Below are 72,089 nucleotides of genomic sequence, written 5' to 3'. Positions count from 1 at the left end.
ACACCCACTCTTCTACTTTTGATGCTGGGGCTGGCATTGCCCTCAATGGTGACTTTACCAAGCTCATTTCCTTGTGCCATAGTGAATTTGGCTACAGCAACATGATATTGGACATTATGGCCCACATGGCCTCCAAAGAGTAAGGACCCCCTGGACCACCAGCCCCACTGACATCATAAGAAAAGGTGATAGACCCTCAGCTGCTGGAAAGACCTTTCCCAAACTCATCCCCCAACACACTGAGAATCTCCTGACCCCTACATGGTTTCTATTGAGACCCCTTGCAGACGGAGTGGGGCTCAGGGAGACTTATCCTGTCTTGTACCATCAATAAAGTATGCTGTACTCTGACAGAAACACATGTGTGCAAGTACAGATACTGCTCTCAAATATTATATAAAGCTTTAATTCAAGTTCTATAATGTTTGGGATTCTATACACACAAACACAAATATGTGTGTGTATGGATTTGTATATGTTATATGCATATTCTTAAATACAAATATGTATCGGGTGCCTGTGTGGCTCAGTTGGTTAAGTGTCTGTCTTTGGTTCAGGTCATAGTCCTGGGGTCCTGGGATCAAGCCCTGCATTGGGCTACTTGGTGAGTGCGGAGTTTGCTTCTCCCTCTAGTTCTGCCCATTGGTCCTTTTTGAAATTTTTCAAAGTAAATTGTTGTTAAACAATTAAAGACTGTAGAATATTAAAGACTCTAGAAGTGGAATGCCAGTGAAACCACAGAAGACATAAATATGGTTGTGGATCTATATCTTCTGGAAAATGGAAACTAACAAGGCACATAGCAGTGAGAATGGCACCTTAGGAATCTGGAGAGAAAGATGGTACTAAAAATGGTTTATTTTTATTATTGCCAGAGCCAACTGCTTATTCATCCATTCAGTCATTTATTTGTTTGCGAAAGCCATAGTCTATTAGATTGTGGACTCTGGTAACATGGTTAATGATACAACCTTTTGCCTCATTCAGGTTGTATATTACTCTCAACTGGGAATACTTGCCCCTCATTAAAAATGCTACAAATCAATAGATCACTCAGCTATGTAATCAGTGGATTACTTAAAATAATATTATTAATGCTTATTTATAATCTGCTTAGTACTTTATTTTTTTTTGCTTAGTACTTTAAAAAAAGGAAATGTATTTTTGAAATATTAGTGTGAGCGTGAAATATGAGCAGAAATACTTTTTCAAAGCCTCTAAAACCATGACCTCCAACATATATCTCATACTTTTCTTACCAAAATTACATTTGCAGTAAAAAATTCTTTATTTCATAACACTGTAAAATAATATTTCAATTTAAGCATTTACTATTTTTTGGAAATATTTATAGGGATTTTCACATCCTACTGACAATGTGAATGTTAGAATCAATTTCCTCAGGGAAGTTTTTGTCAATCAAGAGGATCAACTTTCCTTTACCCTCTTATTTTCCCCTTTCTCTATCCTGTCTTCCTACATTGCAGTCTATCATATATACCACACACATACAGTATATGTTCATTTAGTTAACATTTGCATATTCTTTTCCACATTCCTGATTTTCACTTTTGCTTTTCTGCTTACTTGATACAGCCTTACAAAAACAAACCTTCATTGTTTCATTTCTTTACAAATTACTCCATTGATAAATGTATAATCAAAGAAGATTATTTACCTGTCCCTTCATGGTTTCATTGTATTAAATCTGCTTGAAAAAAGTGTAACATTCCATGAACGCAAAATGATAACAGGTGAGTGCTCATGGAGGAATCTTGTCTATGAGCAACCAGAAGAGTCTGCACTGAGAGACTATGGATGCTACCACAGTAGCATCTAGTTAGACTCCTAACTATTGTCCTAAGACAAAAAATTTGGTTTAGTGATTCATTGCTGCTGAGGGGCTCCCTGACTACAGGAACCAGATGTTACACATTTTTTACATTACCTGCAGGAGTCACTCTCCTGAGTAAGGGTGAGGGAGGCAAGACCTCTGTGAAAGAGTCAATGGAAAGATAAAGACAGTATGGAGATTTGCTGATAAAGGAAAGCTAATAAGTCATGTGTCATCATTTCCAAGATACTCTCTGAAGTCTGCATCTCATAGCATTCTAGATTCTTTGTCATTTTTCTTCATGTCAGTAGAAAAGACCATGTTTAACAATTGAAATTATCTGAGTATAAAAGTGAATTTTCTCAGAGTAGCTTATTTTTCCTTTATAGACCACGGTTTTCCTTTTAAAAACATGATTGGCAAAATAGGAAAATCTACAGCAAAAGATTTTCTTTTCTTGGTGACAGGAGAAATCTTAGAGATATTACTTAAGATACACAGTTTTACTTATAACATATAAAATAAATTTCATATTTGTGGTTTCAGGTAGGCTTCTTATAGTACAGCAATTTGAATTTTTTGTATGAATTTATCAGCTACCTTGCTGTGATATGAGAAACAATAAAGGTTATTGACATCTAAAATTTAGTTACATGGGTGAAGACTGGCCATTTTCTATATAGCTTAAAATAGATAAGACCTGACTTTCAGCTAATAAGAAAAAGAGACATTAATGATATAGAAGAATGTTTAAGCGAAAGAACAAAATGAAGGGTTTCAAGAATTTACGTAGTAAAATCCAAAGATTTCCATTCCGCTTTGTTTTCAGGGTATGTATACATTTTTGCATAATGACATTCATTTATATGAAGAAAAGGCCATTCTGTGGACCATGTTCTTGAAGGCTTGCTTCACCTGCTGGTTTCTTAATGTATATATGAAAGGATTCAAGAGAGGAGTCACTGAGGTAATGATCACAGCTACTCCTTTGTTTAAACTCACCCTTTCCTTTGCAGAAGGCTTAATGTACATGAAGATGCAGCTTCCATAAGAGAGGGAGACTACTATCATGTGGGAGGAACACGTGGAAAAGGCTTTTTTCCTTTGACTCCTGGAAGGAATTCTCAGAATTGTGCGGATGATGTATATGTAGGAGAGCATAACTAGGGTTAAGGTGACCATAAGTGTTACCACCGCTAAAATAAATGCCATGAGTTCTAGAAAGTGAGTGTTTGTGCAAGAAAGCTGTAGAATTGGAGAAGAGTCACAGATAAAATGGTCAATTATATTGGAGGCACAGAAATCCAACTTCAGCGCCAGAATTACTGGTGGAAAGATGATCAGGAATCCTGCAAGCCATGAGCTAAAGACAAGAAGGATGCAGACTCTGCTGCTCATGATGGTCATGTAATGCAGAGGTTTGCAGATGGCAATGTAGCGGTCATAGGACATGGCAGTCAGGAGGTAAAACTCTGTGGCCCCCAATAAGATGAAGAAAAATACCTGAGCCAGACAGTCATTGTAGGAAATGGTTCTGTCTCCCGTCACAACAGTGACAAGGAATCTGGGAATTGCAACAGAGGTGAATGACATTTCTAGGAATGAGAAGTTTCGAAGGAAGAAATACATTGGAGTCTTCAGGTGGGGATCTGTTAGGGTGAGGATGATAATGACCAGGTTCCCAGTCACACTGAACATGTAGGTAACAAGAAGAAATATGAAAAGTACAACCTGCCACTTTGGGTCATCGGTCAACCCGAGAAGAATAAACTCTGTTACCTTTGTGTGATTTCTCATGATTTTCCTCCTTTATGATGGTATTCTCTGTTTTAGCTGAAAATAGATGCAAAAAAAATGAGACGGAAAAGAAACTGGGACACGCACAAGCATGCACACACACTTTTCAAAAATCATTGCTGTCTTTTGCTTTAAGGGAAAAGTAGTTTTGTACTAAAAAGAGACAAAATACTTCTAAATTTATTTATGGTATCATATGTTGGTTCATTGTTTCTGTATTTCTTTAATTGTATTTTCACATATCTCATTATAAATCTATCTTCTGAATATTTCAGGATATTCGTGAAAACACACAAACGGAGATTAAAACCTCTGAGACCCAAACCTCCTTTAGTAAATCCATGAGCTTGCTCCTAGCATCCCATAATACTCTTTGAAGGTACTTTTTGTTGTTGCTTTCCTCTTCAGATATTTACTTTTCTCTTTTGGCCAAATATTTCTTTCTCTTTCCCTATTCAAACTTCTACAATCTACAGGACCGCTACGTAGGCACCCGGTAAAGTGCCCTGATGACAGTATACAGACACAGGTAATCTAATTCCAAGGGCTATGCCCTAAGATGTTCCTGCGTTAATGACTAATCTGTTCTAATAGTCTCTTCTAAGATTGTTAATATGTTTTTCTTATGTATATTTTTACTTATCGCTTTACCTATCATGACACTCTCCTATATAAAGCAGTATTTTTATTTTAAGTCCTAATTTTGTTTTTATAGACTCTTAATGTTCTTCCTTATTTCTCAAATAACTCAGGTACTTCTTTGCACATTACCCTTTCTTTCTTGAGGGATGATAAAAGGGAATAGTTAACATTCAAGCTATGTTTTGGGAGGCCAAAGCTACTATTATTTTTTATTTTCTTTTTGGCTCTAACACAGCCCTGGGTGTTGTTCAGGATTTGTTTGTTTTTCCTGTTTAATGTTATTATTTGCCATAAAAGCTTTAGATGTGCTGTCATCTAAGACCATTTTTAAACATACTTTATCCAGACAGCCTGGCTAAGGCTGAAATGTCTCCGTTGTTTTCTCTGTCCTTCAGCAGTTTCAGAGCTTTCATAAGGAATAATATTTTCTGAGGATTAGCCAAATAATTTAATATGTTACTGAACTTACTAAAATCTTTTACCTGCCTCATTGCCACATGGAATGATTCTTACTTTCCATCATCTTTGTCTACCTCTTTGTGGTCATCAGATATGGGTCTTTTTGGCTTCTGCCTTTATATGATGGAAGCTAACCTTTACTAAGTATAAAGTCACACTGTGTCAAACGAAAGCATAAAGATATCTCTTCAGTGTTAAGATATATCACTTAAATTGTTTGGAATCTTTCACAAAAATAATACAGTTTGTGTCCTGAAATTGATATTTAAACGATTATTAAAAGGTATCTAAGCATATGTCAAAAAGATTGAAGTAGTTTAAATTTTTTCTTCATTTATATATTCCATATAAATTATGTGGTTCAGTTTTATTCATATATAGCATTGTGCATAATTAGGAATATTTATATAAAACATAAACATATAATATATAAGCAAAAATATATTGCTCTAAGAAACTGTTAAGGACATACTTACTTGAGGGTAGATATGCCTGGTTTAGTCAATGCTGTTTCCTTGATTTATTTAAACATAAATGCTTGGCATTTTTCAAAACCCTTTGCAATCTGTTTCTTCTCTGTCATTTTATGTCTCTAACCAAATACCCAAAATATTGATCATCAAAAATAATTCCAAGAGGTCCTCTACTCGTTTATAAAAAGGTTTTTAATCCATTTCTGTCCATCAACCCAAATTTCTCTAAGGATCTGAGGTCTAGCATACCCTAACTATTGTCATTTTAAAAAGTATTTTATTGATATTTAAAATGAAATAAGCTATAGTTGAAACAAAGGCTAACATATTGTCTTTCCAAGCTTAGTAGACAGAATGATGTGATCTTAGTGATGTTATTCAGGCTAGGCCTAATTTTATCTGCTCCATTAACAATGGACTCAAGGGGGTTAGGTGAATGAATAAACAGAAGGTACTTTGGTGACTGGTGTTCTCAGGACACGGACCTTAAACTATAGCCCAAATTAGTACACAATTTAGAATAGAATAATTAGGTGAGAGTGGCCCAAAATTAGAATAGAAAAATATATAGAATCATTTAAACTTTTTCTTCTGGGATTTTACTTATTCATTCATGAGAGACACAGAGAGAGGCAGAGACACAGGCAGAGGGAGAAGCAGGCTCCCTGTGTGGACACGATGTGGGACTCGATCCAGGACCCGGGGTCATGACCTGGGATAAAGGCAGATGCTCAACTACTGGCCACCCAAGTGCTCCTAGAATCATTTACAGTTTTCTAATATTTTGTAAATTCACAAAAAGAAACTTAGTAATGGGGTAATAGAGGTTAGCAATATCTGAAGGGCAACACACCAAGTTGTGATCAGTGCATGTTTCTCCAATCTTAGGGAAAATATTAAGAATTCACCATGATGATTTAGACTAAGGCTGAGGTCTCTATCATTCTACACCATAAGAGATGTGAGGCTTGCGTTTATGGTTTCACATTTTTCTACTGAATGATGATAAAGGAAACTTGATCATGATTAGAATTATTGCTATTTACTCATCAATTAATTACTTCAAAAATCTTTTAATTTTAATTATTTACTTTTCAACAACTACTTTTTTTTAATTTTTAAAAATGATTTTATTTATTTATTCATGAGAGACACATAGAGAAGCAGAGACACATGCAGAAGGAGAAGCGGCCTCCCCAGAGGGAGCCTGATGCAGGATTCAATCCAAGGACCCTACAATTATGACCTGAGCTGAAGGCAAATGCTCAAACACCCAGGTGCCCCACAATAAATATTTTTTAGGTGCTTATTAGGTGTTGGGCTCAAACTTAGGTTATGAGAATACAGAGATGATAAAGACAACTTTTTGCATGATTTTCACTTACAGGAAAATGTGAGATTTATTTCTGAAATTGCTGATTCTGTATTTCATGTCCAACTGAAGCAATATCCCACCCTCCCACATGTATCATCTTATTTCTCACTGCATTGATCTGAAATCACATGCATAATATCTGTTTTATATAAATCATTTTAGACTTATATTTAGTTGCTACTTAATCAAGGAATTACATAAGATATAGAAATAGATTAAATTAAATGAAATTTGGGATTATTTAATGACCTTAAAATGATAGATCCTGTCTGAACAAAGATATTAAGATATTTTTACTGTTTCTTTGGGTGACATGAAGTTACTCAAGTACATGACTACATAATGCAGAGTGCACTGGGGGAGATTTTTAAAACACAGCAGCTAATTGGAGACCCTACTCTTCCGCCATAGTGAAAGGGAATATAAGGGAAGGGAGAAGAAATGTGTGGGAAATATCAGAAAGGGAGACAGAATGTAAAGACTGCTAACTCTGGGAAACGAACTAGGGGTGGTAGAAGGGGAGGAGGGCGGGGGGGTGGGAGTGAATGGGTGACAGGCACTGGGGGTTATTCTGTATATTGGTAAATTGAACACCAATAAAAATAAATTAAAATAATAATAATAAATAAATAAATAAATAAATAAATAAATAATTTAAAAAAATAAAACACAGCAGCTATTTTAAACTAACAGTGTATTAGTCTATTAATGATAAAAGTCAATAATTTGAATAATGTGCCATAAACAGACTCATGTTGCATTACAAACATTGTTGCAATTCTATTTTAATGATGTTTGTATGTAGGCCAAAATATTAGTTAAACTAATACCTTATGTGAACCTGTTATTTAACAAAGATGCATGAAAAATTGGTTTAATGTATACAACATCATTCTAACTTGATTATGTAGGGGAGGAAAGAAAATTTCCCCTCTATTCTTCTAAGTTCTTGACTGAAACCATCTTCTATAATAAAAGACAGATAAATAAGAGAAAAAGAAAACAAGTTTTTTGGGATTCTGTTGTTGCTTTTAAGAAAGTGCACGTGCACATATGTGGGGATCAGAAGGGAGGGTCAGAGAGACAGGGAGAGAGAGAGAACCTCAAGCAGGCTCCATGCCCAGCATGCAGCTACAGCCCCACACATAACTGGATCTTAAGACCCTGAGATCACGACCTGAGGTGAAATCAAGGGTGGGATGCTTAACAAACTGAGCCACAATAGGCGTCCCAACCTCTGTAGCCTAGAAATATCAGAAAGAAGAAAACATTAGGTACGTCATGAATGCATAAAATATATGTAGATACTAGTCTATTGTATCATTTCCTATTGTTAAAGATACACAAACATACTGTAAAAAGTTAAAATTTTTTCCTTTGCTCATTTGTTTTGTCCACAGGAGTGAAATTTTTTGGTATTTGTCTTTCCCTGACTGAGTTAGAATGGAGATGGGTGGAGAATGGATTAAATAAGTGATTAAATAGGAGATTAAGGAGTGTATTTGTTGTGATGAGCACCGGGTGATGTATGGAGGTGTTGAAGCACTATATTGTACACCTGGAACTAATATTACACTGCATATTAACTCAGAATTTATATAATAACATTTAAAATTTATCAAAACTTACACAAACACTTGCAGAATATAGTGGCACCATTCAAAATGGAGGGGAATGTAAGCATGTAATGATGCAGTATTAAATCCCAACTGTGTAAGATGAACTGTGGGTCATACTCTATATCACTGTATGTCATACTGGGCTCTGATAATGTTTCTTGCCACCTCCTGTTGCTATTGTGTTGTGCTCCAGTTGTATCTGCTTATAAGGCCATGTGACCCTAATATCTCAGTGGGAGCTGTTCATCTATCCTGAAAATTGCTTATCACTGTAAAAAAGTGAAATCTTGCAGTTCTTGAGTACTTCTCATCCTGTTTGGTGCAGTACCATAAACCCTGAATAACACTATGGAATGCACATTAAGTGCCGCTGGTGATGCTGGGAATGCTCCTAAGAAGCTGGGAGAAGTCATGCCATTACAAGAAAAACTTGGATTGCTTGATGTGTACTATAGATTGAGTCTGCATTAAAACATTAATGTTTCTGAATATATCTGTATAAATATTATTTTTCTATGAAGTTAAGTTTCTATGAAGTTATGCATAAACAGAGACGGGATTTTAAAGATTATTATTTAATTAATTATTTAAGAGAGATGGCACACATGAGTGGGGTGATGGGCAGAGGGGGAAGGAGAGGAAGAGGGAAAGACCCTAAGCAGGCTCCATGCCAAGTGCAGAGCATAATGCGGGGCTCAATCTTATGACCCCAAGGTCGTGACCTAAGCAGAAACGAAGAGTCAGTTGGTTGACTGAGAGAGCCATCCAGGTGCCCCAGAGACTGGTTTCAAATTTAATTATTAACTATTTATTAATTTTATCTTTCATTTGCATTATTTTTTTATCATTCATTTTCTATGACATGAACGTAACAGATTCAAAACTAAAGAAAAAATTTTACCTGTTTTTCCTGAAAATATCTGAAGTCAGACTCCCATGAAGACATATAATAAGCTTTTCCCAAAGCACAAATTTTGATTAAGTTCTTCAGCTATATAGTAGGATACGACCTCATCTACTCATTTGGTTTCAGAAACATCGATATGAAGCTTTCACCTCTGTATGGGATTTAGTTTGGGGAAGAGAGCCTTCAAAATTTCATGGCTGGTGTAGTAGTAAAAAAAAATGGGGAAAAAGGATGAATCTTGGAGTGATTTTTAAGTAATAAAAAAATTTTAATTGATGAAATTTAAAATAAATAATGGAGAAAGTTTAAATATCACCAATTTAGGTCTTCTTTAGAAAACAGAATCTAGGGATGCCTTGGTGTCTCAGTGGTTTGGAACCTGCTTTCTGCCCAGGACAAGATCCTGGAGACACGGGATTGAGTCCCACGTCGGGTTCCCTGCATGGAGCCTGCTTCTGCCTCTGCCTGTGTCTCTGCCTCTCTCTGTGTGTCTCTCATGAATAAATAAATAAAATCTTAAAAAAAGAAAACAGAATCTATCTTTCCAGCTCTGAAAAACTTAACTCTTAGAAATAAATAGTGTGTAAACTATTAACACCACTGTAGTTAATACAAATTGTATATATGGATCAAGTTAAACCCTAGGAGTATACTAAATGACCAAATTAACTTAATCTGGAAATCTCTTAGTGCAAGAGCCTTAGCTTTTATAGAGTTACTACCACATGTCACTATATTAAATCTTCCCTTGCACGTAGCATAAACATATTCTGTCCATGATAATAAGCTCTACACATGAAGTTATCTTTAGAATTTAATGCTAAGAAAACTTTGCTTTTTTGATGTGTTGGTATAACATTTTTTCTCCAAGAATACAAAAAATTAAAATAATGCAAAGACTACTTTCCTGTTCAACCTTGACTGTCATACCTTCAAGGAGCGTATTTGAAACTAAACCATAGAAAAGATTCTAAGTAACCTATATAAAGTTATACTTTCATTAGTTTTGTATAATATTGTCATTTTTATTTTGCTGATTATAAACATCAATAGTTGTTTATTGGTTGAAACGGTTGTTTGAAGCCACAATTCCTGGATTAGAATTTGGGCTCCTCCCTTTATATTAAATTGCTCTGTTTTATCATCTCTACAATGATACAAATGGTACATAAGCGGTAGAGGTCAGTTGGTAAAATTGATTTGAGAAACAAATAATGCAGTCTGTGTAAAAATGCCTAGAAAAGTGTTTGACACTAATTTTGTCAAAATATCTTTCACTATTTTTGTTGCAAGTTACTCGATATTATTTTAGAATAAGCAGATAGAAATTCATTCAATCAATAAACAAAGAATGAGCATCCATAATGCACCCTGATTGGAATAAATGCTATAAGGCCTTATAGAGAAATTCATTCCATCTTAAGACAGCAGAAAATCCAGCTGGAAATGTCAAATGATATGCATGAGATAATGAAAATATACTTAGACACTACAATATATGAGGATAACTATAATTATATTGAAAAAGCATGTGAAGAAATGGTGCCAAAATTGGCAACTATAGCAAACAATGGTATAACTTGGACAGATATGAATTGAATCTTAGATGTTGGCAGGATTTAGAACTAGACTCAAGGAGAGAAAATTGAGGATAATTCACATCAGTGTGCTAACCCTAGACAGAGCAAGGTGAATGGATGCAAAGTGAGGCAGCCCATCAATTTCATGAGGTCATAGTTTGGAGAGTAGTAGAAAGCCTAATTTGCTAAATATAAATTGAGAACTTACAAAATCTCTTAGAAAAGAATGACATGGCAATGCCTGCGTGGCTCAGCAGGTTGGCATTCAACACTTGATTATGGCTAGGGTCATGATCTCAGTATTATGGGATAAGGCCCCATGTCAGGCTCCATGCTCAGCTCTCCATGGAGTCCGCTTGAGGTTCTCTCTTCTTCAGCCTCTACCCCCACTCACACTGTCTCTCAAAATAAATAAGTACAATCATTTTTCTTAAGAAAAGAATGACACAAGTAAAATCGTGTTTTAGAAAACATAAATCTGGAAACTTGAAAATATGAACGCTGAGAAGATAATCATATAGGATTTAAAAATTTATATTCATTGAGATGAGAGGCTCTAAGTTTGATCACTGTAGCCATGAAAAGAAAGAAAAACAGGATAAATGTGAGAATTATTTCAAGTACTATGTTAAAAGTATTATCTTATAGAGGAAAAAAGGTTATTAGAGAAATTTGATAACTAAAAATGGAGCTGATTAAAAGTTGTCACTATTAGTGACAGGAAGGAATGAGCTATGATGCAGGAGTAGTAGGAGGAGCCTAGGCTTGCCTGATCCCCTGCACAGCTAGGTAAAATCAGGTCATTCTGAATACCCTAGAACTAGATCTGAAAGCTGATTGAACAAGTTGCACAACTCAAAGGAGAGAAGAGGCCACATTGTGTAAGGTAGGAGGTGCAGAGATATGATGTTGGGGAGAAGTGGATCATAATCATACGGAGGTAGGGAGCCTAGGTCATGGAGAGTAGTGAAGGGGGGAGAGAGAGGGAGAGAGAGGGAGAGAGAGAGGGAGAAGGAGGGAGAGAGGGAGGGAGGGAGAGGGAGAGGGAGACGGAGAGGGAGAGGGAGAGGGAGAGGGAGATTGTTTGAGATTATGAGATTGCATAAGCATAAACAGAACACTTCCCCAAAGACATTGACTGGGAAAACAGGAGGAGCTGACTTTTGTGAGTTTTGTTACCAGTAGAGCTCAGACTGGAGTTTAGAGTTCCATAGTGTGGTTAGTATAGAGCCCTGAGGGCACTGCAGTGCTGTAGAGAACGTGGGCAGATAGCATGAGGCAAAGGCATGATCTGAGGATCATCTGGGACATACCAGGAATGACCTTTCCCCCTTTTGGAGTGCACTGAAGGGAGGTGGCATTGCCTCCCTGGGGGGACAAAGGAGCTGGCAAGCTCCACTGCCCCTTAGCATAAAATGTAGTAAGCAGGACAACATCAATAGCAGCAGCCTAAACTGCTCACACCAAACCCCCCTCCTGGTGCTTTGCTGGTGTTGCTTTTCTCACACAAGTCTGCCTGAGAACCAGTTCAGTGGCCCCCTTTCCAGAAGACCGGCATAAACTCCCATACACACCATGTCTACTGACCATAGAGTTCTATAAAGCTTCAGTTCTAGTGGAAATAGCACGAGGTCTCTCGAACAAGCAGGCTAGAGCATATCTAGTTAAAATTCACTGCACTCTTGTCAAAGTGCAAACACTCCTCACTACAGGCAAGGATACACTCTGCAGAAGACTGATCTGAGGAATAGAGCAGCCAAAACACAGTAGCTATCTGCATGTAGCATACACCAGAAACATTTCCTGAAGCACCAGGCCCTGGACATCATATGATGACCTCATCTTCAGAAAGCCATTACTCTCAGGAGTAGGAAACATAGCAGGTTTTCCTAACACAGAAAAGAAGACAGAGACCTAGACAAAATGCGAATATGGAGGAATACATCCCAGAAGAAAGAACAAGAAAAGGTCACAGAGTTTAAAACAGATACAAGAATAGGCCTCATCCAGAATTTAAAGCTACAATCATAAGCATACTACCTGGGCACAAGAAAAGCTTAGAAGACACCTGGGAATCCCTTACCATAGAGATAAAAGAGCTAAAACCAAATTAGATTGAAATGAAAAATGCAATAACTGACATTCAACACCAACTGGATGTAATGATAACAAGGATGGAGAATCAGAAGAATGAATAAGTGAAATAGAAGATTAAATTATGGAAAATTATGAAGCTGCATGAAAGGGGGAAAGAAAAATCTAGGATCACAAAAGTAGACTTAGGGAACTCAGTGACTCCATAAAACAAAACACTGGTATCATAGAGTGTAATAGAAGAGAGGTAAAAGGGGGCAGAAGGCTTACTGGAGAAAATTATAGCTGAAAAACTCCCTAATCTGTGGAAAGAACTACATCCAATTCCAACAAAAGCAGGCCAACACCAAGAATTATCATAGTAAAATTTACAAAATACAGAGATAAGGAAAGAATCCTGAAAGAACAAAGGAAAAGTCCCTAAGGGACAAGGGAAGACAAAGAAGATTAGGAGCAGATCTCTCAGAAACTTGGCAGGCCAGAAGAATGTAGCATGAAATATCAATGTGCTGCATGGGGAAAATATGGAGCTAAGAGTACTCTATCCCGTAAGACTGTCATTCAGAATAGAGGGAGACATAAAGATTTCCCCAAACAGACAAAGACTAAAAGAGTTCATGACCACTAAACCAGACCTAAAATATATAAAAAAGAATTCTTTGAGTGATGGCTCAGTCAATTAAGTGTCTGTTTTTAGCTCTGATCCTGGTCTCAGGATCCTGGGATCAAGCCTTCCATTAGGCTCCCTACTGAGCAGGAAACCTGCTTCTCCAGATGCCTCTGCCCCTACCTCCCTGCTCATGCTCTCTTTCTCACAAATAAATATATAAAATGTTTTTTTAAATAAAGAAGCAAATGATATAGAAACAAAAAGAATCCCAAGTACATAAAAAAAAAGAATCCCAAGTAAAACAGGTCAATGAAAACAGGAGCTGGTTCTTTGAAAAAATAAATAAAATTGATAAACCCCTAGCCAAAGTTATCAAGAATAAAAAAAGACTCAAATAAATAAATCACAACAAATAGCTCAGACATGCAAATAATTATGAGAGAATATTATGAAAAATTATATGCCAAAAAGCTGGACAATCTGGAAGGAATGGATAAATTCCTAGAAATATACAAACTACCAAAACTGAAAGAGAAAGAAATATGAAACTTGAACAGACCCATACCAGCAAAGAAACCAGCAAAGAAATTGAATCAGTGATCAAAACTCTGCCAACAAAAAAAAGTCCAGCAACAGATGGCTTCAAAGGGAAATTCTCCCAAACATTTAAAGAAACCCTAATACTTATTCTTCTTAAACTGTTCCATAAAATAGAAATGGAAGGAAAATGTCCAAACTCATTCTAGGAGGCAAGCATTACTGTGATTCCAAAATAAGACAAAAACTTCACTAAAAAGGAGAATTACTGGCCAATCTCCCTGATGAACATGAATGCAATAATTCTCACCAAAATACTAGCAAATCAAATCCAACAGTACATTGAAAGAATCATATACCACAATCAAGTGCAATGGGTTGCAAGAGTGGTTCAATATTTGCAAATTAATCAGTGTAATACATCATATTAATGAAAGAAAGGATAAGAACCATATGATCCTCTCAATAGATGCAGAAAAACATTCGACAAATACAACATGATATTGATAAAAACTCTCAACAAAGTAGGGATAGAGGGACATCCTCTATCAACATCGTAAAGGCCATATGTGAAAGGCCCACAGCTAATATCATCTCCAATGGAGAAAAACTGAGAGCTTTGTTTCTACAGTTAGGAACAAGACAGGGATGCCCACTCTCATCATTGTTATTTATCATAGCACAGAAAGTGCTACCTCAGCAATCAGACAACAAAAAGAAATAAAAGGCATCTAAATTGGCATGGAAGAAGCAAAACCTTCACTATTTACAGACAATATGATATTCTAAGTAGAAAACCCAAAGGATTTTACCAAAAAATTGCCAGGACTGATACATGAACTCAGCAAAGTCACAGGATACAAATCAATGTACAGAAATCTGTTGAATTTCTATATACCAGTAACAAGCAGTGGAAACAGAAATCAAGGAATTGATCACATTTATAATTGCACCAAAAACCAAGAGACACCTAGGAATAAACTTAACCAAAGGAGTAAAAGATCTGTAATGTGAAAACTATAAAACTCTTGTGAAATAAACAAAAGATGACACAAAGAAATGGAAATGCATTCCATCCTTATGGATTGGAAGAACAAATATTGTTAAAATGTCTATATTACCAGAGCAATCTACACATTTAATGCAATCCCTGTCAAAATACCACCAGTATTTTTCACAGAGCTAGAAAAACAATACTAAAATTTGTATGGAACAAGAAAAGACCTCGAATAGCCAAAGTAATGTTGAAGAAAATAAAAGTTGAAGGCATCACATTTCCAGATTTCAAGTTTTATTACAAAGTTGTAGTGATGAATATGGGTTAGGGTTAGGATGCAACAAATTCATCAGTGGAGCAGAATAGAAAATCCAGACATAGACCCATAACTATGTGGTCTACTAATCTTAGACAAAGTAAGAAAGAATATCTAATGGAAAAAAGACAGTTCTTCAACAAATGGTATTTGGAAAACCAGAAAGCGACATGCTGACATATGAAATCACTTTCTTACATCATACACAAAAATAAATCCAAAATGGATGAAAGACTTAATGTAGGACAGGAATCCAGCAAAATCCTAGAGGAGAATACAGGCAGCCATCTCTGTGACCTCAGTTGCAGCAACTTCTTACTGGTCATGTTTCCAGAGACAAGGGGAACAAAAGCAAGAATGAACCATTGGGACTTCATCAAAATAAACAGGTTCTGCACAGTGAAGGAAACAATCAACGAAACTAGAAGGCAACATAGGGAATGAGAAAATATATTTGCAAATGACATCTCTGATAAGGGGTTAGTATCCAAAGTCTGTAAAGAATTCATCAAACTGAAGACCCAGAAAATAAATATTCCAGTTTAAAATGGGCAGAAGATATGAATAGACATTTTTCCAAAGAAGACATATAATTTCTCTCATGTGGAATTTAAGAAACAAAAACAAATGAACATGAGGGACAGAAAAGAGAAAGGCAAATCATAAAACAGACTTAACTAGAGAGCACAAACTAAGAATTGCTGGAGGGGAGGTCGGTGGGATGATGGGCTAATGGGTGATGAGCATTAAATTAAGCAGGGCACTTGTGATGAGCACTGGGTGTTGTATGTAACAGAAATCACTAAATTCTACAACTGAAACTAATATTACACTCCATGTTAACTAACTAGAATTTAAATAAAAGGTTGACTATACAAAAAAATTAAAAATAGAACACAGACAGAAGAAAACCAATATATGAATCTATGCAAAAGCAAAGCAAAATAAGTGAACAAAATAAACACGGGGAAAAAAGGAAATGCAGATAGCAGATGTGTGTGTGTGCGTGCACAGGAACCTCCACATACGTTTTTGTTGGGTAAGAAGCAGGCGGCTAGACCTCTGTGTTTAATAATTGGGACTGTAAGCATGTAAGAGTCACATATTTTCATCTTTTGTACAAGTAGGTGTTTGACTCATCCCTAATGTTTCCGTTGATGTGATTTGTTGGTTTCAGTCTATGCAATCTAATTTTTTTTCATGATTTTTCTCATCCATCATGCCATCATGTCAATGCTATGGCTTACATTGATTAAAAAAAAAAACTCATTACTTTGGGGGTTAGTAATTAATCTGTGTTTCCTTTTGTCTTTAATGACCATTTGTATGCCATTAAGTTAGGGTTGAAGGAGGGGTTGGCATGAGTTTGCTTGACGTCCTTTGGACATGCAAATAGGCAATTATATATACAATGTTCATATTAAAGATGGCTTTTTCCATAATGGTGGTAAATGAACACATGAAGGGAAGAGTTTCGAAGTATTCATGATGAAGTTAACAAATAATTTCAGTATAGGAGTGAAAATAAAGAGATAAAACAGATATCCAGGTAAAAGAATAAAAAAATGATGAGTGACAGTAAGGATTCCTGAAACTCCAAGGTCTATTCAATCATATTGAAGGTGAGTGTAAGTTGAAGGAGATGAGGGGGTAGGACCTGAGGCTGGAAACACACATAAGGAAGCCAGATTATAAAAACTTAAGCATGAAGCTAGATTGTGAAAAATTCATTTAGTCTTCTGGGTTCTCTGCTTTTAAGTAGAATTATAATATTCAACTTACACATATGAACAGTTTTTGAGATGACAACTGAGCCTATCCATAGATATACGGACTAAAACAGACAGGGTTATTTTATTATCAGCTTTGTAGTTATTCATACATATGACAAGGTTTGGAATATATCTGATCATTTGTTCTGATATCTTCTTAGATTTCACAAAGTAATATGGTGATTCCAGAATCAGGAAAAGTCAAGTGAAACTCTTTTAGATTAAGGTAATATTAATTCAGAAGATTATTATATACTGTTTTTATTTTAATGAGATTAGAAAAAAAGATTTTATTTACTTATTCATGAGAGACACAGAGAGGCAGCGACACAGGCAGAGGGAGAAGCAGGCTCCATGCAGGGAACCGGACGCGGGACTCCATCCCCGGACCCGTGGTCATGCCCTGGGGCAAAAGCAGCGCTAAACTGCTGAACCACCCAGGGATCCCAGCCACCCAGGCGTCTCTCAATGAGATTTTTTAAGAGTCTTTGTGAAAAATGTCTGGATTTACAGTGATTTAACAAGTGTACATTTTTAAAATAAATTAATGGATCTTCATAAACCTGGAGGGGGACTTTACTAAGCAATCTTGAATATGTTTTTTGTCCAAAACCTGTGTCCGTGAAAACTTAGAAGGTTATGTGATATAACTGCTGTATGTCTAAAAACATGAAGAGCTCACTAATAGCAGAGATCTACAAATGTATTTGAACTGATTTTTACAACTAAGAATCTAGGAAAATGTAAAAAGAGGCTCAGTATAGAATACTGCAACCTGGGAAGGAATAGTGTAGCAGCTAGAAGAAGATGTAGGAAAATCCACAGCACAAGAACAGGGAGCATGTGGATTAGGATCAACCCACATAAGGCCAAAACAGATCAAAGTAAAACAAAAGGTTTCTTTTGACTGCAAGATTAATATGAGGCAACATGCAAAAAAAACAAAAAACAAAAAACAAAAACAACCTTTCAGTCATACATGCCTTTGAAAAAGTATAAATCACTAGTATCTATGGAGTGATATTGCAAAGGGATAGGCTGTAGGCAGCCTCATGTCAAAGGCTGGCAATGGATTGTTTGAGAGAGATACTGGCAAGATCGAATCACTTTAATTTCTGCCAAAAGGAGATCTTAATAAAAAATAAGGACATTGTATCCAGAAATGAGCCAACTATGCGGCAATAGCATATTTGTCTTTTTAGAATTTGAAAGACTCATTTAAAGGATCAAGTAGAGCTATTCAGAGTCTTATTTGAGATTTGGGTAAGGTTCAGCCTGTCAGGTTGATAGAGTTACCGAGAAGCAAGCATTAGCTTACTATAAAGAAAAATACCTTCTAACAAAAAGTCTTATGCAAAATAACTTTGTAATTGTCCTTAGAGTATTGACAAGGGAAGAAATAAGAGGGAACGTTTGTTTGTGGTGTAGTCCTCGTGGGATGACCCTGGCTCTGGCTCTTTGTATGAAAGTATAATTGACTTATTTTCAGTCCTCAGAGGGACTTCTTCCTCCAAACTTCTGAAAAACTTTATGCTGCAATTGTCTGAAATAGTTTCATTAGGATTAGGAAAAAAAAACTATGACTCTCATGGATTCTGGCTGCTGCTATTTCTATAGATCATCAGGGACTTGAAGGTCTTCTTAGTCATCTTAAATTTCCATTTTGCTCCCATTTTATTTCAAATGTTGCAAAACTTGTCAGCATAGAGGCAGAAATTTTCACGTAGTTTGATTTCATAGATCCATTGGCACTTATTTTAATTTTGGTGTAAAACTATCTGTAATACTCTAAGGGAACCAAGGAGGATCCTGGTTCATCGTCTTCACTCAGTATTCAGGAAAACAGATACAAAGTTGTCAAATAAAATCATATTAAAGAAAGAGAAAACGTTAATAATAGGTAGTTAAAATTATAGACCTGTAGGCAAAGCCATTAACAAAAAACATGGCCATGTGGTGCTTAAGGAGGTTATTATTTTATCAGAGATTAAACACTGTTTGGGATGTTTAATTCTGGATTTGTCATTGATAGTTTTTATTTTTTAAGATACATTTACTTTCCTAGCCTGAAACAAAAAAGAATTTGGATCTCTGCAATTTTGCATGAAAAAGTCACAAGATAGAAAAGAAATAGAAGTTCAGGTAAGAATAATTTAAAAACTATCACACGTATTTTAGTCATATAATAATACATCCAAGGACATTTCCTACATGTCTAAAAGACATTTTTCTTGCATCCCAAAATGTGGTATATCATAAATTAAAGATTACCACGATGATAATAAATCTCAGTAATTCATATTCCATTGCTTGAAGGCAGATTATGGCTAAATCAGATTGAGAATATAATGCATTTTTTTCCATTTAGTTTTTTTCCCCATTCCAGTTAGTTAACATACAGTGTAATATTAATTTCAGGTTTATAGTATAGTAGTTTAGCAATTTCATACATCACCCAATGATGTATCACAGTGAATGCCCTCCTTAATCTCCATCACCGATATAACCCATCCCCCCACTTATTTCTCCTTTGATAACCAGCAGTTTGTTCTCGATAGTTGTGAGTCTGTTTCTTGGTTTGCCTCCCTCTCTCTATTTTTCCCCCTTTGCTCATTTACTTTGTTTCTTAAATTCCACATGTGAGTAAAATTATATAGTATTTTTATTTCTCTGACTTATTTCTCTTAGAATTATACTCTCTAGCTCTACCCATGTTGTTGCAAATGGCAAGATTTCAGTCTTTTTATGGCTGAGCAATATTCCACTAATACATATAGACATATAGATATACACATACTTAACACTTCCTTATCCATCTGTCAGTTGATGAACACTTGGGCTGCTTCACAAAGTGGGAAAGAATATCCAACGGTAAAAAGACAGCCTCTTCAACAAATGGTGTTGGGAAAACTGGACAGCAGGAAGCAAAAGAAAGAAACTGAGCCACTTCCTTATGACATACTCAAAAATAAATTCAAAATGGATTAAAGACCAAAATGTGGGACAGAAAACCATCAAAATACCACATTAATTTCAGCCTACAGTTATGATCATTTGGGATGTTCTGTATTCACGGTTTCTCAGGAGAAAATAAACTGAGCCAGGTGTATAGATGGTGCTACATGTAACATGAGCACCAGCTGGAAATAGACTACTCCTGCAGCATTCCCATACAATTCAAGTTGGTTGTTCCCTAATGACACTGGTAAGGAAAATGGTTTTGTTTTGTTAGTTTCGTTTTTAAGAGAGGAAGGGGTAGCAGGGTAGAGGGTCAGTGAGAAAATCCCAAGCAGGCCCCTGCCCAGCCTGGAGGTCAACAGGAGCCCCATTTCACAACCCTGAGATTATGACTAGAGTTGAAATTAGGAGTACAATGCTTAACCGACAGCTGCCCACGTGCCCCAGGAAAATGTTCTTAATAGATATAATTTCAAAGACTATCCCCTGGAAAAAAGTCTCTTCAATAAATGGTGCTGGGAAAATTGTACATCCACATGCAGAAGAATGAAACTAGACCACTCCCTTTCACCATACACAAAGATAAACTCAAAATGGATGAAAGATCTAAATGTGAGACAAGATTCCATCAAAATCCTAGAGGAGAACACAGGCAACACCGTTTTTTAACTTGGCCACAGTAACTTCTTGTAAGATACATCCACGAAGGCAAAAGAAACAAAAGCAAAAATGAACTATTGGGACTTCATCAAGATAAGAAGCTTTTGCACAGCAAAGGATACAGTCAACAAAACTCAAAGACAACCTACAGAATGGGAGAAGATATTTGCAAATGACGTATCAGATAAAGGGCTAGTTTCCAAGATCTATAAAGAACTTATTAAACTCAACAGCAAAGAAACAAACAATCCAATCATGAAATGGGCAAAAGACATGAACAGAAACCTCACAGACAAAGACATAGACATGGCCAACACGCACTCTGCATCAGGGAAATACAAATCAAAACAACAATGAGATCCCACCTCACACTGGTGAGAATGGGGAACATTAATAAGGCAGGAAACCACAAATGTTGGAGAGGATGTGGAGAAAGGGGAACCCTCCTGCACTGTTGGTGGGAATGTGAACTGGCGCAGCCACTCTGGAAAACTGTGTGGAGGTTCCTCAAAGAGTTACAAATAGACCTGCCCTACGACCCAGCAATTGCACTGCTGGTGATTTACCCCAAAGATTCAGATGCAATGAAACGCCGGGACACCTGCCCCCCAATGTTTCTAGCAGCAATGTCCACAATAGCCAAACTGTGGAAGGAGCCTCGGTGTCCATCGAAAGATGATGGATAAAGAAGATGTGGTTTATGTATACAATGGAATATTACTCAGCCATTAGAAATGACAAATACCCACCATTTGCTTCGACCTGGATGGAACTGGAGGGTATTATGCTGAGTGAAATAAGTCAATCGGAGAAGGACAAACATTTTATGGTCTAATTAATTTGGGGAATATAAAACATAGTGAAAGGGAATAAAGGGGAAAGGAGAAAAATAAGTGGGAAATATCAGAAAGGGAGACAGAACATGAAAGCCTCCTAACTCTGGGAAATGAACTAGGGGTGGTGGAAGGGGAGGTGGACGGTGGGTAGGGGTGACTGGGTGGCGGGCACTGAGGTGGGCACTTGACAGGATGAGCACTGGGTGTTATTCTGTATGTTGGCAAATTGAACACCAATAAAAAATAAATTTATTAAAAATAAAATACCTAAAAGAAAAAATATATATATAATTTCAAGCTGCATATTTGTTCTACTGCTAGGAATATGATCTAGGCCAATTACTTATAGTGATTTAGACCCTGTGAGCTGATGGTTTAGTGTGATAACCAGGAACTTCAAGCAATAAGATTAAAGGATTACAGACAAGGTGATCTGTTTGTAGACGGGCCTCCCTGACTAAGTAAGAAGACTTGAGAATATTGGTTTTCCAAAGGAATTCTCAGTAACACACATTTGGTCAGGAGGAGGATCTCAGTAATTTGGTGAAGCCATTAATTTATGATCTTTCAGACACTTTTCCACTCCCTTCCCTGCTCATTGAATGAATTTTCATCTATTTCTCCAGGCTCTGGCATAGATATTATCTTGTCCTTCTTGCCCACATTGCTTCTGTCAATACCACCCTGTCAGGACTCAACACATGTCATGTTCATTATGATGCCATATTACACCAATGCTTTGGTGCAAGGCACTCTGTAAGAAGGGAGGTAAAGTGATGCACTCAGCCCAAGAGAGTCAGTAGAGTTAGCATGCGCCTCGTCAAACAGCATCAGTGAACTTCTGGAAGGTGGAGTCACTTGCTGAAGACTCAGTTGTTGGACCGACCGGCTGTCAAGACTTTACAAAATTGGGTTATTGCCTCTAGGATATGGTCTGTGGTCTGTATTAACAACCAATATATGAAGCTATTTCTTTCATATCAGATCACTGGTCCAAGTACAATGGTTAAAGTGGAAATGTCACCCCCCCCCACTATGAAACCTACTCTATGTTTCTTTCTTGCTACCCCTATGACATTGAACTTTGATGAATTAGTATGCTTACTAGTCAACAAAGGTATAATTTTACTGAGGAACACAGCAGTTACTCCAAATTCCTGGACACTTATTTAAATAAACCAACAGGTAAACAAAATGCTTACTATACTTGAAGCAGCCTTAGGCCCTCCCTTTAACATAATAGTCTTTACATTTTATTTGTTTAGATCATGCATTCTTTCCTAGAAAGAACAGAGCACTCTTGCACATTATGAAACAGGAATCAAACCCACTTGCACAACCTCCAAACACTGAGATAATGTCTATAGCTGACACCTTTGAGTCTGCATGTAATCGAGAAATGTTATGGACCCTGCATTACTTTAACTGCCTTAAACCCCTACAAAAATGCTGTGCCACGCAGACACTTTGGGTTTTGCCTTTTGACAAGGGTCTACCTTCCCCCGAGGTGGCTGGTCTCCTGAATACAGCTCATATTCTTTTCCAGTCAATGCTCATCTCTGGAGTATTGGCCTTTCATGTGATGAAAAGAACTTGGATTTCTGTAACATTCTTTTGGGTAAGTGCTACTGACTAGCAAAAGATATTAATAGAAATGAGAGGGAGAAAGGTAGAGCAGTAAGCCACGGAATTTTCCAGGATGCCTCCTAATACTACTATGACTGATGGCAAATATCAATGAACAAGTAGAGCAGTTCAACATGGCAGGACAACATGAGCTTAGATCCTTCATCAATGAAGGTTTATGTCATCCCACCTGGTGAATAGCTTCTGGATACTGAGGTTATTGTTGAGACCAAGAAACGCATGGAATGAAAATATCAACTATTGCCTTTGTCCAGTTGCGTATGTGAGGACTTTACGAGCTACCATTATTTTTTTCCTTTTTATCCATTCTTCTTTCCTTACTATTTAATAAGGTATATTTATGGCAGTTAGCTTAATACTTTAATTTCTTCGGGTTGCCTGGGTAGCTCGGCAGTTGAGCATCTGCCTTTAGCTCAGGGCATGACTTCGGAGTACAGGGATCGAGTCCCACATCAGGTTTCCTACACGGAGCCTGCTTCTCCCTCTGCCTGTGTCTCTGCCTCTCTCTCTCTCTCTCTCTCTCTGTGTCTCTCATAAATAAATAAATAAAATCTTTTAAAAAATACTTTAATTTCTTCACGTAAAATTTGCTTCCAAAATTTGAGATTTTTTAAAACAGAACTATCTTTAAATTATCTAAAGTGTATACAGTGACTGTGGGGAAATATTTTTTTAAAGATTTTATTTTTTTTATTTGAGAAATCAGGTGCAGAGTGGAGGGAGAGACAAGCACACTGCATGCTGAGTATGGAGCACAGCAAAGGGCTTGTTCTCAAGACCCTGAGATCATGACCTGAACCAAAATCAAAAGTCAGATGCCCAACTGACCAAGCCACCCCGTCATGCCAGAGAAATTGTTTACTTTAACGTAGGGCCCCGGGTAAACAACTTTCAAGCAAGTAAAGTTACTAAGTAAAACTAACTTTAGATCTGGTTAATCATCATTTATCCTTACTTAAAGAATTAGGGGACATTTATTGGACTTTACCCCACACCATTGTTATGTTATTGTACTTATTATTGATTATCATTGACAAAACACAGTTAAAGAATAAATGCAGACAGTCTGGGGTGAGAATGAAACGAACTTTATTTCCCCATAAAATATGTATCATAATATTTCCTTTCATATGTATTTCTGGTTGCCTATCCAAAACTTTGCTGCAAGGATAAATTGAAATACCTCTTTCCTGCTGAAGAAATTAAGATCAGAAAATTTTGGTCTCTCCCAAAGGAGTCACAAAACAAGAAAGAAAGTAAATGAAAAAAACCTCTTGTATGTATTTTGACTTATATTAGGTTTAGGCTATTTTTTTTCTTTCTTCTTTTTTTCTTCCTTTTTTTCTGTTACTTTCTCTTTTCTTAAAGACTTTGTTTATTCATTCATGAGAGACACAGAGGCAGAGACACAGACAGAGGGAGAAGCAGGCTCCATGCAGGGAGCCCGACGTGGGCCTCAATCCCGGGTCTCCAGGATTACATCCTGGTGCCGAAAGCAGCATTAAACTGCTGAGCCACCGGGCTGCCCCTACTTTCTGTTTTTAATCCAGAGCCTCTGTGGTTCTCATGGTGTTTGGCTCTGGAGCTGAGGTATCTTAATAACTTACTTATACTTCATCTCTCTCTGGAGGACTATTTCCCAGAAGGTGAGGGAAGCCTCAACGCTGCAATTATTTAAAAAACCCCACTGTTATGCCAAACCAAAGCCAGTATGGTTGACTGCTGCTGATATTCTGGTAGATTCTCTGAGATTCCAGATGGCTCAGGACCTCTACTTCCATATCCAAGACAATCCACTTTACCTCATTAAAAGCATTCAGCCTCCAAGAATGCAGGACAGAGAATATCCTGCGGTTGATTCCTCAGGTTCCCTTTGCATGACTATAGAATATAACTCCTAGAACTGTTTCAGTATTAGTGAAGCCTCATTTGGAAAATTCACTTTGTGTCTCTTCCACAAAGGACTATAGAATTTTTCAAGAAATTAACTAGTAAGAAAGGGACAGTTATTTAAACAGAGAAATAGGGGAAATTAGTCCAATTTCACTATGAGAAGAACTAAAACTGGGATGACAAATAGGCATTTGGAAAATTTGGGGGGAAAGGGATTCATATTACCTTGACGTTGTGATTATACAGCACTTTTAACATGGGCATTAATTAACTTTATCCTTTCTAGAATTAAAACAATAACAAGAGAGAAGCATTAGAATTCTGCTGCTTTATTGTCAGGATCTGAAAAATTACCAAACAATATAAGGCAAGAGTAAATCGTAAAACATGTGAGCTTTGATAAATATCATAGATTAACCACTTGTTTATTGGTCACTCTGGGAAAAACACTCCCTTTTCATGTCTTCAGGCAAAAACTTGTTAACATTATAGTGAGTTCGATAGGAATAAATCTGGAAAATTAAAATGACCAGTGTCCTTGCCTCTAGGCAGGATTAAAAGCAAATGCGTAAATTATTTTCAATAAATATTCGGGATCCCTGGGTGGCGCAGCGGTTTAGCGCCTGCCTTTGGCCCAGGGCGTGATCCTGGAGACCTGGGATCGAATCCCACGTCGGGGTCCCGGTGCATGGAGCCGGCTTCTCCCTCTGCCTATGTCTCTGCCTCTTTCTCTCTCTCTCTCTCTCTCTCTCTGTGACTATCATAAATAAATAAAAATTAAAAAAATAAATATTCATGACCACTTCAGGCTCCCTTTTCATGACGTAAGTATCGTATGCTTCCTTAGACCTAAGTATAGTCTACTTAAAGTTGCTCTTGTATAATACTGATACCAGCAGGCCGGCTCTGAGGATCTAGGGTTGGTGAGGAGTAGGTGTGTGCCACAGGACCAGCCAAGAGGGTTTCTCTCTCCCTATATAGACAGAGAGTGTCTGGGAGACTCAAAAGAGAAAAAGATCATGAGTCTCATCTTTGTTTTGGATCTAAGGTTTTTATCGAGGGTGGTGATCTGCTGGTTGTGTCCTCTCAAACAACTAGGAACTTGTTAGAACAAAAACAAGGGTTCAGGTATTATTCCTTGGAACCAGGGTCTCTTGGCACAAAAATGCCTAGTTCTGATGGTCTGGAACATGCATATGATAGTTTCCTGAGATCATTCTCACCAGGCCTTTCCTTAGATGTTATTTATTCCAGTGAATCACTAATTCCTTTTCCCTTTTACACAAGAGAGATAGGCTGTTTTCATTACAAGGCATGTGTAAAGTCAGGTGGGGGGTGCATGTCCAAGAAAGCATAGAAGCAGGAAAAGAAGCAAATTAACAAAACAAAACGGCTTTTTCTCTCTTGGGGTCCTTTTAGTTTCCTTGCTTCAATACAGTTATTTGCAGATTCAATTTTTGATGGAGCTGGTGAATAATAAAAATAAAACAATAAGACTCCATGCCATTTTTCCATTGGTCATCTTTCTCTGACAAAATATTATACTTCTTTCAGATTTCTTTATTCTTTCTAAAGAATATTTCTATTTCCTATTTCTATTTCCTCCTGGGCAACCTCTCCTTCATTGACCTCTTCTATTCCTCTGTAATTGCGCCCAAGGCTATGATCAATTTCTGGTCTGAGAGCAAGTCCATCTCCTTTGCAGGCATGTGACCCAGCTCTTTCTCTTTGCCCTCTTCATTGTGGCTGAAGGGTTTCTCCTGGCTGCCATGGCTTATGACCGCTTCATTGCCATCTGCAACTCACTCCTCTACTCCGTCCAGATGTCAACGTGCCTCTGCATTCAGTTGGTGGCTGGTTCCTATTTTTTTAATTTCTTTTTATTTTTATTTATTTTTATTTTTTTATAATAAATTTATTTTTTATTGGTGTTCAATTTACCAACATACAGAATAACACCCAGTGCTCATCCCGTCAAGTGCCCCCCTCAGTGCCCGACACCCATTCACCCCCACCCCTCACCCTCCTATTTTTGTGGCTGCATCAGCTCGGTTCTTCAGACGAGAATGACATTTACTTTGTCCTTTTGTGCTTCCCAAGCCATCGACCACTTTTACTGTGATGACCATCCACTTCAAAAGATTACTTGCTCTGATCTCTACTTTCATAGGATAGTTTCCTTTCCCTTATGCAGCATTATTATTTTGCCTACCATCATTGTCATTCTCGTGTCCTATATGTATATTGTGTCCACAGTTCTAAAGATAAGATCCACTGAGGGATGTAAGAAAGCCTTCTCCACTTGCAGCTCTCATCTAGGAGTCGTGAGCGTCCTGTACGGTGCCATTATTTTTATGTATTTCATCCCTGACAGATTCCCTGAGCTGAGTAAAGTGGCTCCTTATGTTATACGTTAGTCACTCTCATGTTGAATCCTTTGATTTACTCCCTGAGAAACAAAGATGTCAAAGAGGCTCTGAGAAAGATCCTGAGGAAAAATATTTTTATTTAATTCTATCTTAACAGTGATATAACTGAAAGATCTGGATATTATGACAATTTGGGAAGGCAGCAATGCAAAGAATGCATCCAATGATTTTGAAATACTTAATTTCAAAAAGTTTATTTATTGAATCCCACAGCCTTACAGCTGAAGAACACATTTGGGTGATATTCGCCTGCTTGTTGATTTTGAAGTGGAATGGCTTTCTCTGTACTTCATCTTTATTGGGTAATGATCATAGTTTCTGTGTATTTCAAGTTTAGGGAAAATATATTCCAGCTTTGTTGCTGGTACTCTGAGGATGATGTTTGGTTTGTCTTGTTTATCTTGAGCCAGTGACCAGTGTTATACAATATGTATATAATTGGTAGAAGTAACAAAGTCTGATATGATAAGAAGAAAGAATAAAATATCAGATTTATTGAAATAATCTCTGAGTTCTGTGTGAGAGAATCAGATACTTGGTAGTGCACACAGTCCTAAGGGTGACAGTCGAGTCACTCTTAATTGTCTAGAGACTCAATGGATGACACACATATTTCACAGTTTTCCATGGCTTAAATAATTCTTGAAAATTCTTTTTGAAAAGAAAACTGTAATGAGAAAGAAACAAAAATAAGGATAATTCATTTCTATTTTTTATGTCTTAAAATTAATTCATCAAAAAAATTAATTCATCAAATTGATATTTATTGAATTTTGATGTACATTTTGCTTTATGAAGATTCCCTAGGTATAATTAATTCCTGTAATTAAGCTCAAAATCAGATAAGGAGATAGTAGCTGGCTAGAGAACTAAAAATGCTACAGGGAAACCCAGTAAAAAGAGACATTTATAGAATATATGAAAAGAGTGCAGTCTTTGGAGGTGCATAGTCTTTTTTTTTTCTTTTCATTTGTTTTTATTAAGTTCAATTTGCCAACATATAGTATAACACCCAGTGCTAATCCCATTAAGTGCTCCCCTCAGTGCCTGGCACCAAGTGACCCCACCCCCTGCCCTCCTCCCCTTCCACCACCCCTAGTTCGTTTCCCAGAGTTAGGAGTCTTTATGTTCTGTCTCCCTTTCTGATATTTCCCACACACTTCTTCTCCCTTCCCTTATATTCCCTTTCACTATTATTTATATTCCCCAAATGAATGAGAACATACACTGTTTGTCCTTCTCCGATTGACTTACTTCACTAGCATACTACCTTCCAGTTCCATCCATGTTGAAATAAATGGTGGATATTTGTCATTTCTAATGGCTGAGGAATATTCCATTGTGTACCTAGACCACATCTTCTTTATCCATTCATCTTTCGATGGACACCGAGGCTCCTTCCACGGTTTGGCTATTGTGGACATTGCTGCTATACACACCGGGGTGCAGGTGTCCCGGCATTTCATTGCATCTGTATCTTTTTGGTAAATCCCCAACAGTGCAATTGCTGGGTCGTAGGGCAGGCCAATTTTTAACTCTTTGAGGAACCTCCACACAGTTTTCCAGAGTGGCTGCACCAGTTCACATTCCCACCAACAGTGCAGGAGGGTTCCCCTTTCTCCGCATCCTCTCCAACATTTGTGGTTTCCTGCCTTGTTAATTTTCCCATTTTCACCAGTGTGAGGTGGGATCTCATTGTTGTTTTGATTTGTATTTCCCTAATGGCAAGTGATGCAGAGCATTTTCTCATGTTCTTGTTGGCCATGTCTATGTGTTCCTCTGTGACATTTCTGTTCATGTCTTTTGCCCATTTCATGATTGGATTGTTTGTTTCTTTACTGTTGAGTTTAATAAGTTATTATAGATCTTGGAAACTAGCCCTTTATCTGATATGTCATTTGCAAATATCTTCTCCCATTCTGCACATGGTCTTTTAGTTTTGTTGACTGTATCCTTTGCTGTGCAAAAGCTTCTTATCTTGATGAAGTCCCAATACTTCATTTTTGCTTTTGTTTCTTTTGCCTTCGTGGATGTATCTTGTAAGAAGTTACTGTGGCCGAGTTCAAAAAGGGTGTTGCCTGTGTTCTCCTCTAGGATTTTGATGGAATCTTGTCTCACATTTAGATCTTTCATCCATTTTGAGTTTATCTTTGTGTATGGTGAAAGAGAGTGGTCAGTTTCATTCTTCTGCACATGGCTGTCCAATTTTCCCAGCACCATTTACTGAAGAGACTGTCTTTTTTTCCAGTGGATAGTCTTTCCTCCTTTAACGAATATTAGTTGACCATAAAGTTGAGGGTCCACTTCTGGGTTCTCTATTCTGTTCCATTGATCTATGTGTCTGTTTTTGTGCCAGTACCACACTGTCTTGATGACCACAGCTTTGTAGTACAACCTGAAATCTGGCATTGTGAAGCCCCCAGATTTCGTTTTCTTTTCTAAAATTCCCCTGACTATTCAGGGTCTTTTCTGATTTCACACAAATCTTAAAATAATTTGTTCTAACTCTCTGAAGAAAGTCCATGGTATTTTGATAGATATTGCATTAAACGTGTATATTGCCCAGGGTAACATTGACATTTTCACAATATTAATTCTGCCAATCCATGAGCATGGAATATTTTTCCATCTCTTTGTGTCTTCCTCAATTTCTTTCAGAAGTGTTCTATAGTTTTAGAGTAGAGATCCTTTACCTCTTTGATTAGGTTTATTCCTAGGTATCTTATGCTTTTGAGTGCAATTTAAAATGGGATTGAGTCCTTAATTTCTCTTTCTTCAGTCTCGTTGATAGTGTATAGAAGTGCCACTGACGTCTGGGTATTGATTTTGTATCCCGCCACGCTGCCAAATTGCTGTATGAGTTCTAGCAATCTTGGGGTGGAGGCTTTTGGGTTTTCTATGTAGAGTATCATGTCATCGGCGATGAGGGAGAGTTTGACTTCTTTGCCCATTTGAATGCCTTTATTTTTTTAATGATAAATTTATTTTTTATTGGTGTTCAATTTACCAACATACAGAATAAAACCCGTGCTCATCCTGTTAAGTGCCCCCCTCAGTGCCTGTCACCCATTCACCACCCCCCGCCCTCCTCCCCTTCCACCACCCCTAGTTCGTTTCCCAGAGTTAGGAGTCTTTATGTTCTGTCTCCCTTTCTGATATTTCCCACACACTTCTTCTCCCTTCCCTTATATTCCCTTTCACTATTATTTATATTCCCCAAATGAATGAGAACATACACTGTTTGTCCTTCTCCGATTGACTTACTTCACTAGCATACTACCCTCCAGTTCCATCCACGTTGAAGTAAATGGTGGATATTTGTCGTTTCTAATGGCTGAGGAATATTCCATTGTGTACCTAGACCACATCTTCTTTATCCATTCATCTTTCGATGGACACTGAGGCTCCTTCCACGGTTTGGCTGTTGTGGACATTGCTGCTATACACATCCGGGTGCAGGTGTCCCGGCGTTTCATTGCATCTGTATCTTTTTGGTAAATCCCCAACAGTGCAATGGCTGGGTCATAGGGCAGGTCTATTTTTAACTCTTTGGGGAACCTCCACACAGTTTTCCAGAGTGGCTGCACCAGTTCACATTCCCACCAACAGTGCAGGAGGGTTCCCTTTTCTCCACATCCTCTCCAACATTTGTGGTTTCCTGCCTTGTTAATGTTCCCCATTCTCACGGGTGTGAGGTGGTATCTCATTGTGATTTTGATTTGTATTTCCCTGATGGCAAGTGATGCAGAGCATTTTCTCATGTGTGTGTTGGCCATGTCTATGTCTTCTTTCGTGATATTTCTGTTCATGTCTTTTGCCCATTTAATTTTTTAATAATAAATTTATTTTTTATTGGTGTTCAATTTACCAACATACAGAATAAAACCCAGTGCTCATCCCGTTAAGTGCCCCCCTCCGCGCTGTCACCCATTCACCCCCACCTCCCGCCCACCTCCCCTTCCAGCACCCCTAGTTCGTTTCCCAGAGTTAGGAATCTTTATGTTCTGTCTCCCTTTCTGTATAATAGTGCTTCTGAATTGGCTTTCTGACATTGAATTGTAATCCAGATTTTGTAACTCTGTGGGAGAGAGGACTGTTTCTGATTCTTTCTTTTGAGGTGAGGTTTTCCTTCAAGTCATTTTGCTCAGTGCAGATTGGCCAAAAACAAGTTGTGTTGGGAAAAGGAGAAAAAGAGAGGAGAGAAAGAAGGAAAGAAAAGAGAAAAAGAAAAAGGAAAAAAAGAAGAAAAGGAGAAAGAAAAAGAAAGAAAGGGAAAAAAGAATGGAGGAAGCAAACAGAAATCAAAAAGCAAAAAAAACACAAAACAAAACACGGGGGAGTATCTTCTGATTCTGTATACTTTAAGTCCCTTGACTTCCCCTGGAACTTGTCCGTCTAGCTGGTCTTCTGGGGGAGGGGCCTGTTGTGCTGATTTTCAGGTGTCAGCACTTGGGGGAGCTGCTCTGCCCCTGCCTGGTGCAGGGCTCAGTGGGGGTTGTTTACCCCGTGAGGCCCCAGGAGGAACAACCGCAGTGGCGGGGCCAGCTCTGCAGCCCTGGAGTCAGCCCCCGCAGTAACTCTGGAGCTCTCCGTCTGCAGGGCCTGGAGGCTCCGGGGCGGGGCCGCTGCTCTGCTCAGCTCGGGGCAGGAGCGTCCTCGCTGTCCTGGGCCCTCCCGGCCTCTGCCTGTCCCGGGGGCGGCGGGATCCTGGGCTGTGTTCCGGTGCCCTGTGCTGCGGGGCCTGCGCTGTTGGATTCGCGCTCCCGCCCCGCAGCCCCCTCCGCGGAGCCGCCCCCGAGCCCCCCCGAGCTGCTCCGGGTCCCGCCGTGCGCGCTGCAGCCCTTAGGGAGCTCGGCGCACTCTCCCGGGGCGCAGGTGTCTGTTAGTGTCCCCGGGAGCCCGAGGCCATCCCCACCCTCCTGGGTCCTGCTCCAGCTCCCTGTGAGCCCCTTTCCGCCCAGGAAGGTTGGTGCAGCTCCTGCTTCTCCGGGACGGGGCTCTCCTGTCCTGGGGACACTCACCCGGGCCTCAGCCCGGCTCCTCGCGGGGTCCCTCCCCCTTGGAGGCCTTTGTTTCTTTATTTCTTTTCCCCCATCTTCCTACCTTGATAGAAGCGCGAACTCTTCTCACTGTAGCCTTCCAGCTGTTCTCTCTTTAAATCTCAGGCCGAATTCGTAGATTTTCAGAATGATTTGAAGGTTTTCTAGGTAATTTGGTGGGGACAGGTGACTTGGGGACCCTACTCTCCCTCCATCTTGCCCCTCCTCCCTTCTATTTATTTTCTTATCCAAATTGTTCCAACTTTGGCCATTGGAAGTTCTTTTAGTGCTTTCTCTGTTTCTTGGACATACCTCATCAATGTAATTATATGTACTTTTATTGTCCAAAAAAGGTCAAACTTAAAGAAGGGTTCTAGACACCAAGGGAAGGAGTGAATTTGGTAGGTCCTGTTTACATAGAAGCATCATCTTTTTCCTTTTTGAGGGTGGAACACAAGTTCCATGAGGTCAGAAACTTTGTCCTATCTGTTCATTAAGAGTATCTGGATTATGGTAGTTAGTATGTTGGATGAATAAATTAAAGAATGATGACATGTCTTAGATGGAAGCAGGAGAAAAAGTGTGAACGATTGTAGTGTGAGGTTTAAGTGATACCAAATTAGATTATATCTAATTAAGGGCACCTGGATGGCTTATTTGGTTAAGCATCTGCCCTCAGCTCAGGTCATGGTCTCAGGGGCCTGGGATCAAGTTCCAAGTTGGGCTCCCTGTTCAGTGAGGAGTCTGCTCTCCTTCTCTCTCTCTGCCCCTCCTCATTGCTTGTGTGCTCTCTCTCCCTGCTTTCTCAAATAAATAAATTAACTCTTTAAATAGATTTTTTTAAAAGATTGTATCTAATTAGGAAGGGAGAATGTGGTTTCATTAGAATTGTTGGAGCAAAGTTAAGTCAAACAATGAGGAAATATTAATAAATATTTCTGTCATATATTGAACTATATGAGACTTCTTATAAAAAGAGTTCAGGTCAGATGGTTAGATCTGTACAACTGAAAAAAAAATAAAAAAAAATAAAAAAAGATCTGTACAACTGACACCTAGTGTAGAGGTGATAAACTGGCATTATTAAGAAGAAAATTTTGAAATACTTTGTCAAGGATATTTGCCCTTGGGGAATTATAGAGACAAAGTTAAACATATAGAACACATACAATGCAAACCAATTGGGAAATAACAAAATATGTGGAATTAACAAGAATTCCTATGGGGTGTATAGAAATAGAAATCGTTTTTGGAAGAAAGGATGAGGGGAGGGAAATGGAAGATGAATTCGAGTGGGGCCAGGGGAATCACTTATGTTTGAATAGTGTATAAATGGATTTGATTAGGGGCAAACGAAGGATATTTCAGGTAGGTGACTATCATGTGAAAAGCTTATATTTTGGATTAGGGTTAATGTTGAGGAGTTGCAGATAATGTTTGGATTAGTGAAGTTGAACATAGATTTTTCACAACTCCTGATTGCTAAGAGAATGAGTTTCAAAATTAAGAACGAGAAGATTCTAGAAGATTTAAAGCAAGAAGTGAACTAATTAAAATAGTGTTTTAGGATAATAAATACTGTGATACTGCTTAGGATGACTAATACAGAGAAGAGATTATAAATGCGATATCATTAGGAAGTTGTCAAGATAATTCTGGTTGAGAGATACAATTTTAGATTAGAAGTATGACAGAAATGATAAACAAGAACTTTTTGATGGAAGAAAATGATAACACTGAGTGACTGAAATAAAGGATTTAGAAGGAAGAGCTGAGGAAGAGTAGGCTAATATAAAAATTTGCCCCTTCCGTGTAAAGGCAACCTACACATAAAATTAGGTTCAACAAAGTTCTGAGTTCAAACTGGGCAAAGTATAGTCATGATCAATTTCAGTAATATTTGAGTTATTTTTGGGAACTGGAGTTGGGTCCAAATGTGACCTCAGTTATTTGATGCACTACCTCCAGTTCCAAAGACCTGACAAGATGCAACTCTTTTTCATTTTCTCTTACTGAGCAAGTGAACAAGAGGAGGATATCTCATTATCCAAATCAGAAGTAGAGGATTATCTTTTATGAACCTACTGAATTTCCAATATTGGACCTATCCAAATGCACTTGGTTCTTGAATGGCAAATTTGTCAGGATAGGATTTTGAATCTACAATATTCTTATCTTTCTTCATCATTGTCCAAACTAAACAATGAGATTCATAGACAACCTCTGTTAAGGATTCATGACTCAGGTGATCAACCCAACTACTAAACATATATATCATGTAGATGTATGCTTAAGTTAATTATCAGAAGGGAAGCTGGGGAACATGCAGTGGGATTTTGTTGGTTTTTAAAGAAATTTTAAATGAAAAAAGAGGAAAGGCCTTGGAGAAGAGAGTTCTATTTTCCTTGAATATTTTTGAAGTATAGAAGAAACTTATATGATGGTCATTACCTTGTATGAACAACTGAAAATAAAGAGTACAACATAAAAATACATTTGAGCAGTTGGATGATGTTTAATAAGCATATATATATAGTATGAAAACACACAACTTTCACAATTACTGTTTCTATCCTTTGTTATTTTATTTATTTATTTATTTATTTATTTATTTTTGTTTCTATCCTTTGATAGAAAAAAGTCCAATGATTTGGTCCAAGCTTCCTGAATGACTATTACTTTTTTCCCCCACATCTCCCCCCTTTTTTTCTAAGTCTATTTTTATTTTTTTAACATTTATTTATTTATTGTATATTTTTTATTGGAGTTCGATTTACCAATATATAGCATAACACCCAGTGCTCATCCTGTCAAGTGTCCCCCTCAGTGCCCGTCACCCAGTCACCCCAATCCCCTGCCCACCTCCCTTTCCACTACCCCTTGTTCATTTCCCAGAGTTAGGTGTCTCTCATGTTTTGTCACCCTCACTGATATTTCCCACTCATTTTCTCTCCTTTCCCCTTTATTCCCTTTCACTATTTTTTATATTCCCCAAATATATAATATATAATGTTTGTCTTTCTCCGATTGATTTACTTCACTCAGCATAATACCCTCCAGTTCCAACCATGTTGAAGAAAATGGTGGGTATTTGTTGTTTCTAATGGCGAGTAATATTCCATTGTATACATAGACCACATCTTCTTTATCCATTCATCTTTTGATAGTCACTGAGGCTCCTTCCACAGTTTGGCTATTGTGAACATTGCTGCTATAAATATTGGGGTGCAGGTGTCCTGCCATTTCACTGCATCTGTATCTTTGGGGTAAATCCCCAGCAGTGCAATTACTAGGTCATAGGGCCATTCTTTGAGGAACCTCCACACAGTTTTCCAGAGTGGCTGTACCAGTTCACATTCCCACCAACAGCTTTTTTTCACACTATACCTGGATTGTATCTTCAGTAGTCAGTCTGTGCTAAGCAACCAAGTGCCCCTTCTCAAATTAGCAATATTTTTGATGTTTTAGTCAAGGCTCCTAATCTCTAACATTCTTCTTTTTTAGAAATTGAGGTAAATTGGTATATATCATTTTATGTTTCAGGTATCCAGCATTCAGGTATTCAGCATTAAGATTGGCATCTGTATACATTACAAAGGGATTACCACCACAAATCTAGTTACCATCCACCACCATACACTTGGCCTCTCTCACCTATTTTGCCCATCCCTCACTAACATTCTTCTTAAATTAAGGGATAATGTAAGTCTGGATATTGAAGAAGTTATCTAAGTAGGGCTTAGTTGTGCTGCCCCTAAATTCAGTCTTGTTCTCCTTGAGTCTATGTTTAAACACCATTAAGCAATGACAGTAGAACACATTCAGTACTTGGAAAACTATTCTTTCAATTCTGTAATCATATCATATTTCATGATATAGTACACTCAAAAAATTTCCAGAATGGGCAGTGGAAACATTTTTGTGGAAATATTCATTAACCATTTATTTGGCAAATTCATGGATGGGTTATTCAGATTTAAATTTAATTTAACCCAGCCTCAAAAAAATCTATAGTCTCTTACTTCTTTGTGAGAAATACAATCCATTTTACTGTGTCTTTGAAGGCATCTTTCACTTGTTTGTTTCGAAGTGTATAAATGAATGGGTTAAACAAAGGAGCAACTGAAGTAGTGAGCACAGACACCACTTTATTAATAGCTACTCCTTCCTTTGCTGAAGGTTTGATGTAGATGAAGATGCAGCTGCCATAAGTGATGGAAACCACAATCATATGGGAAGAGCAGGTGGAAAAGACCTTTTTCCTTTGTTGGGCAGAAGGGAATCTTAGAATGGTCTTGATGTAGGTATAAGAGAGGACTACACACACTAAGGTGATAATGAGTGTCAGCACGGCAAAACTCAGAACAATTCTCTCTATTAAGACTGTGTCTGAGCAGGTTATCTGTAAAATTGTAGATGCATCACAGCCAAAATGATCAATCACATTTGAGTCACAGAATTCCAGCTGGAGGCCCAGGCCAAGAGGCGGGAGGATGATTAACAGGCCAGCAAACCAACAGCAGAGAACGAGGGTAGTGCAGACTCTGTTGTTCATGATCGTTGTATAATGCAGGGGCTTGCAAATGACCACATAGCGGTCATAGGACATGGCGGCAAGGAGAAAAAATTCTGTTGCTCCAAAGAGGACAACAAAAAATAACTGGGTGGCACAAGCATTATAGGAAACAGTATTATCTCCAGTGGTCATAGTATACAGGAATCTGGGAATACAGACAGTGGTGAATGAGACTTCTAAGAAAGAAAAATTTCGGAGGAATAAACACATGGGAGTTTTAAGATGGGAGTCCACCAGTGTGAGGGTGATAATAATGAGGTTTCCAGTTACACTCAACATGTAGGTGAGAAACAAAAATACAAAGAGCAGAACTTGTATTTCTGGGTCATCTGTCAATCCTAGCAGGATGAATGTTGTTACTGCTGTATGGTTTCTCATCACTGCCTTGCACCAGGAGGGATTTTGCCTGGAGAAAGAAGTGTCATAAGAAGCTAGTACTGGAACCTGAAGGAGGACATTCTGGCAAGCCTGCTCACATGCACTTTCTTCTTTTAGTTAATTTAATTTGTTAGCATAGAGACATCTATGGGAAAGGTTTAGTATGGATCTTGTGCTTTTAACTAGAAAGCATATTTCCAAAGATGTCAAATAAACACAAAACAAAACATAAATCATATGTCTGATTTACAGTTTCTCAGCAATATTGCCTTTTGTACAGATTTTATTTGTCTTTATCCTGGAGGCAGTTATGTCAGTTTTCAGCCCCCCCCATCTTTATTTTCTTTAGTTTTTTTTCACACCATACTGAAATGCTCCATTTTCAAAACCAAGAAGGATCTGTTATTTTGTATTTTTTTGTGTTTTAAAATTAAAATTTATTTTTTGGAGCAATCTTAGCATCACAGCAAAATTGAGGGGAAGGTACAGAAATATTCCATATGCTTCCTGCCTTTACAAATGCATAGCCTCTCCTGTTACTTACACCCCCCCACCAGAGTGGTACCTTTGTTACAAATGATGAACTTATATGGACATGTCAAAGTACAAAGTACAAAGTACATGTCAAAGTACAAAGTACATAATTTACATTATGGTTCACTCATGTTGTACATTCTATGGATTTGGACAGATATTTAGTATCTTATACTGATCATAATTTGTCGTATGCAGAATTTTAACACTAGAGCATTCATTTATAGTTAGTTCTGCTCTCTGTACTTTGAATTATTTCTAAATAGGGAGATAAAAACTTTAAAATACAAAGATGTAGTTTTGTTTTTCACCCCATGTTTAGGCAAATGAAAGTATTTTTAAGCCAGGCTGGGACTGCTTAGGCAGGGGTTTCCTGAAGTGATATAATGAATTTTTTTTTCTGGAACTTAAATATAAACCCAATTTATCTGTACTTTATATATGTCCTGTTGTGATGTTTTGGGTCCTGGATGGATTCCAGAGGGTATGATCTGTCCAATTTGTTCTTTGCCAGCCTGATTGGCCTGACCAACTCCGTGTTCTTCACAGCACTCAGCCTTCAGAATCTGTCTTAGGGTTTATCTTAGTGACCTCTTTGAACAATTTGTGTTCTTGCCTGCTTCAATTCAACTTTCCTCACTAGTAAATCAGCTCCCTAACCCTACAGCTTATGTTCTCTGAGTTTTGATATATGTAACTTGCCCAAAAAACATCCAGAAACAAATGGACACAATATGAGCCAATCTTTGTAGCCATAGTATAAAGTACCCTACCTTTCTCAGTGACATTTGTCACTGTCCATTTCTGCACCTCCAAGGAGTGTTAAGCCTCCCTATACCCCAATGTACATTTCTTCCCCCCAGAAATCTCTTTAGATAGGTGCTCAGGAAATTCCCTCCTCTCCTTCATGTCAAAACTTAGCTTCATTGAGGTTTGTGTTTCAAGCAGCTGCTTGAAGGTATCCAGATATCCATCCTGTAAAAAAAAATCGGTAAGTGCAACCTCACTGGGAATATCAATAGTTAACAATAACTTGATATATTGTCCAATAATATGTCTTAGGGTTTTATTGGGGGTAAATGATTGTTAATGAGCAACTTTAGGCATAACAGTGTTTGTAGGGAAATCCTATACACTTCTACATGAGAGTGAAAACTACTTTTTTATGTTTCAAAAAATTGTCCTAGTTGTATCCAGTGTATGTTTTCTGAATAGAGAATCAAAATTATATTAGGTCATTCTTGCATTGCTCAAGTAAATAATCTACATTTATTCATTAAAATAAATATCTAATAAGCCTTTGTTATTTAAAGAACATAATATCAGAGAGTGGAGCTCCAATCATTTGCAGGTTGAGCTCCCTCAAGGAGCTTTCTGGCTGCCCGTAGAAGATAGTATTTCATTTTGGTGCATACTCAGTGACATGGTAACACAAGATAACAGTGAAAATATAGCTGTGGATTTCAGATGACAACTATTCCATGCTTGTTCCTTGGTAATTTATCTTAGCTATTAGATAGCTATTTATATTAATAGCTATTTAAATTTTTTAATGTTCACCCAGTTTCTCTAGTTATTTTTTTTATTTTTACTAATGTTGGCTATGACATCTGTCCTCATAAATTGAGTTAGCAGGTTTATTGCTCAGGGTTCACAGACATGATTTTGAAATACAGACAAGCCCTCCCCCCCCCCTTAGCTCCTGGGAGAAATGACTCACTGGAGAGATAGTATCTTGTCATGTACTTGCCAGGGGAAGACTCTGATAGGCCAAACTGAATGATGAGTCAGGTTTATTTCTGCATTCTTAATTTTCTTCCCCCTCTCCCTTCCACTATAGAAGAGTTTAAATCCTTGTACTGGTTTTTGGTATTATAACTCTAGTTCTTCCTCTCCTATGAAGTTCTTAGGATCTAAAATTATTTCCTCTTGTCTTATCAAAACATTAATTCTTCTATATTAGTAGGAAAGACTGATGAACTCAGTCATATTAGCATTTGATCATGAATTTAATGTTTAAAATACTTCATATAATGTGTTGACCTTCAGTGACGCTGTTTTTTAATTTAGGAAGATTGTTAGATAAATGCTACTCTTGATAATGTAGTTAAGCCTATGGGGGAAGATCCTTTGGATATAAGACTGCTTCATTTTGGCTTTTACCAGCAATCACTCACACTCTGTTATATTGGGAAAATTTTTCTGGGAGATTAAAGTTATTTATTTATTTAATTTGAATTCAGATCAATTAAAATTTGAAACCATTTCATCAAATAATAAAATTTACCACCCTCTTTGTATAAGTAATGTTTTCAATTAACGTTCACAGGTAGGCCTCCAAGACTTACCTATGCAAAACTACCTGTTCTCACTGTCACTTCGGGAGTTAGATGAGTGACAGTCAGTTTATTCCTTCACTGACTCCTCTTTAGTGAATATATTTGAGACACTTTGACCCTCTGTATGTTTGGAACAAAACTCACTCAGTCTTCATTTGGGACAAAGGATGCCCATGGACTATAAAGAAGAGATGCAAGAAGAGTAAATGTTGCCACCATCACCACCTCTCCCTCCTCCAAGGAAAAGTGGTAAAAAGGATCTAAATAACAGAGAATAAGGGGAGGTTCCCTGCAATGTAATTTATAATACTGATATTATTTGACATCTGTGACCCTAGTGGATCTTATTGGATGGCAGTGTCTTTCTGTTGCCTTTTATTTTTTATCTCTTTATTAAGGTTCATCAATTTCAGGTGCCTGGGCAGCTCACCTGGTTGAACCTCCGACTCTTGGTTTCAGCTTGGGTCATGATCTCAGGATCATGAGATTAAACCCCCTCCATACCCAGTGTGGAGCCCATCTAAGACTCTCTGTCTCCCTCTCCCTCTGCCACTCCCCAAAATAAAAGCTTCCTGAACCTCATAAAATAACCATGGCAGAAAATTCTAACTTCGTGTTCCTTTAGGATAACGACTTATAAGAAATGATTGTTGAATACTTTTTTGCAGTATCAATTATAATGAACTGAATTCCAGATTTTAAAAACTGTGCTCACCCTCTGCTTATGTTTGGAGAATTTGGAAAAACATATCATGACAATTACTTTTTGATGGTTCTTTATCAGACGCCCTTGAGGGAACTGCAACTTGAGCAGCATTCAGTTGGTCAGGAGTTGGCATGTGTCCTTCTGTTCCCACTCTCATATTCTATTTATCACAGCCTCCAACCTCACCCTCCACACAAGCACACGCACACACACAGGCAAGCCTGACACTTGACAGACCTTCATTAGACGTCCATGACTGATATAAGGAGCCTGGGTACAGTCTCTGCTTCTCTCACCAAGTCTAAACTGGCACTGATACTGGATTTCACCGTTGCTCTGTTCGTTTGAAAGAAGAAAAAAATGCAGAGGTAAGGAATTTTCTCTCTAGTTTTGTCAGAGAGGCACATCTGATCTTGGACAGGGAGGCAGGCTTCCCTGCAAATTCTATAATAACAATTTTCTTCTATATGTTTAGTTTGTTACCAGTGCACAGGGAACATCTGAGTGAATAACAAAATAGTCCTTGGTGACCAAGTTTCAAAAGTTACTAATGAATCCATGGCAGTCTAGTCAACAGCGTAAAAACACATGTAGCAGTGGGAACAATGTCCTCAGGGACACTGGGGATGGTCTGATGCCATCTGAATTCTGTTTTGATTTCTCTGTTGAATCTTTACATTTCTCCCAGAATTAAACATTCTGGCACTTTATATATATTATGTATTATTTATCATTGACATAAATCTTAAAAAATAAAAAAAAATCCCAAATTTTCCTCATTTTACAAAAGAAGTAACTGAGGAGCAGAGAAATGACTGATCAAAATGCCCCACTGAGGTGGTGCAGATTTTGGATCAGAGTTTATTAAAATACAAAGATCCTTCTTCTTCCTCGATGCTACCTTAGCTACTTGTCCCAATATTTAAGAGGCTTACTGACATTTAATTTTCTTTTTTTTAATAAAATAATTTTTATTGGTGTTCAATTTACCAACATATAGAGTAACACCCAGTGCTCATCCCATCAAGTGTCCCCCTCAGTGCCCGTCACCCACTCACCCCCAGCCCCCGCACTCCTCCCCTTCCACCACCCCTAGTTCGTTTCCCAGATTTAGGAGTCTTTATGTTCTGTCTGCCTTTCTGATATTTCCCACACACTTCTTCTCCCTTCCCTTATATTCCCTTTCACTATTATTTATATTCCCCAAATGAATGAGAACATACACTGTTTGTCCTTCTCCGATTGACTTACTTCCCACAGCATAATACCCTCCAGTTCCATCCACGTTGAAGCAAATGGTGGGTATTTGTCTTTCTAATAGCTGAGTAATATTCCATTGTATACATAAACCACATCTTCTTTTTCCATTCATCTTTCAATGGACACCAAGGCTCCTTCCACAGTTTGGCTATTGTGGACATTCCTGCTATAAACATCGGGGTGCAAGTGTCCCGGCATTTCATTGCATCTGAATCTTTGGGGTAAATCCCCAACAGTGCAATTGCTGGGGCGTAGGGCAGGTATATTTTTAATTCTTTGAGGAACCTCCACACAGTTTTCCAGAGTGGCTGCACCAGTTCACATTCCCACCAACAGTGCAGGAGGGTTGCCCTTTCTCCACATCCTCTCCAACATTTGTGGTTTCCTGCCTTGTTAATTTTCCCCATTGTGTGTGAGGTGGTATCTCATTGTGGTTTTGATTTGTATTTCCCTGATGGCCAGTGATGCAGAATATTTTCTCATGTGCATGTTGGCCATGTCTATGTCTTCCTCTGTGAGATTTCTCTTCATGTCTTTTGCCCATTTCATGATTGGATTGTTTGTTTCTTTGCTGTTGAGTTTAAGAAGTTCTTTATAGATCTTGGAAACTAGCCCTTTACCTGATATGTCATTTGCAAATATCTTCTCCCATTCTGTAGGTTGTCTTGTAGTTTTGTTGACTATCCTTTGCTGTGCAAAAGCTTCTTATCTTGATGAAGTCCCAATAGTTCATTTTTGCTTTTGTTTCTTTTGCCTTCGTGGATGTATCTTGTAAGAAGTTACTGTGGCCGAGTTCAAAAAGGGTGTTGCCTGTGTTCTCCTCTAGGATTTTGATGGAATCTTGTCTCACGTTTAGATCTTTCATCCATTTTGAGTTTATCTTTGTGTATGGTGAAAGAGAGTGGTCTAGTTTCATTCTTCTGCATGTGGATGTCCAATGTTCCCAGCACCATTTATTGAAGAGACTGTCTTTCTTCCAATGGATTGTCTTTCTTCCTTTATCAAATATTAGTTGACCATAAAGTTCAGGGTCCACTTCTGAGTTCTCTATTCTGTTCCATTGATCTATGTGTCTGTTTTTGTGCCAGTACCACACTGTCTTGATGACCACAGCTTTGTAGTACACCCTGAAATCTGGCATTGTGATGCCTCCAGATATGGTTTTCTTTTTTAAAATTCCCCTGACTATTCAGGGTCTTTTCTGATTCCACACAAATCTTAAAATAATTTGTTCTAACTCTCTGAAGAAAGTCCATGGTATTTTGATAGGGATTGCATTAAACGTGTAAATTGCCCTGGGTAACATTGACATTTTCACGATATTAATTCTGCCAATCCATGAGCATGGAATATTTTTCCATCTCTTTGTGTCTTCCTCAATTTCTTTCAGAAGCGTTCTATTGTTTTTAGGGTATAGATCTTTTACCTCTTTGGTGAGGTTTATTCCTAGGTATCTTATGCTTTTGGGTGCGATCGTAAATGGGATTGACTCCTTAATTTCTCTTTCTTCAGTCTCATTGTTAGTGTTATAGAAATGCCATTGATTTCTGGGCATTGATTTTGTATCCTGCCATGCTACTGAATTGCTGTATGAGTTCTAGCAATCTTGGGGTGGAGGCTTTTGGGTTTTCTATGTAGAGTACCATGTCATCGGTGAAGAGGGAGAGTTTGACTTCTTCTTTACCAATTTGAATGCCTTTAATGTCTTTTTGTTGTTTGATTGCTGAGGCTAGGACTTCCAGTACTATGTTAAATAGCAGTGGTGAGAGTGGACATCCCTGTCTTGTTCCTGATCTTAGGGGAAAGGCTCCCAGTGCTTCCCCATTGAGAATGATATTTGCTGTGGGCTTTTCGTAGATGGCTTTTAAGATGTCGAGGAAAGTTCCCCCTATCCCTACACTCTGAAGAGTTTTGATCAGGAATGGATGCTGTATTTTGTCAATGCTTTCTCTGCATCTAATGAGAGGATCCTATGGTTCTTGGTTTTTCTCTTGCTGACATGATGAATCACATTGATTGTTTTACGAGTGTTTAACCAGCCTTGTGTCCCGGGGATAAATCCTACTTGGTCATGGTGAATAATTTTCTTAATGTGTTGTTGGATCCTATTGGCTAGTATCTTGTTGAGAATTTTTGCATCCATGTTCATCAGGGATATTGGTCTGTAATTCTCCTTTTTGGTGGGGTCTTTGTCTGGTTTTGGAATTTAGGTGATGCTGGCCTCATAGAACGAATTTGGAAGTACTCCATCTCTTTCTATCTTTCCAACAGCTTTAGTAGAATAGGTATGATTTCTTCTTTAAACGTTTGATAGAATTCCCCTGGGAAGCCATCTGGCCCTGGACTCTTGTGTCTTGGGAGGTTTTTGATGACTGCTTCAATTTCCTCCCTGGTTATTGGCCTGTTCAGATTTTCTATTTCTTCCTGTTCCAGTTTTGGTAGGTTGTGGCTTTCCAGGAATGCGTCCATTTCTTCTAGATTGCCTAATTTATTGGCGTATAGCTGTTCATAATATGTTTTTAAAATCGTTTGTATTTCCTTGGTGTTGGTAGTGATCTCTCCTTTCTCATTCATGATTTTATTAATTTGAGTCTCCTCTCTCTTCTTTTTAATAAGGTTGGCTAGTGGTTTATCTATCTTATTAATTCTTTCAAAGAACCAACTCCTGGTTCTGTTGATCTGTTCCACAGTTCTTCTGGTCTCGATTTCGTTGAGTTCTGCTCAAATTTTAATTAACTCTCTTCTTCTGCTAGGCGTGGGGTCAATCTGCTGTTTTTTCTCTAGCTCCTTTATGTGTAAGGTTAGCTTTTGTATTTTAGTTCTTTCCAGTTTTTGAATGGATGCTTGTATTGCGATGTATTTCCCCCTCAGGACTGCTTTTGCTGCATCCCAAAGATTTTGAACTGCTGTATCCTCATTCTCATTAGTTTCCATGAATCTTTTTAATTCTTCCTTAATTTCCTGGTTAACCCTTTCATCTTTTAGCAGGATGGTCTTAACCTCCACGTGTTTGAGATCCTTCCAAACTTCTTGTTGTGATTTAGTTCTAATTTCAAGGCATTATGGTCTGAGAATATGCAGGGGATGATCCCAATCTTTTGGTATCGGTTCAGACCCGATTTGTGACCCAGTATGTGGTCTATTCTGGAGAAAGTTCCATGTGCACTTGAGAATAATGTGTATTCAGTTGAGTTTGGATGTAAAGTTCTGTAAATATTTGTGAAATCCATCTGGTCGACTGTATCATTTAAAGCTCTCATTTCTTTGGAGATGTTGTGCTTAGAAGACCTATCGAGGGTAGAAAGAGCTAGATTGAAGTCACCAAGTATAAGTGTATTATTATCTAAGTATTTCTTCACTTTGCTTATTAATTGGTTTAAATATTTGTCAGCTCCTACATTCAGGGCATATATATTGAGGATTGTTAAGTCCTCTTGTTGGATAGATCCTTTAAGTATGAGATAGTGTCCCTCTTCATCTCTCACTACAGTCTTTGGGGTAAATTTTAGTTGATCTGATATAAGGATGACTACCCCTGCTTTCTTTTGAGGACCATTTGAATGGTAAATGGTTCTCCAACCTTTTATTTTCAGGTTGTAGATGTCCTTCTGTCTAAAATGAGTCTCTTGTAGACAGCAAATAGATGGGTCCTGCTTTTTTATCCAGTCTGAAACCCTGCGTCTTTTGATGGGGTCATTAAGCCCGTTCACATTCAGAGTTACTATTGACAGAAATGAGTTTAGTGTCATCATGATATCTATTCAGTCCTTGTTTTTGTGGATTGTTGCACTGAACTTCTTCTTAAAGGGGAATTTTAAGAGCTCCCCTTAAAATTTCTTGCAGAACTGGTTTGGAGGTCACATATTCTTTCAGTTCCTGCCTGTCTTGGAAGCTCTTTATCTCTCCTTCCATTGTGAATGAGAGCCTTGCTGGATAAAGTATTCTTGGTTGCATGTTCTTCTCATTTGGGACCCTGAATATATCCTGCCAGCCCTTTCTGGCCTGCCAGGTCTCTGTGGAGAGGTCTGCTGTTACCCTAATATTCCTCCCCATAAAAGTCAGCGCTTTCTTGTCTCTTGCTGCTTTAAGGATCTTCTCTTTATCTTTGGAATTTGCAAGCTTCACTATTAAATGTCGAGGTGTTGAACAGTTTTTATTGATTTTAGGGGGGGGGATCTCTCTATTTCCTGGATCTGAATGCCTTTTTCCCTTCCCAGATTAGGAAAGTTTTCAGCTAGGATTTGTTCAAATACATATTTTGGCCCTCTGGCCCTTTCAGCGCCCTCGGGAACCCTTATTAAACGTAGGTTTTTCTTCCTCGGGCTGTCGTTTATTTCCCTTAATCTAACCTCATGGTCTTTTAATTGTCTGTCTCTTTTTTCCTCAGTTTCCCTCTTTGCCATCAACTTGTCTTCTATTTCACTCACTCGTTCTTCCACCTCGTTAACCCTCGTCGTTAGGACTTCTAGTTTGGATTGCATCTCATTCAATTGATTTTTAATTTCTGTTTGATTGGATCTAAATTCTGCAGTCATGAAGTCTCTTGAGTCCTTTATGCTTTTTCTAGAGCCACCAGTAGCTGTATGATAGTGCTTCTGAATTGGCTTTCTGACATTGAATTGTAATCCAGATTTTGTAACTGTATGGGAGAGAGGACTGTTTCTGATTCTTTCTTTTGAGGTGAGGTTTTCCTTCTAGTCATTTTGCTCAGTGCAGAATGCTCAAAAACGAGTTGTATTGGGAAAAGGAGAAAAAGAGAAAGAAGGAAAGAAAAAAGAAAAAAGGAAGAAAAAGAAAGAGAAGAAAAAGAGAAAGAGAAAGAAAAAGAATGAAAGGGAAAAAGGGTGGGGGAAGCAAACAGAAATCAAAAAGAAAAAAATACCACGGGGGAGTATCTTCTGATTCTGTATACTTAAGTCCCTTGGCTTCCCCTGGAACTTGTCCGCCTAGCTGGTCTTCTGGGGAAGGGCCTGTTGTGCTGATTTTCAGGTGTTAGCACTTGAGGGAGCTGCTGCCTGGTGCAGGGCTCAGTGGGGGTTGTTTACCCCTTGAGGCCCCAGGAGGAACAACCCCAGTGGCGGGGCCAGCTCTGCAGCCCTGGAGTCAGCTCCCGCAGTAACCATGGAGCTCTCCGTCTGCAGGGCCTGGATGCTACGGGGCGAGGCCGCTGATCTGCTCAGCTCGGGCCAGGAGCGTCCTCGCTGTCCTGGGCCCTCCCGGCCTCTGCCTGTCCCGGGGGGTGGCCGAATCCTGGGCTGTGTCCCGGCGCCCTGTGCTCCGGAACCTGCGCTGTAGGATTCGCGCTCCCGCCCCGCAGCCCCCTCCGTGGAGCCGCCGCCCGAGCCCCCTCCCGAGCTGCTCCCGCCCCGCAGCCCCCTCCACGGAGCCGCCCCCAGCCCCTCCGAGCTGCTCCGGGTCCCCCGTGCGCGCTGCAGCCCTTAGGGAGCTCGGCGCACTCTCCCGGGGTGCAGGTGTCTGTTACTGTTCCCGGGAGCCCGAGGGCATCCCCGCCCTCCTGGGTCCTGCTCCACCTCCCTGCGAGCCCCTTTCCCCCGGGAAGGTTGGTGCAGCTCCTGCTCCTCCGGGACGGGGCTCTCCTGTCCTGGGGACACTCGCCCCCGCCTCAGCCCGGCTCCTCGGCGGGGCCCCTCCCCCTTGGAGGCCTTTTGTTTCTTTATTTCTTTTTTCCCCGTCTTCCTACCTTGATAGAAGCGCGAACTCTTCTCACTGTAGCATTCCAGCTGTTTTCTCTTTAACTCTCAGGCTGAATTCGTAGATTTTCAGGATGATTTGAAGGTTATCTAGGTAATTTGGTGGATACAGGTGATTTGGGGACCCTACTCTTCAGCCCTCTTGCCCCTCCTTCGACATTTAATTTTCAAATTTGATGTTCTCTTAATGCTACCTGGCCTTTATTTTCATCATTTCTCCTTCCACTTTTCAGGGAGGCTTTGAAACTACTTTTGGTATGTGAAGCAATGGAGTTTTGCATCCCAAATACGCAATAAAAAATAGCCTGGTTCTGGGATAGGTTTCTGGTTTTACTATGGTTTATTACTGAATTTTTCTTGTAGTCAACATAAAATGTTGTATTAGTTCCAGTTATAGGCATAGTGATTCAACACTTCCATACATTAGACAATGTTCCATGTGTGTTTTGTCTTGGGACATTACCACTCAAGATGCCTAAAGAGCCAAGATCTGTGGTCACGTGACCTCATGGGGTGGAGGCTCTCAGGCTAATTTTTACAGTGTTTATGCAGAGTACAGTTGATTGGAGATGAAGGACACCCCTCAGGAGACGTGATTTCTCCCAGCATGAGACAGAATCAGCTTCTGAGGCTGTAGGAAATCAACGCCATGATGAGGGATGGCCTACAATGTGCTATCTTTGGTTCTGTTCCACCAGCCATGGTGTAACTTCTGTAGCCACATCATGAAAGCCAGAATTAAAGTGGGAAGAACAAAATGCTAACAAAGTGCCCTAGAAGGATGTTGATTTAAGGATCTGAGTCTTCACAGTGACCAAAATAATCTTCCTTGTGAAGCAGCATAGGAATTGGGATGCAGTGGCCTTCTTGGCTCAACAGGCTACGTGTCTGACTGCAGCTTGCATCATGATCCCAAGATCATGTCAGGCTCCCTGTTCAGTTCAGGGTCTGAATATCCCTCTTCCTCTGCCATTCCTGCACTCCTTTATCTCTCTCTCTGTGAGGATTCCTCGTCAGCAATGTCATCCTCAATATTCTCCACCACCCAATCACTTTCAAATTTCCTGAGGCCACCTTGACAATATTTATTTGTTCTTCCTCATTAATATTTTTTATGAACCTTCTCATTATGAATGTATCGAAGGGTGAATCATAGAAGTGGGTGGAGAGTCACTCACTGAGTTTCGGTGGACAAAATCTGGCACCACAGCCTTGGCAACATCATCGCAGCAGCAACAATTGAGGTTGTCCATTGTCAAAGACGCTAGGTAGAGAGCTGACAACTCACTCAATATCAACTATGAACTGCTCAGCTCAAAGAGTGACAGTTGGGAAGAAAAGCAGAGGTATATTTCTCGTCACCATGGAAATGTGTGACATCATAGTGCTTTCAAAGTGAATGCAGCTGCACAGCAATCACCTGCTGTCTCAACAGGGGTGTATCTTTTGATTTGTAGAGTCAGGCATTCTTCCTTACATCTCAGCTTGAATTCACTGCTGTTCAGGATAGCTTGGTAGTTATGTAGCTAAATTTAGGGGACCAGCTGACATGAGGAATTCTATTCCACCATCTTCCATCCATCTGAAATATGTTTTTTAACGGGCCTAATCCAAACTGATTCAGGATGGTAGCCCATAAAGCCTGTCTTTTTGCAAGGTATTCAAGTTTGTTTTGCAAATAAAGTCAGTTTTATTTAGGATTGCCCAAACTAGAGACAACTAAGCTGTCCCTATTTATTTTTTCTTATTTATTTATTTATTTATTTATTTATTTATTTATTTATTTATTATTTTTTATTGGAGTTCTATTTACCAACATATAGCATAACACCCAGTGCTCATCTGGCCAAGTGGTCCCCTCAGTGCCCATCACCCAGTCACCCCAACCCCCTTCCCACCTACCTTTCCACTACCCCTTGTTTATTTCCCAGAGTTAGGTGTCTCTCATGTTTTGTCACCCTCACTGATATTTTCACTCATTTCTCTCCTTTTCCCTATGATCCCTTTCACTATTTCTTATATTCCCCATATGAGTGAAACCATGTATTGTTTGTCCTTCTCCAAGTGACTTACTTCACTCAGCATAATACCCTCCAGTTCCATCCACTTTGAAGCAAATGATGGGTATTAGTCCTTTCTACTGGCTGAGTAATATTCCATTGTCTATATAGACTACATCTTCTTTATCCATTCACCTGTCAGTGGACACCGAGGCTCCTTCCACTGTTTGGCTATTGTGTACATTGCTGCTATAAACATTGGGGTGCAGGTGTAAGAGCCTTCGTTTACACCTATCAACAATTTAACCAATTTGCATGCCCACCTCCATTCCAGTAACAGTTTGCTCTGTGTAGTTAAGGATTTATTTCCTGGTTTGCCTTTTTTTAGGTTACTTTTCTTTAGGTAGTAAAGAGTTACTTCTTTTTCCCTCCCATGTGACATCTTCTTTTTTCTTTTTTTCTCCAGTCAAGAAACAATTATTTAGATAAGAAAGGAGTCCCTAGGGCTTGGGCCTGGGAGGCTGGCCTCGGTTTTAGGCCGGGGACCCAGAAGTCCCAATAGGCTAGGAGGGGCACGTCCTCTTGCTGCAGGTGATGAAGCTCTGGTTCTCATTGGACCAGTAGAGAATCACAAAGGCCTCTGGCGGAAGAATAGAACCTCTGTTCTCTTCCACGTGGCCCATCATCAGATAGCTGGTTCCTCTCTTTTCTTTTTTTTAAGATTTTATTTATTTATGGGGGGGGGAGAGAGAGAGAGAGAGGCAGAGACACAGGCAGAGGGAAAAGAGAGGGAAAATCAGGCTCCATGCAGGAAGCCCGACGTGGGGCTCGATCCTCGGTCTCTAGGACCATGCCCTGGGCAGAAGGTGGTGCTAAACCGCTGAACCATCAGGGCTGCCCATCTGGTTCCTTTTTCATGGGGAGGCATTGCTGGTAGGGAATGTAAAACTTCAGGGGGGTGTCCGTGAGTGGAGAGTGCAGGTCCAGGCTTCTGGTTTTGTAAGCACCAATAAGACTGACAGAGACCTTGAGGGCTTTCCCTGAGCCCCAAACCATGGACTTTACTGTTGCAGTCACCACCAGGTTGCTGATACAGAAGTTGGTCTGCAAGGTGCCTATCCTTTGGCAGGGGACACTGGGTGAATTGGGGCCCCCCAGAGTTGCCTGGCTTCAGATGAAGCCTTTGGTGTCTTTGCAAATGAAAGTCTGGACTTGGGGTTTGGGTTGAGGAGTGGGATGCCCTACTGAGCATCCTCCCCAAGGCCCTGGACCTGCCCATCTTTGGTGGTGCCCGGTGGCAGGCTCTTGAAGGAGACAGAGAAGCTGTTGGATGGCTGTGACTGAGGTCAGAGATGAACTGGACCAGGAGCACAATTCCCTTCAGAAGAGATGGGACCAGGAGTGAATGGGTGTTATTGTCTAATGGGTACAGAATTTAAGTTTGGGAAGATGAAAACTTCTGGAGAAAATTATTGCTTTGGCTGATGTCAAAAACATTATTCTCTGCACTTTTATTTAGGACTTTTTTGGTTTCAGGTCTCACATTTAGGTATTTGATCCATTTTGAATTTATTTTTGTCATAGTGTTAGCAAGTGGTCCAAATCATTCTTTTACATGTAGCTGATCCAGTTCTCCCAACATCATTTCTTGAAGAGACTGCCTTTTCCCCCATTGGATATTCTTGCTTCCTTTGTCATAGATTAATTGACTTATATTGTGGGTTTATTTCAGAGCTCTTTATTCTGTTCTATTGATCTGTGTGTCTATTTTTGTGCCAGTATCATATTGTTTTGATTACTACAGCTTTGTAGCATATCTAGCTTTGTTTTTCTTTGTAAGATTTCTTTGGCTATTTGAGGTCTTTTGTGGTTCCATACAAATTTTAATTTTGTTTGTACTATTAAAAAATTCTGTTGGTATTTTGATAGGGATTGCATTGAATCTGTAAATTGCTTTGGGTAATATGACATTTAAACAATATTAATTCTCCCAGTCCATGAGAATGGAATTTTTTTCCATTTTTTGTGCCATCTTCAATGTCTTTCATCAATGTTTTAGAGTTTTCAGGGTAAACCTCTTTAGTTAAGTTTATTCTGAGGTATTTTATTATTTTGGTGCAACTGTAAATGAAGTTTTCTTAATTCTCTTTCTGCTACTTCATTATTAGTGCATAGAAACACTACCTCTCTCTGGGTATTAATTTTGTGTCCTGCCACCTTACTGGATTCATTTATTACTCATAGTTTTTTGGTGGAGGCTTTAGGATTTTTTTGTGTAGTAACATGTTGTTTATGATGAGTGACAGTTTAGCTTCTTTACCAATGTGGATGCCTCTTATATCTTTTTCTTGTCTCCTTGTTGTGGATAGGATTTCCAGTACTTCATTGAATAAAAGTGGTGAGAGTGGACATCCTTGTATGAGATGTATCCTTGGATGACATTGTGCCATTTGATACAACATGGATGGAACTAGAGGGTATTATGCTAGGTGAAAAGTCAGACCGTGAAAAACAAATGCCATATGATTTCACTCATAAGTGGAATCTAAAACAAGCAAATGAATAAACAAAAAGAGCAGAGTCAGACCTATAAATACAGAGAACAGACCGATGGTTGCCAGATGATGGGCAGATGGTGAAGGGGAGTGGGAGATACAGGCTTTCATTAACAGAATGAATGTCATAAGAATGAAAGGTACAGCATAAAGAATATAGTCAATGATATTGTAAAAGTGTTATATGGTGACAGATGGTAGGTGTACTTGTGATGAGTATAGCATAATGTATAAACTTGTCAAATTACTATGTTGTACACCTAAAACTAAAGTACTATTGTGTGTCAAACTATACTGAAAAAAAAAATTTTTTCAGAAGCTCTGGAGGTAGATGTTGGTGATGATGGTGACGTGCATGATCCTAATGCCAATGAACTGGATACTTAAAAATAGTAAAAATGGCAAAGTTTACCTTTTGTCTATTTTACCACAATAGAAAAGTAAATGTTAAAAAACAAAATGACCAAATATGCCACAAAATATTTTATTTGGACTTTAAACTCTCAATTATAAATTTGGTTACCTGAATAAGAAAATACTTCAATATTTACCCAAGTTGTTATCATTTTTGGTACTCTTTTTTCACAATTAGAAATATGGATATATAAAGTTATAACATATTTACACAATAGGGAAACTTTGCACAAATGTGAACTATTCTCTATATAGTTAAAAATGCGTATACTTACACTTACACAAGATTATACAAATCTAAGGGCAAAGATATAAATGCCTATGCATGTATAAACATATTATGATTTTGTATTTGTATAAAATATTCTTTTTTTAATAATAAACTTATTTTTTATTGGTGTTCCATTTGCCAACATACAGAATAACACCCAGTGCTCATCCCGTCAAGTGTCCCCCTCAGTGCCTGTCACCCATTCACCCCCACCCCCCGCCCTCCTCCCCTTCCACCACCCCTAATTCAATTCCCAGAGTTAGGAGTCTTTATGTTCTGTCTCCCTTTCTGATATTTCCCACACATTTCTTCTCCCTTCCCTTATATTCCCTTTCACTATTATTTATATTCCCCAAATGAATGAGAACATACACTGTTTGTCCTTCTCCGATTGACTTACTTCACTCAGCATAATACCCTCCAGTTCCATCCACGTTGAAGCAAATGGTGGGTATTTGTCATTTCTAATGGCTGAGTAATATTCCATTGTATACATAAAATATTCTTGGAAGGCACCTAAGAAACTCCTAACACCCATTGCCTTTTTAAAAAAAAAATGTCTTTTATTGGAGTTCAATTTGCCAACATATACCATAACACCCAGTGCTCATCCCATCAAGTGCCTCCCTCAGTGCCTGTCACCCAGTCACCCCAACACCCTGCCGACCTCCCTTTCCACCACCCCTTGTTCATTTCCCAGAGTTAGGAGTCTTTCATGTTCTGTACCCTCTCTGATATTTCCCAAACATTTTTTCTCCTTTCCCCTTAATTCACTTTCACTATTTTTATTCTATTTATTATTTATTTATAATAAATTTATTTTTTATTGGTGTTCAATTTGTCAAAATACAGAATAACACCCAGTGCTCATCCCATCAAGTGTCCCCCTCAGTGCCTGCCACCCAGTCACCCCCATCCCCCGCCCACCTCCCCTTCCACCACCCCTAGTTCAATTCCCAGAGTTAGGAGTCTCTCATGTTCTGTCTCCCTTTCTGATATTTCCCACTTATTTTTTCTCCTTTACCCTTCATTCCCTTTCATTATTCTTTATATTCCCCAAATGAATGAGACCATAATGTTTGTCCTTCTCCGATTGACTTATTTCACTCAACATAATACCCTCCAGTTCCATCCACGTTGAAGTAAATGGTGGGTATTTGTCGTTTCTAATGGCTAAGTAATATTCCATTGTATTCATAGACCACATCTTCTTTATCCATTCATCTTTCAGTGGACATTGAGGCTACTTTCACAGTTTGGCTATTGTGGACATTGTTGCTATAAATATTGGGGTGCAGGTGTCCCAGCGTTTCGCTGCATCTGTATCTTTGGGGTAAATCCCCAACAGTGCAATTGCTGGGTCATAGGGCAGGCCAATTTTTAACTCTTTGAGGAACCTCCACACAGTTTTCCAGAGTGCTGCACCAGTTCACATTCCCACCAACAGTTCAGGAGGGTTCCCCTTTCTCCACATCCTCTCCAACATTTGTGGTTTCCTGCCTTGTTAATTTTCCCCATTGTGTGTGAGGTGGTATCTCATTGTGGTTTTGATTTGTATTTCCCTGATGGCCAGTGATGCAGAATATTTTCTCATGTGCTTGTTGGCCATGTCTATGTCTTCCTCTGTGAGATTTCGTGTCTTTTGCCCATTTCATGATTGGATTGTTTGTTTCTTTGGTGTTGAGTTTAATAAGTTCTTTATAGATCTTGGAAACTAGCCCTTTATCTGATACGTCATTTGCAAATGTGTTTTCCCATCTGTAGGTTGTCTTTTAGTTTTGCTGACAGTTTCTTTTGCTGTGCAGAAGCTTTTTATCTTGATGAAGTTCCAATAATTCATTTTTGTTTTTTGTTTCTCTTACCTTCATGGATGTATCTTGCAAGAAGTTACTATGGCTGAGTGCAAAAAGGGTGTTGTCTGTGTTCTCCTCTAGGATTTTGACGGAATCTTGTCTCACATTTGGATCTTTCATCCATTTTGAGTTTATCTTTGTGTATTTTGTAAGAGAATGGTCCAATTGCATTCTTCTGCATGTGGATGTCCAATTTTCCCAGCACCATTTACTGAAGCAACTGTCTTTTTTCCAGTGGATAGTCTTTTCTCCTTTGTCGAATATTAGTTGACCATAAAGTTGAAGGTCCACTTCTGGATTCTCTATTCTGTTCCATTGATCCATGTGTCTGTTTTTGTGTCAGCACCACACTGTCTTGATGACCACATCTTTGTAGTACAACCTGAAATCTGGCATTGTGATGCCCCAGCTCTGGTTTTCTTTGCTACTCTTCCCCTGGCCATTCGGGGTCTTTTCTGATTCCACACAAATCTTAAGATGATTTGTTCGAATGCTCTGAGGAAAGTCCATGGTATTTTGATAGGGATTGCATTAAATGTGTAAATTGCCCTGGGTAACAGTGACAGTTTCACAATATTAATTCTTCCAATCAATAAGCATGGAATATTTTTCCATCTCTTTGTGTCTTCCTCAATTTCTTTCAGAAGTGTTCTGTAGTTTTTAGAGTAGAGATCCTTTACTTCTTTGGTTAGGTTTACTCCCAGGTATCTTATGCTTTGGGTGCAATCGTAACTGGGACTGACTCCTTAATTTCTCTTTCTTCAGTCTCATTGTTAGTATATAGAAATGCCACTGACTTCTGGGCATTGATTTTGTATCCTGCCACACAGCTGAATTGTTGTATGAGTTCTAGCAATCTTGGGGTGGAGTCTTATGGGTTTTCTATGTACAGTATCATATCATTTGGGAAGAGGGAGACTTTGACTTCTTCTTTGCCAGTTTTAATGCCTTTTATTTCTTTTTGTTGTATGATTGCTGAGGCTAGGACTTCTAGTATTATCTTGAATAGCAGTGGTGAGAGTGGACATCCCTGTCTTGTTGCTGATCTTAGGGGAAAGGCTCCCAGTGGTTCCCCATTGAGAATGATATTTTCTGTGGGCTTTTCATAGATGGCTTTTAAGATGCTGAGGAATTTTCCCTGTATCCCTACACTCTGAAGAGTTTTGATCAGGAATGGATGCTGTATTTTGTCAAATGCTTTCTCTGCATTTTTGAGAGGATCCTATGGTTCTTGTTTCTTTCTTGCTGATATGATCAGTCACATTGATTGCTTTATGAGTGTTGAACCAGCCTTGCATCCCGGGGATAAATCCCACTTAGTCATGGTGAATAATCTTAATGTATTGTTGGATCCTTTTGGCTAGTATCTTCTTGAGAATTTTTGTATGTGTGTTCATCATGGATATTGGTCTATAATTCTTTTTGGTGGTGTCTTTGTCTGGTTTTGGAATTAATGTGATATTGGCCTCATAGAACGAGTTTGGAAGTATTCCATCTCTTTCTATCTTTCCGAAAAGCTTTAGTAGAGTAGGTATGGTATCTTCTTTAAACATTCGATAGAATTCCCCTGGGAAGCCATCTGGCCTTGGACTTTTGTGTCTTGGGAGGTTTTTGATGACTGCTTCAATTTCCTCCCCACTTATCGGCCTGTTCAGGTTTTCTATTTCTTCCTGTTCCAGTTTTGGTAATTTGTGGTTTTCCAGAAATGGGTCCATTTCTTTTAGATTGCCTAACTTATTGGCGTAAAGCTGCTCATAATCAGTTTTTATATCATTTGTATTTCCTTGGTATTGGTGGTGCTCTCTCCTTTCTCATTCATGATTTTATTAATTTGAGTCTTTTCTCTCTTCTTTTTAATAAGGCTGGCTAATGGTTTATCTCTCTTATTAATTCTTTCAAGGAACCAACTCCTGGTTTTATTCATCTGTTCCAGAGTTCTGGTCTCTATTTCATGGAGTTCTTTTTTTAAGATTTATTTATTTATTTATTCATTTATTATTCTAATTGCTACAACTATTCTATCTATATTTTTATCTATATCTATATCTATAGTTTATAGTTTTCATCTCTATGTTTGATTTGTATCTTTTTAATATTTTTCTCTTTTTACTTAATATGTTCAATCTTTCTTCACTCTTCTTCAGTATACAAGGTATAGTTATAAAATTACTGTTTTAACTGTATTTTGTTTTAATTATATTATCTTTTACATTTGAGTTCTATTTGTATAGCTTGGTCTCATTATAAGTTGCATTTTCCTGCTTATTTGCATGCTTGGTGAATTTTAATTGTGTCAGGCTTTATGAATTTGCCTTCTTGAATGCTGGATGTATTTTTATCCCTATGAAGATTCTTTAGCTTTATTCTGGTATCACTTGAATCTCTTGGAAACAGTTTTGTCCTTTCAGATTCTGTGTTCATATGTGTTCGATTGGACTAGAGTAGCATTTAGCCTAGTCATTTCCTTCCCCAAACTGAGGCAAATCTTTCTGAAGAATACCCAGTAAATTATGACATTTTGTTTTTCTTTTTTTAAAAGATTTTATTTATTTATTCATTAGAGAGAGAGAGAGGGAGAGAGAAGCAGGCTCCGTGTAAGGAGCCTGATGTGGTACTTGATCCCGGGTCTCCTGACCATATTCAGCTGAATGATCATGATGGAGCCATCTGTAGATCACCAGATATCTTTTTGTATGCCTATTCCACCTCTTTGTATTCTTTCTCATGAACTTTAGAATGGTATCTCTTGGTACTTTCTGAAGTACCACCTACATCTTCTTAACTCTGCCAGACTGATGGACTTTGCATGGGTCTGCCCACCACTATCTTCAGAAAGCAAGCTGAAGTAATCTAATCACCTCTCAGGTATCACTTCCCTTTTTTGACTGATGTCAGTTTTCTGGAAAATGTTGGCTTAAATTTATAGTGGTTTGAATTGGAAGAGAATATATGCTCCCAGTTACTCCATTTTATCTTGAGCTTATTATATTTTTGTGCTCTTTTCCTCAATATAAAACGCTTTGTAAAGTTCTAGATTTTTGAAAATCTAGAGTGATTAATAATCATAACTTGCTTCTTTGCTTATTTTAAATATTTCTGTAAACATTTATTTTCTTTAGTTATGGTTAAATTTTATTTTCTCTTATAACTCTTTTTATTTGGGTATATTGTATGTTTTGTCCCTCACCTTACAAAATGAGTAATACTGTTTGCTACCTAATAGACGTCTATTATTATTATTATTTTTTTTGGGGGGGGATAGATATTGATGGCAGGAATAGCAGGGAAAGTAGGAGATGAAATGCTATCCAAGATCTTGCAGTCTAGCTTAGACAAGTCAAACACCCATTAAATGCTGATTTGTAGAAATATCCATAATACTTTGCTGTCCTCATATTAGTAGACAGGTTTTGTCATCTCTTGAGTGTGTACTGCCATTATGGCTTGCTTTTATCAAGTAGCTACTATCATTTAATATTTTAGTGGGATATGAGAGCTATAACTTTGGCTATTTTGAAGTATCTGGAGAACTTGGAGAAAGAGAAGTGATTGTCTCACAATTTTAAACTTCCATCTCAAGGTATGGAAAAAGGAGTTAGAAAACTCTGACTTCCTTAAAATAAATCCTATATCTCCTATAACTATAGGATTGAAACTTTTTGAAACCAACCCAAGTCTAATCATGTGCTTGCAAATTGAATTCATAATCTCCAGGGGTTACTTGAGGACACATGTGAGTAGATTTTACTGAAAGCCTCAGAAAAGCAGACATTTATTATCCTTCTTAAAGGTTTGATTTCCTCTTGCTTGAAAAATATATAAGTTTTGAAGTAATTTTCTTGCAGGATAATGCTGAGCTTGGTCCAGACTCACCCCACCTTCTCTCATTGCTTGATACCTAATAACAGACTCAAGTTCAAACAGACTCCAGGGTGTTGGATACACATTATGATATAGAAGGAAGTAACATGCACACCAAAAGAATTTCATGACAGCTAATTTATATCAACTAAAACCTATGGAACATCTATGGGAATAGATCATAAGAGTTATGTAATCATGGTAAAATGAGAAGTAACAATGGATGTTTTTAATATAAAAATATTTTTAGTTTTCTAATCCTTTGAAAGAAAGGCCATCTTTTTAATTGAGTCCTTAAAGGCTTGTTTGACTTGCTTATTCCGTAGTGTATAAATGAAAGGGTTCATCAAAGGGATGATTGAGGTATTGAGCAATGACACTACCTTATTAAGAGCCACTCCTTCCTTTGCAGGTTTGATATAGATGAAGATGCAACTTCCATAGGTGATAGAAACTACAATCATATGGGAAGAACAAGTGGAGAAAGCCTTTTTCCTTTGCTGAACTGAAGGGAGTCTTAAAATGGTCTTGACAATATATGTGTATGACACAAATACACAGACTAATGTGACTATGAGGGTCAACACAGCCATGATTAAAACAAGTTGCTCTACAAATTGAGTGTCTGAGCATACAATCTTCAGGAGAGGAGATGCATCACAACCAAAATGGTCAATGAGATTGGAGTTACAGAAATCTAGCTGAACTCCCAAGCTAAGTGGTGGGAGTATGACAATTAACCCAATCAGCCAACAGCAAAGGACAAGAATTGTGCATACCCTTTCATTCATGATGATAGTGTAGTGCAAGGGCTTGCAGATGGCGACATAGCGGTCATAGCACATGGCGGTTAGAAGAAAAAATTCTGTTGCTCCAATGAGGATAACAAAAAACAATTGGATGACACAAGCATTATAGGTAACACTTTTGTCCCCAGTTGTCAGGCTGTATAAGAATCGAGGAACACAGACAGTTGTAAATATTATTTCTAAGATGGAAAAATTCCGAAGGAAAAAGTACATTGGTGTTTTGAGGTGAGAGTCTACAAGAGTGAGGAGGATAATGATTAGATTTCCAGCAACAGTGAAAATGTAGGTGAAAAACAGAAATAATGAAAGAAAAACCTGTAGTCGTGGATCATCTGTTAATCCTAGTAGGATGAATGTTATTGCAGAATGATTTTTCATTACTGACTTCAGATATATAATGAGTCTGTATTATTAAGTTACAAACCTTGAATCTGAGGAATAGAATATAAAAGTAATATATCAATAAGCTATTTAGAGAAAAGTAGTCCAGCAAGCTAGTAGAAGCGTATTTTAGAACTTTTATTTGATTATCAGTAATCTGGTGTAGAAGTGATTGCATCATGCTTCATTTCCCTGGACTCTGCTTTACCTTGGTCTTCAGAATATGGTTTATAGAAAAGATCCCTCTGAAATTTAATTTCCACTCCAGTTATAGGACCAATTTTAAAGTATACAGAAAATACCACAAGGATTTCACAGTCTCCTGAGATTAGGGCCAGCCATCTTGTATCTCTAGTCCTCAGTGTAGAGTAGGAAATTCATAAATGTTAATAAATAGAAAAAATATGTATAAAATTTTTATTTCCCACCTGTCAGGACAGCATATCAGCAAGTCATTCTCATAGGCTATAATAGTATAATACCACCAGTGGCTTAGTTGTATTATTTCCATGCTTTGTAACACTCGTTCCTTCAAATAATTACTTAATCTCCCCAAAATCCTGGAAAAGTTTCTACTGTGTGGGTGAACTGGGAGCAGTATTACAGAGTTACCATGAAATTTCTTGAGTCTCATATTTCTCCAGAATTTCTTCTTTGCTCTCTTTTTATAATAGACTGAAATATTCGAGTCTTTGTATCCCCTGTATCAGTTTGATCAGTCTTCTTTTGTTTCCTTTCCTGAATTCCACTTTCAACATCCATATGTTCTCTAGCATCCCACCCATCCCAAGCCTTCCCAGAATAATAACAAGTAAGATGTTCTGATATCTTTCCCAGAGAACAGAGTCCTGTCCTTAGGCTTCCATGATCCATATTGGGGTTGTGTAGCTTACACATAGATGTTTCAGCTTCTAAATGCCTTCTAAGTCTACTTGACATCTGCATTAATAACATAAAATCTAGATCCTTCAAGGTGATCAGACATAAGGGAATACCACTTGGGTGAGGAGTTGATTTCTTTGCCTTTGTTCCATTCTCTGAAGACTTGGGAATGCCAAGGGAATTGCTATCCCTATTTTTGGTCCTCAGCACTCTGGCCCAAGGATAGACTCAGCCTGTACTTATTTCCCCAAAGGACAGTTATTATCAGGCATTAATGCTTAAGAAGGCTTAAATATGACACAGAGAATAAAGAAATCTGGTTATTAGGTGTGGGTATTCTTAAAAACTGAAAAATAACCATCTTTTTTAGTTTCCCTACAAAACTGTCTCCCTGTGATGCTTCTTTTGAAGATCCTGTCAAAGAAACGATTGTCACCACCTTCCAGGAAGCCACTGAGTACTTTCTCATTTCTCACATTCCCTACCTATTTATGTACCCTTCCCAGCAATTGTGGCAATACTAAGAAGTGTCAGAGCTGGAATTACTGACCCAGGTCAAACTGGATTAAAATTAAAGTGTTTCCAGGAAATCGATAATTTTAGGATTTGGGGCAATTGCTTATCTTTAGACCATTCTAATAATCACAAGTTAATTAAAATGTTAGGTTTTTTTTTAATGTTTCCTAGCCAAAAAGTATGTCTGGGGCATCTGAGTTTCTTCAATAAATGACTAGAATGAAATCTCATGAGTCACCAATTATATTGTAATATAAATGTTCTTTTAGAGTGCTGCTCTAAGATATTCCTCACAAAATGTCTTAAGCGTTGTTTCCCTTTGTGGTTAGAGAAGGCATCATTTCTTTTCCATTGACAAGCGTTGCCACAGTGTGACAGGCATTATAGATGCACCATAATAGAAGGCTGCTGACCTAGACTTATGTGATAAAGAGTGTCAGCAGATAAATAATGCATGCTGATTCAAGATTGCTTTCTTGGACTAAGACATGAAAATTTCCTAAGAGCCACACATATTTTTCATGTTGGCCAATACACTGACACCCCAATTAATATCACTGGATGGCGCACCATTACATATCATAAAAATATATAATCTTTGTGCCCTAAATTCAGAAGAAATGGCTGAAATAAAATTTGTAAATACCTTCACATAATTGGATGACTACTTTAAGAAGAAGGACTAGCACAAAGAAATTATATTAAATATTGAAGTTTTAGGCCATGTCTATTTTACTTTCTGCTATCAAGGATAATTTTAAATTATGGAGAGTTGTTATTTATTATTTTTCCCTTTACTTATTAAAAATTATTTATTTATTTATTTATTTTAGACAGAGAGTGAGCAAGCAGGGGGAGGAACAGAGGGAGAAGGAGAGGGAGAATTCTCAAGCAGACTTCCCACTGAGCATAGAGCTCTACTGAGGCTTTATCCTAGGACCCCAAGACCATGACCTGAGCTGAAATCAAGTCAGATACTTGACCAACTGGGCTACCCATTGCCCCATTATTTTTTCCTTAAATGTTTCCTTCAAACATTACTTGTTTGAATCCTCCATAATAAAATATGAGCCTAGTAAATGAATATTTACTTGTTTTATTATATTTTATAAAAATAATATTATATTGAAAATAGTATTTGATGCTTTTCTCATTTAACCTCACTTTATCCATTCAATTATTTTCAAGCACTTATGATGTATTTTCCTCATGTTATTAAATATTCTTCAAAATTCAATTTTACTTGCTTGTCATATCTCAACATATAAGGAACAAAATGATAAAAGTAATAGTTTTTTTGCAGCTTCCACATGACCTTTATTAGAAAGACTCAACTTTACACTAAGGATCCCGATGTGGGACTCCGACCTGGGACTCCAGGAAAACGCCCTGAGCCCAAGTCAGACGCTCAACCACTGAGCCACCCAGGAGTCCCACATTTTCTAAACCTTATAATATTTTAAATTAATAACAAATGTACTTATTTTTACATTTTTGTGCTATTTGATTGAATGTATTGGTAAAGAAACAGTGAATATCAGAGTCTCCAAATCCTACAATGTAGTTTAATCTAATTAGCATGACATTAATTATTATTATTATGGATTCTTTTTAGGACTGAAGCAGCTCAAGATAGACTGGAAATGTTCAAGGATAAGTTAAATAATCATTCAACAGGATGTTTTAGATGCATCTTTGAAGTTATTTGTAGCCCTCATATTCTAACATCTTATGAAAAAGGGAGAAATAATTTTTGATATCCTTGTTTTGGCCCTTCTCATTATTGCACAACAGTGACTACACTCTCCAGTTGTGTTTGTAGCTAGTCTTATTCTTAATTCTGATATTTTCCAAGAGCACTGCTTAAAAATCATGTTCAGATTCATTATTATGTTATATAGAACAAAATGGAAACTCAGCAATTACTTTTCGAATCCTCTCTGAAAATTTAAGCACGTCTTGTACTCAGATTTTTTAGTAGAAATATATAAACTCACTGCCTTTTTTCAGGGACAGCTTTTATACACCTTCCATGAGTTCAGCTCCCAAACATTTAGGCACAAAATTAACAAACACTTCATACTTACTTTCTGGTGGTTTCTCATCACTTTTTTGGGAAATTTAATCTAAACTTGTTTCTTGAATCTGAGAAACACTGGGTGCTAGTGGTTAAAATTTTGAGTTAACTTTGGTATACGTTGAAAGTCCACATGCTCTTCTGGGTAGGAGTGGCTGGAAATGCAAGGTAATATGCAAGGGCATAGAGAATAGCATCCTTTGCTCTTATCATCACCAAGTCTAACATAGGTCAATGAGAGTTCCTATCTTTCATTGAGCTATGAAATAATATTTTCCTGAATTATTTAACTGAAAGGATGGACAAACATGGCAAGCAAATGCTAGCAACTCTCCCTGACTATGGAAATCAAAATGGTTTGACCTCTCTGTGCAAAGAAATGATTTGCTCTATAAATTTTCATTAATAGAAATGGCATGGCCTTATTGGTGCACAGGGAACAATTAAGTGAACAGTGAAAATGTCCTTAGTGACTATATTAGAACCACTAGTGAATCTACAGTAAATTTAACTTTGGCAAACAAAACAAAATAGAGAAAAACAAAGAAAAAAATTTAACCAGCACCTTTGGGGCAATGTCCCCAGGTAAGGAATGCAATCATAATAGTATTAGTGGCAGGGGAAAAAAAGTCTGATGATAAAATGGCAATCAGATTCTCACTATGTTCTTTTTATATTGTTGAAATGCTGGGGGTCATCTGATGATTTCTGTTGTAGGGCATACTCGTATGATCTACTTGTTAGTCTTCCCCATCTATCTGATTATTCTTAAATGCTTTCTTTTAATCATTAGGAGAATGAAAGTTTATTTTGTTCTACTAATCATGTAGTTCATCCATGGGTCCTATTAAGGTAGAACTAATTATCATTCATATATTCATTAATCACTGCTATTTCATAAGTCCACTACTGCTCTTTCATACTCAAAACATGAACAGAACTTGGTAAACTGAAAGATGTTATTCTGCTTATGAGGAATGTGGAATCTGAGTGTATTGTGCTTAGTATCCACCATTTTATAAGTCCAGAGATCACCCCTACCTTTCTACAATACTCAGCAGTGCCAGATTTTCATACAGCCCAGTAGCTGAGAACTGAGAAATCTGAGCTGAAGTTGGAGGATCAACACATGCATGTAACTGACTTGGTGGCTCTTACCCCTAACATGAGAACTATCCTGCAGAATATGCTATATGCCTCTGAGAGAAATATGTATTCTGCTGCTGTTGGATGGAATGTTCTATGGATGTCTGTTAGGTTCATTTGGTGTAATATATGGCTCAAGTACAATGTTTCCTTGCTGGTTATCTGTCTGGAAATTCTCTCCATTGCTGAAAGTAGGGCATTGAAGTCCGCTATGATTATTGTATTGCTATTTTTCACTTCAGATCTGTTAGTATTTACTTGATACTCTTCAGTTTGTTTTCTTTAATGATTTCTATCTCTTTGTAAATTTCTTATTTTGCTCATGAATTTTTCCCCGATTTCACTGATTTCATTTCATTTCTATCTTATGTTTTCTCATAGCTCAGTGAGTTATCTTAAAACCAGTATTTTGATTTCTCTATCTGTTAGATCACCAGATTCCATGCCTTTGAGTTCAGTTATTGAGTAGTTATTGTTATCTTTTGTGATGACATGGTTTCTTGATATTTCATGTTCCTCGAAGTTTTGAATAGATTTTTTTGCATTTGAAGTAGCAGAAGTCTCGCCCCAAATTTTTGTTTTATTGAAGTATAGATGACATACAATGTTACACTGGTTTCAGGTGTACAGCATAGTGATTCAACAACTCTATATGTCGTGCCAAGTTCAATACAAAAGTAGCTACCATCTGTCACCACATAATGGTATGACAACATCATTGACCATATTCCCTGTGTTCTACCTTTTGTGCTCATGACGTATTCATTCTATAACTGGAAATCTATAACTCCCACTGATCTTCATTTATTTTGCCCATATCTTTTCTGGCAACCACTAGAAAGGTGGTTCTCTGTATAATTGATCTGTCTGCTTTTTTTGTTGTTTTTTTTTAATTTTTTATTGTTCAACTTGCCAACATATAGCATAACACCCAGTGCTCATCATATCAAGTGCCCCTCTCAGTGCCCATCACCCAGTCATCCCAACACACCACCCACCTCCCTTTCCACTACCCCTTGTTCAATTCCCAGAGTTAGGAGTCCCTCATATTCTGTCTCCCTCTTTGATATTTCCTACTCATTTTCTCTCCTTTCCCCTTTATTCCCTTTCACTATTTTTTATATTCCCCAAATGAATCAGACCATATGTTTGTCCTTCTCCAATTGACTTATTTCACTCAGCATAATACCCTTCAGGTCCATCCACATCGAAGCAAATGGTGGGTATTTGTCATTTCTAATGGCTGAGTAATATTCCATTGTATACATAGACCACATCTTCTTTATCCATTCATATTTCAATGGACACCGAGGCACCTTCCGCAGTTTGGCTACTGTGGACATTGCTGCTAGAAACATCGGGGTGCAGGTGTCCCATCATGTCACTGCATCTGTATCTTTGGGGTAAATCCCCAGCAGGGCAATTGCTGCATCATGGGGCAGATCTATTTTTAACTCTTTGAAGAACCTCCACACAGTTTTCCAGAGTGGCTGTACCAGTTCACATTCCCACCAACAGTGCAGGAGGGTTCCCCTTTCTCCACATCCTCTCCAACATTTGTGGTTTCCTGCCTTGTTAATTTTCCCCATTCCCCTCACTGGAGTGAGGTGGTATCTCATTGTGATTTTGATTTGTGTTTCTCTGATGGCCAGTGATGCAAAGCATTTTCTCATGTGCTTGTTGGCCAAGGCTAGGTCTTTCTCTGTGAAATTTCTGCTCATGTCTTTTGCCCATTTCATGGATGGATTGTTTGTTTCTTTGTTGTTGAGTTTCATAAGTTCTTTATAGATCTTGGATACTAGCCCTTTATCAGATGGGTGATTTGCAAATATCTTCTCCCATCTGTAGGTTGTCTTTGAGTTTGGTTGACGGTGTCCTTTGCTGTGCAGAAGCTTTTTGTCTTGATGAAGTCCCAATAGTTCATTTAGCTTTTGTTTTTCTTGCCTTCATGGATGTATCTTGCAGGAAGTTGCTGTGGCCAAGTTCAAAAACGGTGTTGCCTGTGTTCTCCTCTAGGATTTTGATGGAATCTTGTCTCACATTTAGATCTTTCATCCATTTTGAGTTTATCTTTGTGTATGGTGTAATAGAATGGTCCAATTACATTCTTCTGCATGTGGATGTCCAATTTTCCCAGCACCATTTATTGAAGAGACTGTCTTTTTTCCAGTGGATAGTCTTTCCTGCTTTGTCAAATATTAGTTGACCATAAAGTTGAAGGTCCACTTCTGGACTCTCTATTATGTTCCTTTGATCTATGTGTCTGTTTTTGTGCCAGTACCACACTGTCTTGATGACCACATCTTTGTAGTACAACCTGAAATCTGGCATTGTATTGCCTCCAGCTATGGTTTTCTTTTTTAAAATTCCCCTCGCTATACAGGGTCTTTTCTGATTCCACACAAATCTTAAGATAATTTGTTCTAACTCTCTGAAGAAAGTCCATGGTATTTTGATAGGGATTGCATTAAATGTGTAAATTGCCCGGGGTAGCATGGATATTTTCACAATATTAATTCTTCCAATCCATGAGCATGGGATATTTTTCCATCTCTTTGTGTCTTCCTCAATTTCTTTCAGAAGTGTTCTATAGTTTTTAGGGTAGAGATCCTTTACCTCTTTGGTTAGGTTTACTCCCAAGTATCTGATGCTTTTTGGTCCAATTGTAAATGGGATTGACTCCTTAATTTCTCTTTCTTCAGTCTCATTGTTAGTGTATAGAAATGCCACTGACTTCTGGGCATTGATTTTGTATCCTGCCACTCTGCCAAATTGCTGTATGAGTTCTAGCAATCTTGGGGTGGAGGCTTTTGAGTTTTCTATGTACAGTATCATGTCATGTCAAAGAGGGAGACTTTGACTTCTCTTTGCCAATTTGAATGCCTTTTATTTTTTTGTTGCCTGATTGCTGAAGCTAGGAATACTAGGACTATGTTGAATGGCAGTGGTGAGAGTGGACATCCCTGTCTTGTTCCTGATCTTAGGGGAAAGGCTCCCAGTGTTTCCCCATTGAGAATATTTGCTGTGGGCTTTTCATAGATGGCTTTTAAGATGCTGAGGAATGTTCCCTGTATCCCTACACTCTGAAGAGTTTTGATCAGGAATGGATGCTGTATTTTCTCAAATGCTTTCTCTGCATCTAATGAGAGGATCCTATGGTTCTTGTTTTTTCTCTTACTGATATGATAAACCACATTGATTGCTTTATGTGTGTTGAACCAGCCTTGTGTCCCGGGGATAAATCCCACTTGGTCATGGTGAATAATCTTCTTAATGTGCTGTTGTGTCCTATTGGCTAGTATCTTGTTGAGAATTTTTGCATCCATGTTCATCAGGGATATTGGTCTATAAAACTCCTTTTTGGTGGGATCTTTGTCTTGTTTTGAAATTAAGGTGATGCTGGCCTCATAGAACGAGTTTGGAATTATTCCATCTCTTTCTATCTTTCTGAAAACCTTTAGTAGAATAGGTATGGTTTCTTCTTTAAACGTTTGATAGAATTCCCCAGGGAAGCCATCTGGCCCTGGACTTTTGTGTCTTGGGAGGTTTTTGATGACTGCCTCAATTTCCTCCCTGGTTATCAGCCTGTTCAGGTTTTCTATTTCTTCCTGTTCCAGTTTTGGTAGTTTGTGGTGTTCCAGAAATGCGTCCATTTCTTCTAGATTGCCTAATTTACTGGTGTAAAGTTGCTCATTCTCAGTTTTTAAGATCTTTTGTATTTCCTTGGTGTTGGTGGTGATCTCTCCTTTCTCATTCATGATTAGATTTTATCAATTTGAGTCTTTTCTCTCTTCTTTTTTAATAAGGCTGACTAATGATTTATCTCTCTTTTTAATTGTTTCAAAGAACCAACTCCTGGTGTTGTTGATCTGTTCTACAGTTATTCTGGTCTCTATTTCAATGAGTTCTGCTTGAATCTTTATTAACTCTCTTCTGCTGGATATAGGATCTATTTGTTGTTTTTTCTCCAGCTCCTTGAGGTGCAAGGTTAGCTTTTGTATTTGAGTTCTTTCCAGTTTTTGAATGGATGCTTGTATTGCAATATATTTCCCCCTCAGGACTGCTTTTGCTGTATCCCAAAGATTTAAACGGTTGTATCTTCATTCACATTAGTTTCCCTGAATCTTTTTCATTCTTCTCTAATGTCCTGGTTGACCCTTTCATCGTTTAGCAGAATGGTCCTTAACCTCCACGTGTTTGGAATCCTTCCATACTTCTTCTTGTGACTTAGTTCTAATTTCAAGGCCTTATGATCTGAAAATATACAGGGACAATCCCAATCTTTTGGTATCAGTTAAGACTTGATTTGTGACCCAGTATGTGGTCTATTCTGGCAAAAGTTCCACGTGCACTTGATAAGAATGTGTATTCAATTGCGTTTGGATGTAAAGTTCTGTAAATATCTGTGAAATCCATCTGGTCCAGTGTATCATTTAAAGATCTTGTTTCTTTGAAGATGTGCTTAGAAGATCTGTCGATTGTAGAATGCGCTACATTCAAGTCAGCAAGTATAAATGTATTATTATCTAAGTATGTCTTAACTTTGGTTATTAATTGATTGATATACTTGGCAGCTCACACCTTAGAGGCATAAATATTCATGATTGTTAGGTCCTCTTGTTGGATAGGTACTTTAAGTGTGATGTAGTGTCTCTCTTAGTCTCTTACTACAGTCTTCGGGATAAAATTTAGTTTATCTGATATAAGGATGGCTACCGCTGCTTTCTTTTGAGGACAATTTGAATGGTAAATGGTTCTCCAACCTTTTATTTTCAGCCTCTATGTGTCTTTAGGTGTAAAATGAGTCTCTTGTAGACAGCAAATAGATGGGTCTTGCTTTTTTATCCAGAAATCCTGCGCCTTTTGATGGGGTTATTAAGCCCATTCACGTTCAGAGTTACTATTGAAAGATGAATTTAGTGTCCTCATGATACCTATTCAGTCCCTGCTTTTGTGGATTGTTTTCTTGGACTTCATCTTTCTTTTACAGAGTCCCCCTTAATATTTCTTGGAGAGCCGGTTTGGTGGTCCCATATTCTTTCAGTTTTTGCCAGTCTTGGAAGATCTTTATCTCTCCTTCTATTCTGAATGAGAGTTTTACTGAATAAAGTATTCTTGGCTGCAGATTCTTCTCATTTAGGACCGTAGATAGATCCTGCAAGCCCATTCTGGCCTGCCAGTTCTTCTGGAGTGGTCTGCTGTTATCCTAATGCTTCTCCCTATAAAAGTTAGAGATTTCTTGTCTGTTGCTTCTTTAAGAATCTTCTCTTTATCTTTAGAATTTGCAAGCTTCGCTATTAAATTTTGAGGTGTTGTTTGGTTTTTATTGATTTAAGGGGGGATCTCTCTATTTCCTGGATCTGAATGCCTGTTTCCCTTCCCAGATTAGGAATGTTTTCAGCTATGATTTGTTCAAATACATATTTTGGACCTCTGTCCCTTTTTGGCACCCTAAGGAACCTCAATTAAACGTAGATATTTCTTCCTGAGGCTGTGATTTATTCGCCTTAATCTATCCTCATTATCTTTAATTGTTTTTCTCTTTTTTCCTCAGTTTCCTTCTTTGCCATGAACTTGTCTTCTATGTCACTCACTCGTTCTTCTACCTCGTTAACCCTTGTCGTTAGGACCTCTCGTTTGGATTGCATCTCATTTAATTGATTTTTAATTTCTGCTTGATTAGATCTAAATTCTGCAGTCATGAAGTCTCTTAAGTCCTTTATAATTTTTTCTGGAGCCGCCAGTAGCTTTATAATTGTGCTTCTGAATTGGATTTCTGACACTGAATTGTAATCCAAATCTTGTAACTGTGGGAGAGAGGACTATTTCTGATTCTTTGTTTTGAGGTGAGTCTTTCCTTCTAGTCATTTTCCTCAGTGGAGAGTGGCCAAAAAGAAGTTGCACTGGAAAAAGGAGAAAAAGAGGGAAAGAAAGAAGGAAAAAAAACGGGGGAGGGGTAACAAAGAGAAAACAAAAAAGAAGGGGGAGTATCCTCTGATTTTATATACTGTAAATCCCTCGACTTCCCCTGAAGCTTTCTAGTGCAGCTTAGTCAATAACTTGCTTTTCCCCGTCCTTCTAAGTGGTCTTCTGGGGTAGGGGCCAGCTGTGCTGATTTTCAGGTGTGTGCACCTGTGGGAGCTGCCCAGCCCCCCTGCCAGGTGCACGGCTCAGTGGGAGTTGCTTATCCTGTGAGGCCCCTGCTCAGTCCCAGGTACAAGATGACACCAGAAGGAACAACAACAGTGGCGGCGGCCAGCTTTCCAGCTCTGGAGTCAGCTCCTGCAGTAACTATTGCAGCTCTCAGTCAGCAGGGGCCTGGATCCTCGGGGGGTGGGGATGGGGTGCGCTGATCTGCACAGCTCAGAGCGCCGGGCTACAGGAGCATCCTGGCTGTCTTGGGCCCTCCTGGGCTCTGCCTGTCCCGGGGGGAGCACCGGATCATGGGCTGTGTCCCCCAGCGCCCTGCACGGGCAGAATCGCGCCCTCAGGGCTGCTGCGGACCCGCTGTTTGAGCTCCTCCTGGCACCTCTGAGCGCCGCTGCAGCCCTTTAGGGAGCTCGGCCGCGGGGTGTGGCGCTCTCCCCAGGGCTCAGACGCTCTATTAGTGTCCCTGGGAGCCTGAGGGCATCCCTGCCCCTCCTGGGATCCTGCTCCAACTCCCTGCAAGCGTGTTTTTGTCCGGGAAGATTGTTAAAGCTTCTGCTTCTCTGGGTTTGGGCTTTCCTGTCCTGAGGTCACTCGCCATGTGGCCTGAGCCCAGCTCCTCGCCAATACAATTTCTTTTAAAAATTAGTTTATAGGGAGAGGGGGAGGAGCAAGATGGCGTAAGAGTAGGGTCTCCAAATCACCTGTCTCCACCAAACTACCTAGAAAACCTTCAAATTATCCTGAAAATCTATGAATTCGGCCTGAGATTTAAAGAGAGACCAGCTGGAATGCTACAGTGAGAAGAATTCGCGCTTCTATCAAGGTAGGAAGACGGGGAAAAAGAAATAAAGGAACAAAGGCCTCCAAGGGGGAGGGGCCCCGCGAGGAGCCGGGCTGAGGCCGGGGCGAGTGTCCCCAGGACAGGAGAGCCCCGTCCCGGAGGAGCAGGAGCTGCACCGACCTTCCCGGGAGGAAAGGGGCTCGTGGGGAGTGGGAGCAGGAACCAGGAGGGCGAGGATGCCCTCCGGCTCCCTGGGACAGTAACAGCAACTGCGCGCCCAGGAGAGTGCGCCGAGCTCCCCAAGGGCTGCAGCGTGCACGGCGGGACCCGGCGGGACCCGGAGCAGCTGAAGGGGCTCGGGCGGCGGCTCCGCGGAGGGGGCTGCGCGGCCCCGGGAGCAGCTCGGAGGGGCTCG

General features: G+C 38.6%; 3 protein-coding genes and 1 pseudogene across 3 annotated transcripts; 1 reads left to right on the top strand and 3 right to left on the bottom strand.

Annotated features, from left to right (window-relative positions):
* LOC140619904 (glyceraldehyde-3-phosphate dehydrogenase pseudogene) overlaps window positions 1–143 on the top strand; it is a 962-nt pseudogene extending 819 nt beyond the window's left edge.
* A 2,549-nt stretch (window positions 144–2,692) lies between these two features.
* On the bottom strand, window positions 2,693–3,749 carry LOC140619920 (olfactory receptor 6C75-like). Its single transcript, XM_072803787.1, has one exon. The coding sequence runs from the start codon at window positions 3,629–3,631 to the stop codon at window positions 2,693–2,695; it is 939 nt and encodes a 312-aa protein (XP_072659888.1). The 5' UTR covers window positions 3,632–3,749.
* Window positions 3,750–35,047: 31,298 nt separating this feature from the next.
* Window positions 35,048–38,025, bottom strand: LOC140620055 (olfactory receptor 6C2-like). Its single transcript, XM_072803814.1, has one exon. The coding sequence runs from the start codon at window positions 37,426–37,428 to the stop codon at window positions 36,493–36,495; it is 936 nt and encodes a 311-aa protein (XP_072659915.1). The 5' UTR covers window positions 37,429–38,025; the 3' UTR covers window positions 35,048–36,492.
* Window positions 38,026–59,186: 21,161 nt separating this feature from the next.
* On the bottom strand, window positions 59,187–60,119 carry LOC140619903 (olfactory receptor 6C2-like). Its single transcript, XM_072803778.1, has one exon. It carries the CDS (start codon window positions 60,117–60,119, stop codon window positions 59,187–59,189), a length of 933 nt encoding a protein of 310 aa, XP_072659879.1.
* Between the last annotated feature and the right edge of the window lie 11,970 nt (window positions 60,120–72,089).

Source organism: Canis lupus, chromosome 28 (genome assembly GCF_048164855.1).
Source record: "Canis lupus baileyi chromosome 28, mCanLup2.hap1, whole genome shotgun sequence".
Taxonomy (NCBI): Eukaryota; Metazoa; Chordata; class Mammalia; order Carnivora; family Canidae; genus Canis; species Canis lupus.
Note: the sequence above shows the minus strand (reverse complement) of the source record. Positions and strands in the feature narration are given on the sequence as shown.

Coding starts and splice junctions, on each gene's coding strand:
- LOC140619920 (XM_072803787.1), bottom strand. CDS start 3,631: ATGAGAAATCACACAAAGGTAACAGAGTTTATTCTTCTCGGGTTGACC.
- LOC140620055 (XM_072803814.1), bottom strand. CDS start 37,428: ATGAGAAACCATACAGCAGTAACAACATTCATCCTGCTAGGATTGACA.
- LOC140619903 (XM_072803778.1), bottom strand. CDS start 60,119: ATGAAAAATCATTCTGCAATAACATTCATCCTACTAGGATTAACAGAT.